Consider the following 70521-nt stretch of genomic DNA (forward strand, 5'->3'; position numbering starts at 1 on the left):
ACATTATTTTTCTCTTTTTGCTGAAAATTGCTGATTTAGTCCTCTGTTTTGTCTGATCTGATGTTGATTCCTTCTAGTGTATTCTTTATTTCAGTTATTGTATTTTTTTTATTTCTGATTGGTTTATTTTTATAGTGTCTATGTCCTTTTTATGCTGTTGAAGTTCTAAGTTCCTTAGGCATTCTTATCAGCATTGTTTTGAACTCTGTATTTGGTAGTTTGCTTGCCTTTATTTTATTTAATTTTTTTTTCCAGAGATTTCTCTTGTGTTTTTTTTTTCACTCGGGGCATGTTTCTTCATCCCTTCTATGTTGGTTTCTGTGTATTATGTAGATCTGATATACCTTTCAGTCTTGCCAGAGTGTCCTTATGGTACGTAACCTGCAGGGTCTGGTGCCACAGCTTCCCCAGTCACCTGAGCTGGGTGCTCCAGATGAGCCCTCTGTGTGGACTGTATTCCTCTTCCTGTTGTATTTGAGCCTTGATTGTTGTTGGCAGTCAATGAGAGGAACTGACCCTCTAGGTTGAGTGTCTGTGAGGACTGCCTGCAACTACGACAGAGTAGCTGCACTGTAGGGGCTGTCTTCATGAAGCAGAGCTCACTTTAGCTGGGTTCTGGTGCCCACCAAGTCTGCTCCTTGAATGTGTAACATTTAGAGGAGATTGGGGTAGTGCTCTGGCATGGTATGAACCTGGCCACTAGGTGTGCTGATTCTGGGGCCTCTTGGGAAGTACAGGCCAAGTCAGCAGCCACCTGTGCCCTGCCTGGGCTACCCAACATGAGCTAAAAGTTGACCTGTAGATAGCTGCTACTTATGCTGGGTTTGGAGGTATCCCAGAGAGGCCAAGCTGAAAACAGTCCAGTTACCACTAGTGCTGGGCCTGGGGTACTTAGCAATACATATATGACACACCAAGGTCAGATGTGCATTTTTGAGATTTGTGAACCTTCGAGAGCATTTAGGAAGTCTGCAACATGACCTAACACAATAAAAGTGACTTGTTCTGTGTGCAACTGAGATAGTTTCACATGTGCTTTTCCTTGGGACCATCTCTGTGCTATTGTACATAGGTGAATTTCCATCTTGTCACATGCAATATTAAGACGATATATTCTCTAGAGTGGGGATGGATGAGATTTAATAGTAATCTAAAGTCTTATAAAGGATATCTTCCTGTGAAACTGGCAGTCCTGTGCTCTCTGTTAGCAATCTGTGTCATGCATTTTGTCAGGCTTCCCAGGGGCTTAAGGCAAGAGGGTAAAAGTGGTCCCTGTGATTCCCTCATAATCTGTTTATTTCTCTTCTTTTTAAATCCTATTAGTCAACTATTAGGTCTACTGGAGCTGTCCTTTAAGTACTGTAGGGAGCAAAATTGTCCCCCCCCAAATAAGTCTCTATGGCATGAGGATTACTTTAGGTTGATCATTTTTAAGGAACAAGACTCAGGTAAATAATTTTTACCTCCTCCTTAACTGCCTGAAAGAACTTAGATAAAGAGCCTATTTCCAGAATAGAGCTATCACCAGAGATATCTATGAAGAATTCGAGCTATGTGTGGTAGAACGGGGGAACTCAGCAAGGCCTTGTTACTCACATTCCTCTCTGTCTCCCTTTGTCTTTGCAGGGCATGGCAAATGTTTGTTTACCATTCATTTTCTTTTCCCATCTCCCCACAAATTGACTTCTTTCCTTTTGGAGTTCCAAATTTCTACCCACCTCTCCTCAGCTCAGAATGGCATATAAATATCAATGGCTAACTTTCTGAGGCTTCATATTTATGGAGCCCTCATACATACAAAATAAAATTTGACTTTTTCTTGTTAGTCTGCTTCATGTCAATTTTCTTCTTACACCAACCAGATGAGCTGAGAAGGTAGAGAATAAAATTTTCCTCCCAAACAGTATCTTCTCTTATCAACTGTGATTTTCATTTCATATTTTTTCCTCTGTATTTTGCCACATTTTCTACACTTGGTTTCAATAGTGAATGACCATCTTCTTCTTAATTCATATGATAAATTGTAAAATTCAAAACGTAGTTTTGAGTAAGTCCCTGGAAGTCTTTTTTGTGCTTTTCCTGGTTTTCCTTAAATATCCTCATTGCCTTTTATTGTGGTGTTTATTATCCTTTTCTAGCAGTGCATTTAATCTGGCAAGTATTCCTGATGTTTCACCACTCCTCTCTCTGGCTCCTGTGTCCTCCAGATGTGCTGTGACTCTCATTCTGTCCAGCTCATTGGGATTCATATCTTGATGCTAGAAGTCACAGAAAGGTAAGAATGCTGATACCATTTTACACTGTGTCAATATCAATTTTTATTGAGACATAATTGGCAAGTATACAATTTGATGATTTGATATACATATCTATTGTAAAATAATCATCACAATTAGGCTCATTAACAGATCTACAGTTCTTAATCATCACCTCATATAGTTACCATTTCCTGTGTGTGTGTGTGTGTGTGTGTGTGTGTGTGGTGAGAACACAAGATTTACCCTCTTAGCAAATTTGGAGTATGCAACAGGATGTTTACCTGTAGTCACCATGCTGTACATTAAATTGCCAGACCATGTTCATTTTGTATAATGGAACTTTGTGCCCTTTGACCAACATCTCTTCATCACCCCTATATCCAGCCCCTGCAATCACCATTCCATTCTCTGCTTCTATGGGTTCAATTATGTTAGATTTCTCATATAAGTTGGATACTGTGCAGTATTTATCTTTCTGTGTCTGGCTTATTTCACTCAGTATAATGTTTTCCGAGTTTATCCATGTTGTCCCAAACAACAGGATCTCTTATTTTTAAGGTTGAAGATCAATATCTTTTTAAACTGCATATTGCCCTACATATCTTCACCCTTCAGGAAAATAAAGACTTAAATAGGATTGGGGTTAGAGGTAATTGTTGTAGATCGCTCTGCCTAGTTCTAGGAATTGTATCTCGACTCTCTGTGGCTAAGGGCTAGCGATGACCTCTGGAATGTGAGCGGCAGGAGACAAAGCTTGTGTCTGGTAGCAAATGCTGCCTCAGTTTCCTCTCCCTGTCCCCAAAGCTTGGCTGGAAGTCAATGACAGGTAAGACCCCTCACAGAGGGGGGCAACCTCAGCCAGACTCCATCACTTGGGAGGCCTTCATAGAAGGACTTGGGGGGGGGCTGCAACAAAGAGCAATGGACTCCCCCCCTTCCCCCCGAGGCTTTTACAAAGCCTGAGTCCCCATGTTCTCTGGGAGAAGTGCTTCCTGGCTCTAATCCTCTTAAGCCTGAATACCTGTTGGGGAGGGGTGTAGCTCCTTGCCTTGCTAGAGCTTGTCCTGGGGGAAAATCTGGCATCATAAAGACTTCCTGATAAACCTGTAAAATCTGCTCTGCTAAAGGTGCATTCACTCATATATTAAGGGTTCGAGCAGGAAACTCTAAAACTGTTCCTGACAGACTCTGACTTATACTAAGCCCTCAGATTTCTTTGAAATGTTAACTACTGTTTGATTCTTGCTGCCCTGTATTCCTGTGTATTACAACCCAATAAAAATCCCCTAAAGGAGTGGGCTCAATGCCTTTTTCCCCAGAGAAACTGGCCACTGCTCACATTTTCGTCTGGGAAAATGGCCACTTCTCCTCCCCAAGCAGATCACATCATGTCTCAGTCATGATTACTCTCATCCGTGGTGGCTGGGGGGACTTGCGAGGAAAGTCACACCCACAGGTAATTACTCCCTTTTGTGTGTAGAAAAGTGAGGCTCTGAGTAATAAAGCCCCTGCCTAACATTCATCAAATTAGAAATAGAAGTCTGGAGGGGAGGGAACATCTACGTCATCATGGTCATTATCAGCCATCTGTTGAACTCTTACCCAGTTGTAGGCACTGAGTTAAATGTTTTACACATATTATTTTAATTAAAGTTTCTTAGGAAACTAAGCTGTCTGGTTATTAACAGACATTTGCCCTATGGCATAGGTCTGATGATTCTTCTTACTTATAGTTGAAGAAGCTGTGTCTTTCCCCAAAATCACATAGGTAAGAAGTGGAGAAATTGCGATTTGAATGCAATCCTGTCTGGTTCAAAATCCTGATTGCTCTAGACCACTCTGCTCCACCATCCTGGCATTTTCCTCCTTTTGTTTGCCTTGGGCAACACTGGAAGTTTCTTCTTTTCTCTGCAGCTCCTCAACACCTTGTTCAGTGGGTGGCTTCCACATTTAGAAAAATTCTTCCTATTCTCTTAGTGGATGAGGTCAAGGGCACTACCTCCTCATCTCCCATTCATTCTTTCAAGCAGCATAACTCAGCTACTGTTGTTTTTATTACTCCTAATTACTTTCCTATTTAATGCTCAAAGAAAATGGTGGGTTGGGTGGTATTATCAGGTGATGGGTTCCCCACTCGCTTTTGCTTCTAGCTTCCCTGCCCCTTGCCCTTTAGATTATCTGATTCACAGGCTATCTCCTATTATCATGGGATCTGGGGGCAGAACAACCCTATTTCTGGTTGTTATTAGCATTTTTATTTTGTGGACCTTTTGAGTTATAGGTGTAGCATGCTCAAAAGTTCTTCCAGGGTCTCTGACCAAGGACTTTCTGAGCACAGTGTAAGAAAGAGAGATGAAATATGGATTACCCAAACCATTGGTTAACCCCTAATCACTTTTTTAAAAAACTTTGGAATAAAATGTGTGGGAGAAGCTAGATGTCTCCATGTCCAGACTGGGGCCACAACAGGGACTCCCTGGTAGGCAAATGAGGTTAGTGTCTTCTTGGTGTGGCAGGACCAGTAAATCCCGGATGCCTGTTAGAGCTCAGATCCTCAGCTCTTAACCAGGAGTCATCCTTCCATCCATCTGGGCGAATTCCTAGGAACAGGTTCTGTTGCAGAAGGTTTTGATGGGTCCAGTATGCATATTTTGACAAAAGTTAGCTGGTGACTCTGGGGCACACCCCTTGGATGAGGTGGTGCACCAGCCCCAACTGTGCAGAGGAGGTGGACCTTGGGTATACTTCCATGTACTACTGAAGCCAGAGATCCAGAGTTTTTTTTAAGTGTGATAGTTCATGTAAAGTGCTTAGCACTGTGCCTAATACCGAATAAATGACATATTGTTACTGGATCAGGAGCAAGGAGGGCAATCCCAGGATAAAAGGAAGAAAGAAGGTCAGGAACACAGAAGATTTGGTCACCAAGCCAGGGGAAGTGAGAGTCAGATTCAGTATGATGGAAAATACTCCAAGATTCATGTTTTAAGTTTGGAATCATCTATAAATGTAGAGACAGGCTCATGAGTGAAGCAAGTGAACAAGGGCCTTGAATACCTAGCTTTACTGAAGGTCCCACCTACCCTCCACCTCTTCTGGCTGTGCTCATTAATGTTTGCCCATTCAGCCTTCCTAGTTCCTTACCTGTTTATAATATTATTTTAGCAGTAACTTTAGAATCCAGATATTGCAGGAAATTTATTCACTTGGTGCCCATGGCAGATTTTCAATTTCCTAGGTAACTAATATATAAATACGTTTCCTTCACATCCAGACGGGTAGTGCATCCTTTCTGGACACTTTGCAAAGAAATGAGATCAAGAATAGGTCAGCTCAAGGAAGGGAGACTGATGAGGAACATGACAGTGGGCATCTGGGGACAATGATATGAGTAATGACATAGTCTCTTGTCTGGCAGAATCAAACTTTTTACTGGGCACCAAGTGACCCCACCACACAAGAATATAATTGCTTCACTTGCCAACCTTTAGAGATTCATCACTAAAGCTTGGAAAATGAGATAACCTGGTGATGAAGTTGTCTTCCGTCTGTGGGACAGCCAGTGTCATCAAACACCCCAAAGGAGGGATTAGAGGAGGGTCCTCATGTTGGTCTCCTTCCCTGCCCTGTTTTGGTCCCCAGGTCTGACAGTGCCCTCTGGCCTCACCTGTGTGGGCTGAGATAAGAACGAAAGCAAATATCCTTCCCTACTCAGAATGCCAGGCTGACTTTTTGTTTCTAATGTTTGGTCCAAGTGATCCTTCTTACTACAAGAGTGACAAGTAATGTATTCATTTGCTTAAACATGAAAGTGAAAATTGGAGAATTTAGCTTCAGTGGACATGAATTTTGTATTGTGTACAAAATTCTTGTGTACATGAATTTTAGAATCAGCATCAGTTTTTTTTTGAAAGATTTTATTTACTTATTTTTAGAAAGAAGGTGAGGGATGGAGAAGGTAAGGCATGTGCCCTGACAGGGTGTCAAACCAGAGATCTTTCAGTTTGTGGGATAACACCCAACCCACTGAGCCAACCAGTCACGGCCAGAGTGAGCATCAGTTTTGACGATTATTTGTTCTTTGCCTGTTTCTATCTCTTTCTCAGTTTCTTTCACCCTTTTCTTCTTCTTTTTAATTTGTAGTTTCACCTCTACTTGTTTTGTCACCTACTTTTCTCCTTTTCCTCCATTTTATTTAGGGAGGTAGATAGAATCCTGGAATAGAAGTCAGAAAATTTAATTCTAATGTGAGTTCTGTCATGAGCTAGCTGTGTGACCTTGGACAAGACAGCTCTCCTCTCTGGGTTTCATTTTTTTGTTTTTTTGTTTCTATAAAATGAGGAACTAGACTAGACAAATTCTTACAACCTTCTGACCTCTCCTCTTCTTTCATATGACAGCCCACTCTTCCACTGGACTGAGCTCACCTCACCAGTCTCGATGCCACAGTAACAGGACCTTGTCTGCTCACCCTCCCATCCTCACTTCCTCTCACCTTCCATCCTGGCCCCACATCCTCCCCTCACTCACTCAGTTATGCGACAGTCTGGTGGTGCAGACCAGTATGTTTGAACTCTATAATATTCTCAGATGCTCCTCAGTTCGAAAAAGAAAGGCAGCATTTGGTGACCGCCATTGGGAGGTTTAACTATTTAAGTCATTATTCTAGCTTCTCTTGCCCTAAGTTCTACTTGAAGACACAGGGGACCTCCTAAAAAGGCTTACTTAGGGCAGGATTAGCTGCCAACTTGTTGCTGAGGTAACTACTGCCCGCAGCACTATGGCCTCCATCTTCACCTGGCTGGCGGCTAGGTAGTATTTGCATTGTCTAGCTGCTCTGTTTGCTTTTCTAACTGTGATGGTCACAGAGGGTTAATGAAGCAATAGATGCTCTTCTGGGTGATTAAACTCTCAGAGATGGTGAAACATTCAATCAGGCTGTCTCTGAGTTCTCATTTGCTTGGAGGGATATACTAAGAGGCAGCCCAACTCACTGGAATTTTCTAAAGGTCTGGGGTAAGTCTGGCCCATTTGTCTGGGATGCAGTGTTTGCTGTTCATGAAGTGTAAGGGGGTGGGTGTGGCCACTGTGTCCGATGATTTGTCTATAGTTCTAGAAGTTCTCAGTGGGCAGGATGATCCACAGCTGTGCCCCTTACTGGTAATTGCCCTTGAAAGCAGGAAACTGCCCACCCTGAAGAGAGAATTCATTGTCAGTGACCACTAATCCAGGTATGCAAAGGTCTAGCCCCCTTGCCTCAATTGGACAGTTAGAAAGACCATCCCCAGTCTAGAGCTCTCCATAGAATTAGCAGAGCAATGTGCAATTGCATAGCAGTTGCAACTGCTTTACAGGTCAGCTTCTCCCTCACACCGTCTTGCTTTTCTCATACTTTTACAGCTGTATGTTCCAAGAACATTTGCCCCAAACCTTCTGAATGTAGCTCTCTGCCTCTGGGTCTTCCTAGGAACCCTAAATTCAGACACACAGCAAACACACACACTGCATGGTCTACGCTGGCACCCAAGGCCCTCATTGTGGGCAGGCATCCATGTCTCCACCTTCTTCATGAGCTTGACACAGAGTGTTCATGGATATTTACCAAATGAATAAATGATGAAGACAGAGGAGTTTAGAACTGTGCCTTGTTTTTCAACTGAGCTTTACATTCCCATACTTCTTAGATATACCGAAGTGAAGAGAGAAAAACTGATAAAACTTCCATTTTAAGGCAATTACTGAGAGAGGGTGGAAAATGACTTTGGGAAGCATAATCTTAAAATGATACAACTCTTCCAGTATTGGCTGGAATGGTTGTTATCTTTTCAGCAAAAAGATATCAAGTTTGACAGGTGGGGAGCGGGACCCAATCATGAGGGAACCATCGACTGACCTACAAGGCTGTTATGCTCGAGTAAGTTCCCTGCCAGTTCTCTTCCAGGGACCCACCCTTAATCTGAAAGCAGGCAAACAGACCCAGACCCACAGGTTGTTCAGGGCTGTTCTTATCTGTGAGCTACATTTTTATCTCCCTGACCTCCCACCACACCCTTCCAACGTCCCTCCCACCCGACCTAGCCCCAGGGTCTGCTGAGGCCAGGCCCTTTCTATCTGGCTCAGATTGGAGCGTTAGTTCCCTGGGTTACCCTTCCTGGGGTGGGTCTGTTGGTTGCCTAGCATCTGCCTAGGGGCTTTGTGTTTGGCCTTCTTCTCTCAACCTTGAAGCCACTTGTGTCCTTCAAAGAACTCATGGCAGCCCCAAGGGCAGCAAGTAGGCCTGCCAGTTCCTCTAGAGGAGCTCCTGGGGGCTGCTATTGCCCTCCAGTAAAGAATAATCATTACTGAGCTTTCACAAGTTTAAACCTTGTTATTCTTCCTTGAACAACTTCAGGCTCCTTTCTGGTAGAGTTGCTGTCTAACTCTTAGACTTGAAAGTCTCAGTCAAGCAACAACATGAAGTTAACGTTCATTGAGTGCTGTTGATATGATGAGCTAAGAGCCTTTTTGTCTTAAGTTATGTACTCATCCCAACAGTCCTATTGGTGTTGCCCAGGGAAGGTAAGTAGCTCATTCAATTTACTGCTGATGAAGGAAAGGTTCAGCAAACTGCCCACAGGGACAGTGCATCAGTGACAGGGCTGGGACTTGAACAAGGCAACTGGCTCCAGAACCCACCCTCTGCTGTACCATTAGCTGGCATTGTCCTGGATACTGGATAGTGTGGCATTTTGCAAAAAGACCAGTCACCTTTACAATCTCAGTGTCCCCAGTAACTTTCTGGCTGAGCTCTGCAGAGTCACCCACCTCCGCTGGCCTTAGTGAGACAAGAGTGGTGTCTGGAGATCTGTGCTAGCTGGACAATTCTAGAAACCCTCATGGTTCTTCCCTCGATCAGTTAAATATTTCTCTCTTATTACATCTTCCCACTCTTGACATGGAACACTAACAGTGTGTGGGGAGAGAGAGAGAATTTCCTGGTGCAAAGAAAAACTTCAGCACTCTGGGGAGAGGTAGAAAGCTAGTTTGCAACTGTTGCCAATTTTTGAAATATGCTTCTAGCAGTTATGCTGCCCCTAGACACCAAAGATACTCTATTGCTCTAGCAAGCATCAGAAGGTAGGTTCATAAATATTATTCTTTCATGAGATATTGGAAATAATAGGGCACTTGATATTATTGACATACTCTCCAGGGTCAAGACAGTCAGTTGTTGCTTCCTGGTGTCTGGTAATATTAACTAAGTAGCATGTTCCACATAAGTCTGTGTGCTGTGCTTAACATTTTCTTTAAGGGACCACAAAAAAACAAGAGGGACACAGCCTCAACTCGTTGGCTGTGCAACGTGGTTTAGCCAGCACAATGGCCACGTAACTCTGCAGTGGGATGAAGGAACATTTGTCTCTGGTAGGCCTGTGGCCCAAATAGGAAGGAGTGACATTTTTGGCCTAAAACTGTTTTCCCTGGTAAAAGACAAATATTTTGAGAAGAGTAACATAGTAAGATGGTATTCATCAATTGTTCCTATAGGTTTGAGAATGTACAACCCTTTGTAAAGAAACTGCTTTAAGAGCAGATTTTCTTTGAGGGAGCAAGAGAACCGATCATTTTCTCATTTCTCTTCCTGGCAAAAGTGCTCGAAAAGTATGTCACCACTATCTCTACTCCCTATCCTTCTACCCTCTTGAATCGCCTGCATGGGTTTTCTCCCATGAGATTATTCTTCTCAAGAACACCAGCGAACTTCATGTTGTCAGATCTCATGATGCATTCTGTTTCCTTGCTTCACCTGCCCTATCAGCACTGTTAACATTTTTTTTTTTTTTAGCATTTGACAGTGTTTAGCACATTTTTTCCCTTGAAGTTGCCTACCTCTCTTCCGTGATGTGAGCCCCTACTGCTCTCCTCTGTCTCACATGTGGATTCTGCCCATACTATAAAGGTGGGTTCACACTCATTGCCCTCTTGTCCTCTTGTTCTACATGACCTCCCTGGGCAGCTCTGTGTGTCTCCAAGGCTCAGCTAACTTGTAACTAAAATTTATACTGTGCGCCTGAGCTCCAGGCCTGCCTATGTAATTGTCTACCAGATAGCTCTATCTGGATGTCCTATCTGTACGGCCTTTAAATTCAGTATGTCCAGTGTTGCAATGATTACTTTGTTGACCTCATAAACCTCACTCTTTCTCCTGTGTCCTCTATAAAGCTTGATCACATTTTTGACCCCTAGTTCCTTAAGCTAGGAAATGAGGAGTCTTTACCGTAAGTTCAGATCCTGCATACCCTGTAATACCAAGACAAAACCGTGCTTATCTTTTTGTTTCTAGGCCTGTTCTCTTCTGCCTTAGCCAGAATGGCCTTGCTAAATTTAAAACTGGGTCAGTTTTCCTCTGCCCAAGACCCTTCCATAGCCATCCTTCTTGCTAGGATTAAGTTAGAAATCCTTAGTTTGGAACAAAAGCTCATTATTTGGTCTCTGCTAACTTTCCAGTTTTTCTGGCTTCATATGCAAATTATCCCCCACAAGGACTCTGCTTGCAAGAATTGAGATGATTATATTTGAGCTATGGCATAATCTCGCTGTCTTAGATGACAAATTCCTAGGGGGCAGTACTGAGTACTTTCCAGTTTGCTGGGTTTTTGAAAGCCTTACAGAAAGCCTCACCTTACACATGGAGCCCTTTGTTGCCAGCCTGTCTGTTGTCAACTGCTGAGGTGGCAGAAGATGGAAGACAGGAATCCTGCAGTCTGGTTACCTCTGCCAGCCACTTGCTGTGTGACCTGGGACAAACGTCTGACTTTTCAGTTTCCTCATCTGTGAAGTAAACTAGTTAAAGGGAATTTGGAAATGGTCACTACGTGTTCTCAAACTCTTATGTGTGTGGTCAGAATCCTGGGCTATAATGTAATGTCATGGCCGCACACTAGGGGGCAGTATTGACTAAAATGTGCTGAGAAGTCCAGGTCCTCACTACCTTGGAAGTTTATTTTGCTTTGTTTTAACACATATGGGCAGTGAAGATTGTGGCGGAGTGCGTGCAGCTTATCTACTCAGTGAGCTATTTTTCCTGGGGGCATTCAAGTTGTTTACCGTCTTCATTTCTCTAGACAGGAGTCCTTTCTTGCTATACCTTTATTGTAAGTCTCGAAATAGGGTAGTTTGAATCCTCCAAATTTCTTCTTTTTCAGAATTGTTTTCAATACTCTGACTCCTTTGCTTGTCTGTGTAAACCTTAGAGCCAGTATGTCAATTAAAAAAAAGGGTGCTAGAGTTTTGCATTCAAATCTAGGAATGCAGGATTGCATTCAATCTAGGACAACATATTAGGAAGAATTGACATCTTAGCAATATTGAATCTTCTGATCTATGAGCACAGCCTATCTCTCCATCTTGTTAGGTATTCTTAATTTATCTCACCAATACATTATATATATCTTAGCATACAAATTTTGCACACATGTTTAGATTTGTCCCTAAATATTTTCTTTCTTAATACAATACTAAATGATACTGCTTTTAAAATTTTAATTTCTAATTGTTTTATTGCTGCTATATAAAAATACCATTGATCTTTTATTTATTTTTGCTTTATTCATTTTTTATTGAGTTTATTGAGGTGACACTGGTTAACAAAGTTATGCAAGTTTTAGGTGAAAAAATTCTACGATGTATCACCTGTGCACTGCATTGTGTGTTCACCTCCCCGAGTCAAGTCCATCACCATTTATTCTCCCTATACCCTCCTCCACCCAACCTGTCGCTCTGCCAATCACCATCCTGTTGTTCATGTTTATGAGTTTTTCCTCTTATTTGTTGTTTTTTTTTCACTCAATCCCTCCACCCTGACAACCATTCCCTCCAACACCCAACATCTATCCACTCGATCTCTATGACTCTGTCCCTATTTTGCTTGTTAGTTCCTTTTGTTCATTAGATTCCACATACAAGTGAAAACATATGGTATTTGTCTTACTTGGACTGGCTTATTTCACTAAGCATAATACTCTCCAGGTCCATTTATGCTGTCACAAAAAGTAAGATCTCTTTTTTTTATGGCTGAATAGTATCCCATTGTGTAATTGTACCACTGCTTTTTCTTAGAATTGTTGTTTTATTACGGCTGTCCCAATTTTCCTGCATTGCTCTGTCCTGCTTGGCCTACCTGAGCTCCCACAGTCAGTCTTCACCGTGTTGCCCATGGGCATTCATACCTGTTCCTTTACTAGACCTTTCCCCTTCTTTCCCTCCTTTCCACCCATCCTCCCCTTTGGTCACTCTCAGTCTGTACCTTGTTTTGTTTGTTTTTATTCATTAATTTCCTCTTATATGGGTGAGATCATATGGTATTTGTCTTTTGACTCTTAGCTTATTTCACTTAGCATAATACTCTCTGGTTCCATCCATGCTGTTGCAAAAGATAAGAGTTCCTACTTCACTTCTGCTGCCTAATGTTCCATTGTGTAAATGTACCACAGTTTTTCTTTTTCTTCTTCTTTTTATCTATTCATCTGCTGTTGGACATTTGGGCTGCTTTCAAATCTTAGTTATTGTAAATAATTCTGCAATGAACATAAGGAAGCTTATATTCTTTGTAATTAGTGTTTTGAGTTACTTATGAATTCCCAGAAGTAGAATTGCAGGGCCAAGGCAGTTACATTTTTAATTTTTTGAGGTAACTTCATTCTGCCTTCCACAGTGACAGCACAAATCTGTGTTCTCAAGAACAGTGCACAAACATTCCTTTTTCTCCACGTGCTTGTCAGCACTTGTTGTTTGCTGATTTACTAATGATAGGTGTGAGGTGATAGCTCATTGTGAATTTAATTTGTGTTTCTTTGATGGTCAGTGATATTGAGCATCTTTCCATATGTCTATGGGCTATCTGTATGTCCTCTTTGGAAAAGTGTTTATGCAGGTCCTTTGCCTATTTTTAAATTGAATTTTTTGGTGTTGAATTGTACACGTTTTTTAATAAATTTTGGATATTAACTCCTATCAGATATATCATTGGTGAATATGTTCTCCCATTCAATGGGCTGTCTTTTCATTTGGTTGATGGTTTCCTTTGCTGCCAAAAGCTTTTAGTTGGATGTAGTCCCATTTGTTTACGTTTTCTACTGTTTCCCCTGCTCAAGGAGACATAGCAGAAAAAATATTGCTATGAGAAATGTCTGACATTTTACTCTCAATGTTTTCTTGCAGACTTTTCATGGTTTTGAGTCTAACATTTAAGCCTTTTATCCATTTTCAGTTCATTCTTGTGTATGTTTTTAAAAGGTGTTGTAGTTTCATTTTTTTGTACATATCTGTCCAATTTCCCCAACAACCTTTACTGAAGATACTGTCTTTACCTTTTTGCATATTCTTGCCTCCTTTGCCAAATACTGATTGACCATAAGGTCAATCACAATATCAAAATGTGTAGCCATTTTGATATTGAAGATGAAAAAAATATGGAATGTTTTGGGCATATGAGGCTTTATCTACTCAAGAAAGGTAAAAACATAGCTGAAATGTAAAACAAGATTTCTGCAGTGTATGGGGAGGGTTCTCTGAGTGATTGAACCTGTGACAAGTGGTTTGGGAAGTTTCTTGGTGGAGACTCCTCAGTGGACCATGCTTTACCATAGGGCAGAGCAGTTGAAGCTGCAAAGGAAGCAGGGCGAAACAGTAACATTAAATACGGCAACACTCAGGGATTTTATCTAGCACAAAGTTCTTATTAGTTGAGAGTGTAATTGCACTAATTTGGTTTTTCTGAACTGCACTAACAGAGGCTATAACAATGGGCAGACACACAAGAAAGAGTGATTGCCTCTCTGTTGAAGTCTTAAAAGATGTGGGCAGGGGCAGGAGCAGGAGATTTTGGGAAAGCCAGAGTCCACAAGGCTGAAGAGAGTAAGTGGGGACTTGAGTGGTCTGTCCCAACAGGAGGCATGGCTGAAACAAAGGTACCACTACAAAATTCACCCTGGAACTGGGACAATTATTTTCTTGCGAAAACGATTCAAAGAAAGAAGCCACAGAGAATTAGAGGTTGGAATGATGTTTGATACAGGGAAGTATATAATGACATCAAGGGTTGGGATTCTTAGGGAATTTTGTTACATGTGTGCTCGATACCAAGAGTTGAGCTTACTTCAAGAAATTCTGAATAATGTCTTTGTTAATGGTATTTTTGACCAAATGAAGTGTGAGAGACTTAACTAAGGTCCTGTAGTAGAATTAGTGTTTAGAAATGACCACCATAAGAATTATTTTTTATCTTGTGTAAGTCAGCTGTGATTATCAAGGACCACTTGACATCTTGAATTTCTTTCTTTTTTTTTTGTTTTGTTTTAAACTTAGGAGTCCAAGGTGAGCGATGCTGGAGAGAAAGTCCAGGGCCAGCTGTGGGCGTGACATGTCCCTGTGCTCTCCCGGGAGCTGTGCCTGCCGGGACTTGGAAGAGATACAAAAAGTCAATGAAATGGTTTGTTTTCAATGCAGAATCCTGGGCAGCTACAGTGCAGCCCTGCCTCACTTGTGATTGGTAGAAATAATGCTGGAGCCTCCCCTTGTACTTGACTTGCAGTCAGAAAAAGGAAGGAGAGACACAGTCAGCTTACGCACGACTGTATACAGCAATGGACTTCAAACATAGTCGTTCTGTGAAACTGAATGATGGGCATTTCATGCCAGTCCTTGGATTTGGCACTTTTGCTCCTGACCATGTAAGTCAAAACCAGGGGACCAGAGGGCCCAGTACACACTGGGTGATTTGGAAGGACTCATGTGGCCTCCAGTTCACCACTTCTGACTTTGTGCTGAGTGGGACGATGAGCTGCTGGCTCTGGGGACTCAGAGGTGCTCATTCTGAGGGTGGATTACCTCTGTTGTTAATACTGTTATTATTGATTGGGTTACTTAATGGATGTACTTAGCATGTACTGTAAGTCCTTTGCCTGCATTATCTCCTTTAATTCCTCAACAACTGGCCCAGGTAAGTGCTATGAGTCTTCTTACTTCTTACTTGTTTAAAATCTAAGCTCGGCTGCTGTTGATGGACCCATCTGCCCCTGGGTCAGAGTTCACTCTGCTCTTTGTTAGGACTCCTGATGGGCAGTGGGCCCAGGAGGAGATGACTAATGTGACTGCATCTGGCAGCTTTGCTGAGGGTTTGTGGGGCTGGAAGTATTTGCCAGAGAATTTCTGTCATTGAAACTTTTGTCATCAAAGGAGCCACTATTGCTCCAAGTATTAGGCATTCACAAAGGATACCCGAAGAGGCATAAGTAACAATGAGTCAGTATTGGGCTTCTCATCAGTTGCATTATTCGCTCATCTGTATGGCTGACTGCAATGCCCTTCAGGAGTCAAACTCTGGTCATGGTGTGGAAGGGGCAGCTTTGGGGTGGCCTGGAAGGGATTGCCCTGGCAAGAGACAGAGGCCATCCACTCCACAGAGCGATGAATAAAATGTCAATAGCTAACAGCTGTCAGACAGGCCCAGTTGGTTTGCAGTGACACGATTATCCATATGACCACTGTTACAGCTTAAGGGCAGGACATGTGTTACCTTACCTCTGAATTTTAGCATTGGGTTGGCCAAAAAGTTCCCTTTTTTTTGTAAGATGGCTCTAGTAGCCCTTAGTTATCTCTATCTTCATTGGAAATAATTTTGTTAGATTGCATTGTGACAATCTCTTTGTTACATTCTATTTGTAAGAGAACATATTTGTTAGACTGTATTTTAATGCCAGCTCCATATTAGTTTGCATTAAAAAACTTATCAGAATTGGTGAATTTTTGTGTAGCCATTTTGATATTGAAGATGAAAGAAAATATGCAATGTTTTTGGCATATAAGGCTTTATCTACTCAAGAAAGGTAAAAACATAGCTGAAATGTAAAACAAGATTTCTGCAGTGTATGGGGAGGGTTCTCTGAGTGATTGAACCTGTGACAAGTGGTTTGGGAAGTTTCTTGGTGGAGACTCCTCACTGGACCGTGCTTTAGCATCAGGGAGAGCAGTTGAAGTTGATAGCGATAAAATCGAGACATTAATTGAAGACAATCAAGGTTATACCATGTAGGAGATACCCTATATACCCGAAATACACAAATCATTAAAGTTGTTGGTGAACATTTAAAAAAAGTGACTTTTGTTTAATGGAAAAACTAAATGGACATTTTGGCCAAAACAATAGATTTGTTAAAGGCAGAGACTAGAACAAAGCATCTCATAATCCCCTCACAAGAATAAAGGAAACACGTACATCTGCTTAGTACAGTATAAAAGGTGCAGAGTGAAATGGAAACTTCTTTTGCACCCTAACCAGAGTTCTTTTCTAAATGCAACTCCCCCAACATCATCAACAGTTTTTCTGGGCATCATAGCAGGAACAGGAAGCATGGTCCAGCATCTTTTGTCCAGTCAGGTGTGTTTTCTGGGGAACATGCAAACTCAGTGTCTCAGACTCAGTCATGAAGGCGTGGCGCACTCTGACTCTGAGGCAGGCTGTGCCAAAGTGCTGAGGGTGCCCCAGGCAGGGCCTGTTTGGTGAGGGGAGGAGCAGCTGCTCTTTTGGCACCACCTGTTCTCGCTGTAGGTTTTCCTGGGCAAAGATCAGTGTGCTGTCCTCTCAGTCCTTTCACAGAAGCTCTGGTGCTGATCGAGGCAGGGCCCCATGCAGCCCCCTCGGCCCTGGGTGTGAAACAGACGGCCTGGAGGACTGAAGACGGAAGAAGCAAAGTTGCCTGAAGTAGAGAGGATGGACTTCAGGCACAGGAGTCCTCGTATTTTCCTCTGGGAAAGAAGAATTAATTTAAAGCCCCCCTTTAAAGGTTGGAATGAGATTTAGAAATTGTTCTAGATGTTTCCATGAAATAATTTCTCTTTATGTCTATACAATGACAACAACAAAAGCAAGGTTCAATATTCCCTACTGCTCCAGTTGGGTCCCTGGCCATTATAATGTTCCTTGTCCCCACGGCCAGCCCTCCTAGAGCCCAGCCACACTCAGGCAGTGCTTCTGTGAGCCTGGGTGGCTTGCCTAATGGGGTAATTACTGACAGGCCTGAGCCCCTGGTATGATGCCCTCGCCCAGTTGTAATTGCTCACATCGTTCATCCACGGTTGTTCCCAGGCATGGCGCACCCAGAGCTGCCCTAGTGACTTGCCTGAACTCCAGACACGCTCCTCCCTGCCTCCAGCATGGAGAGGCCTCTCTATCCCCTGCTGAAAAGCCGGATCAGTGATACAGTCACCACTGTCCACATAGTACTTGTCATCTAAACCCAGATCTACTGGCAGGGACCCCAAATGACAAGGGGTAGCCATGGCATTGGGTTAGGGGGACCCCTTCCTGTGTCACCTGGTAAAGGTGTCTGTCACTGTGAACCAGGTTCTTTAACCAGGCAGGCCCTAAAGTTCAGCACGCAGGCACCATGAACACCTAAGTGGGAAATGTAAGAGAGGAGGAGAGTGTGCCGGGTGCTGTTTCATTCCTGAGCACATTGAACAAATTCTCTACTGCATGGCTTCATTTTCCACGTTGCAGGTAAAGACCTTCCCGCAAGTTCATTTCAGATGAGAGGTAGAGTTTATAACTCCAACTCATAAATTTATAGTTTGTAAACTGCAGTTTATGCAACTGGAGTGTAATGCATGCCTCCCAGGTACAGGTTTGTGATCAAGGCTGCTTGTCACTCCAACAGGGGAAGAGGAGACATGTAGTAACAGCTGGCGAACCTAACTTGAGGAAATAAATTACTTCTCTCTGTGTCGGGCTAATTGCAAACCCTCCTTATTCATATTTTGTAGGTTCCTAAGAGCAAGGCTGCTGAGGCCACAGAGATGGCAATTGATGCAGGCTTCCGCCACATTGACTCAGCATACTGCTATGAAAACGAGAAGGAGGTCGGCCAGGCCATTCGAGACAAAATCGCTGATGGCACTGTGAAGAGGGAGGACATCTTCTACACCACCAAGGTGCTGTGCGGGGTGTGAGGGGAGGTCGCTGTCAGAGCAGATATGTTATTTTGAAAAAATAAAAGGCAATAAAAGCAAAAAGCTCTGGTGTTAGTTGAATAGTTTATTGACCGCAACATTGTCGAGGCCCATATAGAAAAGCAGAACACAGGAAAGAATTGCTCTGCTGTGGAATGTGTTAGGGGTGGGACACAGTCTCCCAGCCTCTCTGAACAGGTAACATTCACATGTAAAACCAGAGTAAGGTACTCACCTTCTTCATCTGCTGTGTGGCATGACTGAGCCACTGCAGGGTGGGTCCACTCCTTTCATTCTTCAGTGGATTCCCTCAGGACATATCCAAGTGAGGTGGACATGTGATCCCAAGAGGGGAGTCTGACTAGGAAATACTGTTTTCAAGTCAGCACTGAAACTGACAAAATTTTTCTTAGGTGGAAAACCCTGCTTCCAACGTAAAGAGAGCTGTGGGCTCTGCCGAATGGTCCTATGGTGTCAACAGCAATGACGCCCTATTTTCAGAGTGCAAGCCCCTCAGTAGCCCTGTGTCCAGGCATTTGTTATACAGGGCAGTGCCCTCCATTCCCCCTGGCCTGCCATGTCTCAACTGTCCTTTCAGAAATGACTTTTCTAGTCCCTGAAACCTTTCAGTTGCTTTTCCTGGCCCATCTAAGATTTATTTGCAGTTTTCTTGCAGTCACTCAAGTAAACCTCAGTAAGCTGTGAAGAAGCTCATATACACTAAGTCACATGAATTTAGCCCTAGAATCATTAGTTTTACACCACCACACATGTTTGTTACTCACATCTCAGTCTCTTAACTATGATGTCCAATTTTGTTTCCCAAAAGTGTGACATTGTAGGACATTTTCAAAATTCTTTTGGTTACTGCAGCTTTGGGCTACTTTCCTTCGACCAGAACTGGTTCGATCAGCCTTGGAAAGATCACTGAAGAATCTTCAACTGGACTATGTAGATCTCTTCATCATTCATATTCCAGTAGCTCTGAAGGTGAGCTTTTGTGTTCCTTCTCATGCCCGAGAGTACTTCACGAGTGCTGTTGCCCCTCCACTATCTCATTCCAGCTGGGTTTTCTGGGTTCTTACTGAGAGAGGTAGATTTGAGTGGGGTGGCTAGAACTGCTAAATGAACTCTCCTTCATAGTTATGTTACCTCAACATCAAGATTTTGTATCCTCATCCCAGAGCCTTGAGAAGGATGGCAATGCAATGGTCTCATTGCCTCCACCTCAGAGCACTGAGGTCACTTCCCTCTGTGTCTAAGTGAAGAGCTCCTGTTTGTGGTTCCTGAGTGATGAGGGGCCTCAAGAAGCTGAGTTACAAAAGATAGTGGAGACACAACAGGGAATGCACACCTGGAAGTGGGAGGGTCCCTCGAACATGGACCCGAGCCCAATGCAGACAAAGGCACCCTGGGGTGGTTCGTGCTGCACAACTGGGCACCTTTGGGCATTGCTGGTCCAGCTTCTCATTGCAGTGAACGTTCACTGAGCACATCTGGTGTTCTCACTGTCTTTGAGTTGGATTATCCTAAACTGAACTAAAGCACAGTCTTCATAGTAAAGGGAAACCCTATCATACAAACCAGTTTGTCCTTGTGAAACAACATGAATGCCAGCTGTTGGGGAACTCATTGTTAGCAAAGTACATTTGGTGGGTGGTTACCAGGAAGGTTGAGGTAATTGAGGGAGAGGTTCTGTGCTTGAAGCGATTCTGATTTTTCCCCCCAAAGCCTTCTTTTACTCACATCACACACACACACACACACACACAGACATGCTGCTAAGCAATAACAGCACATTGAAGGCTGGGTCACCAAGGCACTTAGGCACCAGGAAGACCATTCTTTAAACAAAAACCTTTCTTCCTCCTCTCTGTATTCCAGCCTGGAGAGGAGCTTCTGCCAAAGGATGCCAGTGGGAAAATTATTTTAGATAGAGTGGACTTGCGTGACACGTGGGAGGTAAGTTCTGCTACTGCCCCCCAAACACACTGTGATAGGAGGACATGCCTGCATGGGCGCAGAAGAAACTGGCTCTCACCCCACCTGTCTCTGCCCTCAGACATGCCACCAAAGACCTCTGCACCTTGGTGTTTACTGCCCTAAAGGAAGAGACTAAAATGGAATCATAGCTGAGGTCTATTTTTAATGTAAACTTCTGGGGTTCTAGTGGGGGTTTCTTTGCCCCCTGATCAGGTAGAGCCTGGAAGCCCCAAAAGAGGCATGGTCAGAAGCAAACTCCAGGGGAGTGAGAGCCCTGTTCCAGGACAGATAAACACAGCAGTGTTGGGGGGAAGCTGCTGCCAGCTTAGCAGGACCACAGTGAAGCCTGCCCTTCTGTAGCTCATTCCATGCACTTGTTTCAGCCATCTAGGACAGAGGAAGCAGAAAACCTTCAACTAGCGGAAAACCTAAGAGGCCCTCTTTGCCCCTCACTCTGATATGACAACATTTGTTAAAGAGCTCTTGTTATGCACTGGGCAGGAAAATATGCACCAGTGGGGGGGTAGGGAGGTAAGGGGAATTTAAAAGCATCTTATTGTCTAATTATTGCTCTGGAATTGTATGTCACAGACCCAAAGACACAAGGAATAAAGTACTTTAGGAAGCAATATATCTAAATTATAAAACTGTTTGATTGAGCCAAGTTGTCATTTATGTCCAGATTCTTAGTTTCTAAAAAGTTCACTGTCAAATAAAAGGACTGAACTACAGGGCGGGTTTGCCCCACATGCCCTTTCTCCCAGGCCCTGGAGAAGTGTAAGGATGCAGGTTTAACCAAGTCCATTGGGGTGTCCAATTTCAATCACAAACTGCTGGAGATGATCCTGAACAAGCCAGGGCTCAAGTACAAGCCTGTCTGCAACCAGGTGAGAACATGTCCATGGTTACTTCTTTGCTTCTGCCTTTCATATTCTCTTTCTTGATTAAGAGTCTGAAAGTTTGGGGCTTGATGCCAGCTGCATACATGATCAATCCCTTTATTGTGATAGGATATTCCAGGGAAAAAGCAGGTGAGTGGAGTGGGAAGATCGTGACTTTAGTTATACAGAGGTAGATTTGAGGTTCCCAGGAGACACCCATGTGGAGATGCTGAGGTGGAGGGTGGCAGCGTTGGTCTGGAGCTCAAGTGGTGGTCAAAGTTCGAGGTACATATCAGGGAGTCATTGCTGTATGGGTGGCAATGACTGTATGGGTTCAAATATTTATAATCTTCATCTTAGTTATTTACTTCTAGGATTCTATTTGTAGAAAATAATTCATAATCTGTTAAAATATGACCCAGGATCCTTTCCTCTTTTCTCCTTCTTTCCCCTTCTGTCTCTCTCTCACTCTCTTTCTCTCTCTCAAGTTATTCTTAGAGAAACTAGGCCTGTATTCCTTGAAAACTTTTCCCACAATTCGTTTTCCTGATTGATCCCTGTGATACTATTTGATATGTTGCTGTCTTTTGTTCTTGTAAATTGGAGGTTACCTCTAAAGACTTGATCACATATATGTAATTGTGAATTCATGAATTCAATGGATGTACTTACTTTCTGAGTGATGATTGAACTGTCATCATTAATCAGAAGATGCCTCTTCAATGAACTTGTGTCCTCTGACATTCCTCAGCGTGATTTGTATGTCATTTACTAGAATGCAAGATGTTCTAGGCTCAGTTTGCAGCTCTTTGGCCCAGTAGTTGAGTCAGCCATCTCTTGAGGGAATCTTGGTTTCTTTCCAGAAGAAATGACATGTAGAGGTCACAGCCAGGATATAACAGTCCTTAATAATTTTAAGCACTAATATCGATTAAGAAAGTTGTTTTTATCACTTCTGAAAGTAGATAGAATTTGAAGGTGTTTCAGAAAGTACATGAGAAAATGACCAATATGAAAAATGTGCATATATTCATGTAGCATTAGGTATTCCTTCAAAGGCTTTTCAAATTTACATGGTATTGACTCATATATTCTGATACTTTTGGTCTTGGCAATTCACAGGTGGAATGTCACCCATACCTCAATCAGAACAAACTCCTGGAGTTCTGCAAGTCAAAGGACATCGTTCTTGTAGCTTACAGTGTCCTTGGGTCTCAAAGAGACTGTATCTGGTAAGGAGAGTATCAGAGTTAACCTATGTCAGCTACTGTTTTGGTTACAAAACCCTTATTGAAAATTTAGATTCAACATTTACTGTGGAAAACTTCAAATGTAAAACAAGCAAAGACAACAGTGTAATGAGCTCCCCCACATTCCAAGCACTGTTTTTAAAAGAGAGTTTCTGATAAAATTTATATAGCTTGTCATGCATTAATCATAATTGCACAATGTTGACAAATAGATGTATTGCATAACACATTTCTCTCGATTGTCTATGAAATTTGGGAAAAATAGACGCTACACTGTAGATTTCTAGTCCTACACCCTTCAGATCCTCATTTTCTGGTTTTCTTTTCAGGGTGGAAAAGGATAGCCCCATTCTCTTGGAGGATCCGATCTTGAATGCCATTGCCAAGAAACACGGTAGAAATCCAGGCCAAGTGGCCCTGCGCTACCAAGTGCAGAGAGGGATGGTGGTCTTGGCCAAGAGCTTCAATGAGAAGAGAATCAAAGAGAACTTCCAGGTACAGGCTGCACACCAACTTTCCAGAGTGAGGAACCGGTGCTCTCTAGAATGTGAGACCCTAAATGCAGGGACTCTCTCTGGGCCACCTTTTAGCATCTTTTCCCCAGCAGAAGTCCTGGCAGGTAGACAGCTACATAAATTTTATAGACTGATGATCTAAAACATGAATGAATAAATTTTTTCCTAAACTCCCTCATATATCTTCTGGTCTCTTGGGTCAGTCAGTGATCTTCAACTTGCTTTGTTGTGAACCTCATGAGAGACTATGTAAACTCTATGACATTTTATGATGACAGCTAACAATTTCATTATAAGTTTACTATTTGCAAAAGATGATGTTTAGAGCATATTATTTGTCATGTATTTGCTCCCAAACCTTGAAGCTATAAGTCTAGTTCATTCAATTTATGAAAATGTGTAATAAGCAATTTTAAATTGCATTGTTAAACCAATCAGAAAAAAATCCCACCTTAACTTTCAGGTCAACTCCACATGTTAATATACAGGGGTAGGCAAAGGTATGCTTACAGTCATTGGTATAGAAAATAATGCAACAATTAACAAATAATAAGGCAACAAAAAACTATGTTTCACATACTCACAACTGTATTGTAATTTTGTTGCACCCTCGATATCCTCATGAGAACCAAATCAGTCCTAGGGTACATTTGTAAGATGAGTAAATGTTTAATAGATAGATAATAGATAGATAGATAGATAGATAGATAGATAGATAGACATATATAGATATGGGCACTGAGTTTTCAATGAAATTGTCTCCTGGATAAAACAATAAGCTTCCTGCTTTCATATTTCTTATTCAAGATCTTTCTGCTTTGCTATTAATTCACTTTCCAGTAGGGGACAGTCAGTTTGTATCATCAAGCAAAAACAAATCTAGACTCAAGAGAGACTTTATTCAAAGTGGCGAACTCTCTGAATGTTGCATCTGTAAGCATCTCAATGACCAGTCAGAAAGATTGTTCTTTTATAAGAAAGTAAACATGAGTGAGCAGGTGTGTTATTGATAGTTAATCAGCAAATGCTTTTCTAGAGGTCAACAGCTCCTTCAAGATGTGCTTTGCTCTTCCCAAAGCTTGCTTAAGTTCAAGGCTATGTCAAAAGTAAGGGGTATGTGTGGTGATTGTGAAGGGAAGCAGACTGATATTGGGTCCAATCAGCAGGTGTTTTGTAAACACCTCTTTTGTGAAGTGGAACCAAGGAGGAGAGGGAGTGGGAAAGGAGAGGAGAGGTGGAGAACCCAGGAGGGGAGTCCTGATGCCAGGACATAGGAAGTGGTGACAGGGGACACCTTCCCTAGTATTCTCCTTGCCTCAGTCCAGCCAGAAAGACCTTATGTTGCTTATTGGAAGCCAGCTGTTTTGAGGGAGAGTAATGTGATTTTTTCCTTTTTTCAGATTTTTGACTTTGAACTGACTCCAGAAGACATTAAAGCAATTGACGGCCTCAACAGAAATGTCCGATATATTAAATTCTTATTGTAAGTGACTTGTAGATTATTTTTTCCAGAAAGTTTTCTATAGCATGTACATTAACAGAGGAACTCAGCTTCCTTATATCTGGGAGGCAGGCTTGATTTTTGGAATAGAAACAAAACAGGAGCTTCCCAGAGGTCTCAGACCAGAAGTTTACTCCACGCCCCATCTCTGACCCAACAGAAATATGAGTGGGGCCTGGAACAGACCAGAAGTAAAATGGCCAATGTTTGCATCATGGTGAATTCATGACTCTGAGCCCTACTTCCTGTGCCTGGTTTATGTCCACTCAGCTCCTGGCACACAAAATTTTTTGAGCAGTCTAGCTCCTGGCAAACAAAATTTCTCAGAATGCACTCTTCAATGAAATTTAATTGAAGGAGACAAATTTAATAAAAGAAGATAAGAACCTGGAAAAAAGGGAGAATGACAGTAACACTGATTACTGAATAACAAATGCTCTTATAAATTGTATGAAAGCATCCTTGACTGGTGTGGATCAGTTGGGTGGGCATTGTCCCACAAGGTCAAAGGTCTTCAGTTCGATTCACAGGTTGGGCCCATGCCCTGGCTGCAGGCTCAATTTATAGCTGGGGACATGTGAGGGACAACTGATTGATGCTTCTCTCATTCACTGATGTTTCTGTCCCTGTCATTCTCCTGCCCTTCCCCTCTCTCTAAAGGCTTAATAAATAAAATGTAGAGTAAACAAACAAACAAATTGTATGAAATCTGTAATCACATTTGGCAGGTATGGTGAGGTAGGCATATATATTGTCTCCTCAAGAAAGAAGGACATTCTCTAACAGATCAACCCTTACCTGGTGAATGAATTTGTGAAAAAGAACAACAGAATCCTCATGTGAGCATTATCATGAGTCCAGGGACAAAAGTAACACGTGGGACAAAATAACCACCACGTTCATTAGTTTCACACACAACAGCAAACTCTCATTTAAGGAAACTAGCTTTTCCCCTGGCTTTTCTACTGCATATGAATGTAGGAATGGCGTGTATGGACCAGGAGCTACATGTCTTTATGTCGATGTAGGAGGAAGGGCATGGTTGGAAATGGAGAGTTTTTAGCCCATTCTGACTGTGTCCACAGAGAAACTCTGTTTCTGAAAGCTCGGGACTGAGTAGTAAACGAAAATCCTTCCTTTTCTTTCAGTGGCGTTGATCACCCTTATTATCCATTTTCTGAAGAATATTGACCATCAGCTACCCATCAAGAGTTCTACCAGAATCTCTTGCTTCTGTGGGTGTGGAGAAGATTTCTGCACTAGGAGGAGGTGATTAAAAGCAGTTCTGTAGAATCAGGCTACTTGCCTGTCTTCTTTAAAACTTTAAAAAAAATTTTGAAACAATAAAAAATTACAAATAAGGATGTGCATTTTTCCTGATAATTGAAATAATACATACAAATTACAGACAATTTGTACAATAAAAGAGAAAGAAAAGAGAATAAAGATGACCTGTTCTTAGCCTATTTAAAACTTTTGGAAATTTGGGTGCATTTTCCTTCATGATTTTCCTCTACAAATGGTGAGTGTGTTTATTTACTAAAGTGAAGCAATCTTCAGGTTTTATACTTAGCATAACTAAGTATAGGTTTTATGCTTAGCATAACTACCATAGTTTTTGGACTGTTAAGATGCACTTTTCTCTCCCACTCATTCGGGAGGAATAATGGTTGTTAGTGCTGCTACTGAGTTCTGTTTACATATACATTGGTGAAATATTATGTTATTTATGTGGTTAAATATTTTACTTCAAGATTTTTCCCTGTATTTTCCTCCTCTAAAACCTAGGTGTGTCTCACGGTCTGAAAAATATGGTATTTTTCCAAGCAATGAAATGATACTTTAAAATTCCAGCATTATATTTCACTGTTTTAAGGCACTGCATCTTATTCTTTATGGAATTTAATAATCATCTGCCCAAGTTTTGACACTGTGATTACTTTATATACATTTCCCCATTTGTTCATTTACTCATTCAGCAAATCTTCATTGAATGTCATTTATGAGCCAGAGATTGTTTTATCAATGAGTAAAATAGACAAGAATTGAGTTCAAATAATAAATGTCTAGATTTACAGTCTAGTAACGGAAGAAGACTATCAAGGAAATAAGGACTGTTTAGCTATTAGAAAAAGGGAGTACTTGGGGGGTAAGTCTGCACAGTCTCTAACATTTCTGTACACCTGATTCACAGACACTGTTTTTCAAAAGTTTATACAGCCTTGGAATAGAGAGAGAGTGTTTTCCGCCAGTTAGAGAAAGGTACATTTATTGTTCAGTAATGTAAAGTAAGAATTTCACTCCAGACAGAGTGTGGGATGCGTAGCGCTCACTCTCATGAATCCAGGCTCCCTAGGAGGCAGGAGATAGAATAAAGGATCCTGAGACACTGCAACTGTCATGAGTCAGCATCCTGATTTCTGAGAATTGTCTTCTGATACCAGATAATAATTAGCATTGCGGTTTCCTCCTCAGGTGGGCAATCAAGGAGAATTGTGGGAAATTGTATGTGTAGAAGCTTAAGTAAAAAGTCTATAAAGTCTGAAACTGTTCAGTAGGAAAGAATAACTTCTTGGCCACAGATGGCCTGCTCCTATGTCTTGGGCAGTGTACTTTTGAAAATAAAATTTCTGCTTGCTTTGCTTCACAGTATCTGTGTGGTCAGCTCAGTTGTTTGTTAACTGCCAAGGACCCGGGCTCCATCTCTAAGTGAAGCACCTACACTCAGATTTTCTCCCATAACTCAATGTACTGCGCGTTCACCCTGTGGAAATGGGGACTCAAGGAACTGGCACTACTAACCCCATTGTAGGAAGTATTTTCACAATATTTGTATATCAAACCATCATGTAAACTTGAAGCTCACACAATATTATTGTCTCCCACAAAGACAATCCTATCTCTTTGATTCTTGACAGCGATGTGGGAAAATAAAGCAGAGGGGGAGAATGGTAGTGGTATGAAGGGTGTTAGATGCTATTACAAGATGGTTTGAAAGGATCAGGGTGAAAATGACCCTTGGGAAAAATGAAGGCAAGAGAATGAGCTACCTGGATATGTACAATAGGAGAGTATTCCTGAATTTTCACTGGATATGCTGAGGCAAGAAGGAAGTGTTCCTACAGTACTGAAGTGACAGCAAGTAGGCTAATGGGGGTGGAATTTAGTGGGGAAAGAAGGTAGAAGGAGAAGATAAGGTCCAGAGAGTCAATGGGGTGGTGGGCTTGGTCATGTAGGTTTTGAAAAGACTTTTATTGAGAAAGAAAGGGAGAATGATATTGCAAATTATAAGTGGAGCAGCTACATGAGTTGATTGGTTTGTAAAGTCACTCAAGGTGTTATGCTGCTACTTACCACTGCATCTGCCATGAAATCCTAACTTAGCACATTCCAAACTGAGCACTTCTCTTACTGTGTACTTTCTACTAGACCTAAGTCCATCAAGTTCTTGATTCAGCAAGAACTGTAGTCAGGCCCTGACTGTCTTGGCTCAGTTGGTACGAGCATCTTCCTGTAGCTGAAGGGTTGCAGGTTTGATTCCTGGTTAGGACACATACCTAGGTTGCACATTTGATCCCTAGTCTGGACACATACAAAAGGCAACAAACCAATCCTTCTCTCTCTCATTGATGTTTTTTTTTTTCCCCACTCTCTCTCCTCTCTTTTCCTTCCTCTCTCCCTAAAAAGCAATGAAAAATGTTGTTGAGTGACAATTCACAAAGAAAAGAATTGTAGCTAGTGAGTTTTTTTTCTAGCTCCTAATTGAGGCAACAGTGGTAGCTGCTGCTCTTCATTTTGCTATGCCACCCAAGGACAACAAGAAGAGAAGTGCTGGAAAGTTGGCCAAGATAGACAACAATCTACAGAGATGTAGATTTAGGGGTTCTACCCAGAGAGTTTTTGATCAAACAGATGTGGGAGAAAGCTCAGAAGTGCATGTTCCTAGGGAGCCACCAAGTCATCCTGCTGCTGCTTGTCCAAGGGCCACACTTGGAGCAGCACTGTATCAAGGGAGATGAAAGGGCGTCGCCCTCCAGCAGTTTGGGGGTGGGCAAGTCTGTTTCTGGTACTCTCCCCTGCTGTGCAGTTGTAGCCATTTCATTCTGTAAGAATAAGCAGAACCCAGTTGTCATGTAACCACAGGTCACAGACTTTGCAGCAAGCTTCTCTGTGATGAAGTTTCTCTGTGAATTCTGATTTCTGAGTTGTCCCTGTCAGTTGCTACTCAGACTATCGAGAATAATTTCAGTGTAAAGAGACCTGGAGAAAGAGAGACAAGATTAATGGTAGAGTTTTGGAGGTCTGAGGTGGCTATAGTCTCTGTGTGCCAAGGGGAGAGCCAAGTGGCTCTTGGAAATTCTCTTCATTTTTGGAAGACTGAACTGCACACATGTTTCTGGGTCAAGCACCGTGACCTTGCAAGAGCTCAGCTTCAGTGCTTCTTGGTGAAGTTTAGGGTAGTTTGAGGAAAGCTGTAGGATTGGTTCTGTAGCACAAGAGCCACATGGTGTGAAAGCTGAGGACTGACTGCGGCCAGGGCACTGGCACAAAGCACTGCTTTCCTCTGATTTGGCTCTTCAGTCTGTGGACAGCCAGTTTATGGCCCTGAAACTAGTTACCTCATCAGGGGTTGAAAATTTTAAAATGTACCTGAAACCTTTTAATGATAGAGTGAGGTAGGAGAGGGTAATGGAGAGGGAATAATTATGAATAACTTAGAAAGTTCAGCTTGGTGGGCCAGGAGGAATTAAGGCAGCTAAGAAAAACAATAAGGTTGTGAAAGATAGAATTTCACTTAATGACCAACTTAGTAACCCACCAAAATTATGCGTTATTTCAGTGAAAAGATTTTATTTTCTTTTATATTTTTGTCCTTCTTTAGATGTGTTTGAAGTGTTTCTCAAGTTTGCATAGGCAAATTACTAATGTATTCCATCTAAAGTTACATCTTCATTGCCCTGATAGATAATTTTTAGCTTTGGATTTCTGGGTTGAAATGAGTTTAATAACCTCAGAGAGAGTGAATTAATTTAGGGATGTGAATCTGAAGGTTGTGTAAATTTATAGATCACACCGGGTATGAATGCAGAGGTAGATTGTTAAACCCAGTGATGTGCTGTGTCCACATCTTAGGTTCACAAGATTCAATTGTGAGCATTCCCCCCATTTTTGTAGCTGAAATGAGCCACGTGGGGAGTATCTGCACCATAAAATTTAGACTTTTCTTCAGAGTCAGTTGTTAAACATTTACCACTGGTTGGTTACAAGTCAACAGGTAGCCCTTAGCCCTTAGAAATGCAATAGGTTCTGTTGACTAGCTCTGCTTATGGAACTGGTCATGCATTCCTGAATGAAGTGGGTCTTTATTTTTTATGCTCTTCTAGGTTGCTAAGAGTAAGGTGGAAAATGCCATCGAGACAGCAATCTATGTGGGCTATCGCCATATTGATTCATCTCATGTCTACCTAAATGAGGAGGAGATTGGGAGGGCCATCCAGAAGAAAGCTGGCGATGGCACTGTGAAGAGAGATGACATATTCTTCACTTTGAAGGTGCTCTGTAGAGTTGCATATGAATCTGTAAGAAGCTCACTCTTAGCTGAAGAGTTTCTTGGCGAAGTTCTCTTCTCACTGGTTTAACTTTGATTCAGTCTCAGACCTTGGGCTATGGAAGATGGGTTAGGAACATGCTGGTTGGGAATGTGGGTTCTGTGGTCAGACGTCCTGTATGTGATTCTTACTAAATTATGACATTGGACTGAAACATACTTAAAGTTTATTGTAAAATGACAATATTTACCTCACAAGATTTTCATGAGTGCTACATGAAAGGTATATATCAAGCTTTTAGAAAAGCATTTAATATATTTTAAATGCTAAGAAATACTGTTTTTCTATTGATGTTATTTTAATTTTTCAGAAATGGATTTAACTTTTTCAACTCAGATATAACCAAGTTTTGACAAAGTGACTTAATCTTTCTTAGCTATAATATGAGGTAATGCAATTTAGGTAGGAAATGGAAGTTTTCGGAAACTAACAATACATTTTAATTCTTTAATACTGTAGATATTTGACTTTGTGAAATTTCTTAATGAAGAAAAGTTTATTAACCTCTCTAAACTTTAGCCATCACATCTCACTGAATCTGTTATGTGGTCAATAAAATAATTTATTTTTCTCTCCTATGAAGTAGACATTATCCCATAAAAGGATATACGGACCTGCCTTTTGACCCAGCAATTCCACTGCTAGGATTATATCCTAAGAATCCTAAAACATCAATTTCAAAGAACCTATGCACCCCAATGTTCATAGCAGCACAATTTACAATAGCCAAGAGTTGGAAGCAACCTAGGTGTCTGTCAGTAAATGAATGGATCAAAGAATTGTGGTACATATACACAATGGAATTCTATGCAGCAGAGAGAAAGAAGGAGCTACTACCCTTTGCACCAACATAGATGGCACTGGAAAGCATTATGCTGAGTGAAATAGGCCAGGTGTTGAAAGACAAATACCATATGATCTCCCCTTTAACAGGAAGCTAAATAACAAAACAAACAAGCAAGCAGAATAAAAACAAAGACACTGAAATAGAGAACAAGGGGACAGTGACCAGAGGGGAGAGGAAAGGGAATTTAAGGGGAAAAAGGGGGAGGGATTTGGAGGAACAAGTATGAAGGACACAGGGACAAGAACTAAGGGGGGGTGGAAGTAGGAGGGAGGTGGGGAGCATGGGGTGGGGTAGGCTGGAATAGGAGAAATAGACAGAAAACTGTACTTGAAAAATAAAATAAAATTAAAAAATAATATACGGATGTAATTATTCTTTATAAAAGTACTTAAGTACTTTAAAAAACACTATTGACTATTGAGCCATTTCCTCCTAATTGTTTTTCATATCCACTGACATTATATCTGAAACAAGAGTAAGAGAATTTAGATATTTAATTCAGAATGGAAAAGGAAGCCCAGGTGGAATTTTTCCTATCGTGACATTGAACTGACTGCTGCTAGAGAAAAGGAGTTTGTACTTGAGGGGAAGTAGCTCTGAAGAGGGAGCTGAGGTCTATGAAAGTGAACCCTACATAGGGCTGTACATGGACATTTCTTCGAGGTCAGAATATGAACCTCTCCACGTGACCGTTTAGATGTGGTACCTCCACCACACTAGCCTTCTCACTCTCGTGTTGAATGCTCCCTTCACAGGTCTTGTGTGTTTCCATATCCCCTCAAATAAAGTTCTTGCTTAAAATGCAATTTACCAGCCCTGTCTCAGATCATTGTAATTTATGTTTGGAGGTAGCACCCAGGAATACGTTTTCAATGAGGAAACCAAATAGTGCTGTTACATTCTAAAGTGTGAGAACCTCTGTGTAGGAGCATATGTTCATTTGCTACATTGTTGTCTTAATTCTGTACAAAAATAAGTTATCCAAATCAAGAATTTAAGAGATTCACTCGGTTATTTGTCACATCACATCTACTGTAAGTGAATTATGGTTGTGGATGCTTACTTATTATTTTATAAATGTTTTGGAAAGATTTTTAAAGAAATAATCTCACACCCCTTCCTCTTCAACCATTGTAGCTGTGGCTCACCTTTTTCCATCCAGAATTGGTCCAAACTGCCCTGGAAATGTCACTAAGGAAACTCCAGCTGAGCTATGTGGATCTTTTTCTTATTCATTTCCCAACAGCTTTGAAGGTTAGCATTAGTTATTTTCCTTTGGTTATCAATAGAAAAATTGTTGCTGAACACCAGAGACAATATAGTTGGCAAAAATGAGAAGAAACATACATAACCCTTTAAGATTCCCTTTTTTGCCTGCAACTATCTCCCTCTCAACTGAATATTTCAGCCTCAGAATGACAAGAGTTCATTTGTTTCAATGGCTTTGTCTCAACTTGTGGTTGCCCAAGCTCATGAACCTGAGCCCAGCACCCACTTGTGCCTGGGGGTGTCTCAGTGTGAGGTCCCTTGGTGTCCAGGACATTCAAAAAGGATGAGACTTAGCCCTTGAGATGCAGGCAGGATGCCCTGTCGTTATACCACCTCCTGGTGGGGAGAGGGGAGGAGGCAGGTCCTGGACCAAGGAGCTTTTCTCTAGTCCAGGTCCTCTCTAGAATGGTGTCCTGAATGTCTCAATTTGTCTTTCACACAAACAATATTTATTAAACTTTTAGCAGTTAAAAACATTTCTAAGAGGTTCACTTCCTAAATGTACTTCTCTTCCCTTTATCCTAACTTTAAAATTCTTTTCAAAAATAAAGATAGATTGTTCAATTTGCCTCAAGACTTACAGGCTCCAAACAGCTTGGCTGAAGGCAGACTTAGCTTTATATTGTACAACCTCTCCTTCCTTCCTATGTTCCAGCCTGGGAAGGAGATTTTTCCGAAGGACTCACATGGAAAAACCATTTTTGACACAGTGGATCTGTGTAGCACGTGGGAGGGGAGTACAGCTTCTGTGCCTTTGTAGAGAGAAGACAGGCAGGAATTCAGCAAAGGTGGATGTAGTTCAATTCTGTCACCTCTTTAGACCCAGGCAAGTCCCTGAATGGCTCTTTGCCTTGGTTTTCATAAGTCATCTGTTTAATGATTCAGTGCATACCTATTAAATGCCTGTGATGTAGCTGGGACTTAGTACTCTAAGTACTCAGACAACATTACTGAAGAGACCCAAGATCTCTGGCCCCATGGGAACTGAGAGTGCAGGGGCAGCGGCAGGGTTGGAACACAGTCAATTAAAAACAGGATGGGCAGGGTAGGCCTCCTTGGGAAGATGACATTTGAGCAAAGAATGGCAGGGATGAAGGAATTGATTATATAAATATCTGGATGAAGAGAGATAGAGGCCAGAAGAAGGCCAAGGCAAAGTTCCTAAGATGAGAGAGCCCCTACCATGTTTGAGACACAGCAAGAGGGCATGTGTGATGGGATCAGAGGGAGTTCAGTGGCCAATAGGAGGAAATGAGGGCAAAGAGAAAACAGGGCCACGGTCCTGTTCCCCAGGCTGCAGCTGCTCTGCTTCCTGCTCTCCAGGTGCTTGTTTTGCTCAATCCAATTTTTCTGGGTGTTCAGCTAAAGTCATCCTGGCTCCTTGAGCTCTGTCCTGGCCACTTGCATTCTTTTCGTACTCTTAGGTTCTTACCCATTTTTTCCTAGTATTTTTTATTCTGCCCATTTGGCCATTTCTTCTCTGTTTATTGACACCTGAAACGTTCAAGACCTCTTTCTCCTGCTCTGGCTCATACTGTATTCTCTCCCATCCCCAGCCCCCACTCTCAGTGAGCTCCCATTATTGAACTTCTCTAGCCAGTTACACAGATGATGTCTCTTAACCCCTTGCTCCCCAGGTGCTGGAGAAGTGTAAAGGGGCAGGATTGGCCAAGTCCATTGGTGTGTCCAACTTTAACCACAGGCAGCTGGAGATGATCCTGAACAAGTCAGGGCTCAAGTACAAACGTGTGTGCAACCAGGTGAGCCTCTTTAATACCCCTCTGACTTCTCCCTCCTCTTCATCTTACTTTTTCTTCCCTCTTCCTTTAGGGTAGTTGTGGGAAGTCACGTTTCCTTCAAGGCCTCACCACCTTTTCACTGTCACCGTCATGTTCTCTGTCCTAATGCTGCTTAAATTCTGGGGTCAGTCGATTTACTATCATCCTTTGCATATTTTCTCACCTCCTGTCCTTCTCTTTCCCTGTCATGCCCATTGGTCTAAGTCCCATCTCTGCTCACATCATCACTGTTTCCCTTCCTCAAGATGATTCCTTGAGGTTTTCAGACATGTGCTCACCTTCCATAAAATCATCTCCTGATTTGACCTCACTCCCAAGCTACACCCCATTTCTCCTTGTATAGCAAAGCTTCTTGAAGATGGGGATATTTGTGCCCCCAGTGTCCCCTCCACACACACACACACACACACACACACACACACACACACACACACACACACACACCAAACACACTGTTGTTAACAGTCCAGTCACTGGCCGCTCTTCGTTCTCCCTGCTTCTCTACTTCACTCCCCACGCACAGGAGGGGGAGGCAATGGGTTCCATGGCTGACCTGATCAGACACCGCTCCTTGAGATATCTGGTGGCCTGCCACCTCACTCAGAGCAGAGGACAAATTCCTTAGACAACCTACAGGAGCCAACAGGCTGCTCCCTCCCCCCATCTCTGCCTCTGCATCCTCCTGGTCTCTCCCCAGACTCCATGAGCCCCGTGTTCCCCTCACTGCTTTTTACATGTTGCAGGCCTCGCTCAGGGCTTTTGCACTGGCTGTTCTCTCTGCCAGCGCACTCCTCCTCCAGGTAGCTGAACTGATGCTCCTCCACCTTTTAAAATCATAACTCAGATGTCACCCCGCAACACCTTCTCTGTCACTTTATCTAAAAAGGCACTCTGCCCACACTTTCTCTCCCTCTACCCCCAGTTATTTTACTTTTGGCAACTACCCCTAGTTAATATAACATACAGCTTACTAACTGATTTGGGTACATTTTTAAAGCACAGAGTATTAGATTCCCAGGACAGTTTCTTTAAAAAGTTACTCTTTCCCTGAATAGTCAATAACTATTGGTTGAATGGATAATGTAACAAAAGGAGAGAAGGGTAAGAGGAAGGGAGAGTAGAGCAGCAGGTAGTATTCCTTCACAATATCAGTCATTTAAGTTAATATTTACTCAGTGTTTCAGCATTTTCTATCTCAAACATGGTTATATTTCTAGAGTGAGGTGACTTCCCTTGCTAGGGGTAACTCGCTGCTGAAGTGACTTTTTTCATGACCACTGTATCCATTTTAGATCTAATATAGCGATAATCTCCCAGCCATAGACGAATTATTACCGATACTTGGAAGAAACTGAACACTGGTGATATTTTTATGGCCTTCCTCATCATCACCTTGAAATATTTGTTAACTTTATATGTTAAACCAGTTGGCCACTATTTTAAAGGAAGGCAGCATTCATTTCTGTCCTCCTGGGAGTTCAAAGCTCACCACCAATAGTTTCATCTCCTTAAGTTGTAGAATTACATACCTGCAATAACAGGCTGTTAGTTTATTTTTGTGCAGGTGCTCCAATGCCAATAAGTATATTTATTTCTTCCAATGGACTCACTACAGTGTGAGACAACTGGACAAGGTTATTAACAGTTGAGTTTGTAGTGCTCCAGAAAGAAAAGGATCTTACTCATGTTTATACTTGAGCCAGTTGGAAAGACACCTCTCTGTACCCAGCCCAGACACAGTCAGGAGACTAAGGCTCTCCTTTACCTTTCAGATTTGCTGACCACCCAGATTTTCCACTTCATGAGGACTATTAATGACAGGTGTGTGCGGATGTTCCTGTTTTTAATTTTGCCCCAGGGTTGGGGAGCATCTCAAGAATGAGAAGGCGTCTGTTTGTTCCATGCCCACATCCTGGTCAGTAACAATAAGGCTTGTGTGTCTGGATCAGGAAACGAGTCTTTAATCCCAGGCTTTTTTCCAAAATAAATAATGACACAGTTTGGATAATATAACCTACCACTGCTTTGGCTCTTCTGTGTGTTTGTTCTGCTTTGTTTTTCCCCTGTGTCACTGAGACTTAAATACTGACATTCCAGAAAATGATCTTAGCAGCTATGACCTCTCAAAAAGAGCTAACCATTTACTACTGTGCTTCAAAATGTCAGGTCCCCTTCCTGACCTGTCCTGTGGTTCTCATTTTACTTGCTCTCCTTTTTTCTCTGAATTTGCAACGCCATAACATTTTATCAGTTCATTGAAGGAGAATTAACACTTAATATAAAATTTCTGAGACGTCCAGATTTCAATGAAAATTAATCATAATATCAAGAAAAAGGAAGGAATAAACGGAATGAAAGACAGGGAACAGATGCCTAGGCCAAGATGACCCAGACGTGAGAATCATCAAACGTCTTAAAGCAGCCATCCCAATACAGTGGTTTCAACAGCAATTACAAAGGAAGTTGGAACAGAAAAAAGAGAAAAGTTCAACAAAGAACCTTCAGAGGAATTTCTCCAGCCTGAGGAGAAACAGTTCCAGTGGAAACCCAGGTGGGCGCGATGAGGCTGGAACGCAGGGGGAATGGGACTCGTGTCAGGAGATGCACGGGATGTTACCCTCCTGGCTGAAATTCTTTAACAGAACACTGACTATGGAAAGGAGAAAGAATAAGCTTTTGCCGTGCATCACATCTGGAGGAGGGGAGACTTTAACAGAGGACAGGGCAGGGGTCATGAAAGTGCACTGCTTCCTGGTGCTGCCCTTGGAGCCAGGAGCTCCCATGCACTGCAGGGAAGACTGGGAGAAATCAGGTGCACGTAACCCGAGAGAGGCCCCTTAAGCGTCTGCTGGGTAGGTAGTCTAAGCTGTCATTCAGTAGACCAGGGTCCCGTGATGTGGTTGGGAAAAGGGCCTCACTACCTAGCATCCTTTTCCTGCCTTCTCCCTAATTTCCTGCTTCCCTTTCTTTGCCAATCACCCTGACGACTCTACAACACTCCCCCTCCCCCAAATACCATCTTCTATTAGGCTGTTTTCTTTGTTGCTGGGTATGCCTCTAGTTTTCCCAGTATCCTTGGGTTTCCATTCCAATGACAGCAGAGAAACCCAATGGGACAGGTATTCGCTGAGCTGAGCACCCCTCCCCCATTCTAAAGCCATCAGAAAGGCAAGCTAGCCATCTGACACAAGCGGGCCCCTTGACAGGCACATGTGTGTAAGTTTTTATGTGGGGCCTGTGTGTGCAGGCCCTGGTCTGGGGAAGACCCTCCACAGACGGCGGGTTTTGCAGAGAAAAGCAGGGCCCCAGGGAGGAGGCCCTGAGAGGCAGGAGCTGCCCAGAACCTTCAAGAGCCACCTGCACAGGGACTGGAAACTCATGGGGACTGGGACTGCCGTTCCAGTAAGAGGCGTTCACACCTGTTGGGACAGTCCTGTTGGGACAGTCCTGTTGGGACTGTATTTGAGCCAAACTGCTGACAATTGCTGGGAAGCAAACCCTCCAGCAACTGAGAAATGCTCTGGGGAATGGCAGCTTAGCACCTTATTTTTTATGTCACAATCAAAAGAGGAGGCAGAAGGGGGTCACCAGAAGCCCACTGGTGATAGATTTAGGAGGCAGGAGCAAGGAAACCTGGGTGGCAGGGGGGCCCTCCGGGTTGGAGGAAAGGTAAAATGATAGACACAGGCTTCTTTTACACAGGTGGGTACAGAAGAGTCAACAGTCAACATTTCAGGCCATGACAGTAACAGTGACGGGGTTTGTGGTCTCCCCCTGGTGTGGTGCCTGTGCTGTGAGGGGTGCGGAGAAAGGAAACTCCACCTTCCTAAGGCATGTTACCACAGTTGCCAAAAGGTAACAGACACGCTCAATTAAAGCAAAGATCGACCTTTGTTAGGGAACAATACTGGCCCAGGACACGACTGCAGGACAAAACCTGCGTTGATTAGAGAGTCCGGGCTTCGGACCAACCTGTGTGGTTCCTCTGTGTGTCTGAGTTTGAAGGCTGCCTCGCAGGCCCCCTGAGCCTGTCAGGTTTTGCCTGTGGCCCCTTTCCTTCCACATAAACTCTGTGAAACTTCCTAAGCTTCCAAATTCCCTAGTCTTTGCTTATTTTTGATACCTGTTGTTTCTTTCCTCACAATGCCTCACAAAGTGTTTAAAAAGAAAACAAAACCAAAATCCCTTGAAATCTAAGAGGCATTGCAAAGGCACCTTCTCCCAGCAGCTTTTCACCGAGCTTAAAATTTAGTGGGTCTCTTTCGCCACCTGGTGGCCGTTTTAGCCAGCAGCTCTGATTCTGGCTGGCAGATAAACCAGCATTGCAAAGAAGGTATATAAATTTGCTATTCAGCATCCATATTTGAGTATTTGCTTACAGGCTAAACTTTATTTGCAATACCAAAACCACACTGTCAGAGCTTTGCTGATCATTCTCAGACATTCACAGGGCAGCAAGAAACGAGGCCACCTGAGCTGGTTCCTACCCTCTGACTGGTAGGAAGTGTGGTCTCCACAGGACCATGCTAATCACATGCAGGCCACGTGGGTGGGAGACCTCTGGGGCTCTGGTCCCTGGACCCTTGCTGGCTGGTGGATCTCAGGAGCAGACATGGAAAAGCTCATCATCCTGCTACTCCTGCAGACACTCTGTGGGATCAGGAGCTCCCCTATGTCCCCTCCCTGACTAGCACCGAGGCTTAAATATGAAGGAGGGGTGAGTGGTGCAAAGTCTTGGGAGCACCAAAGGGAGCAGGAAGGACAGCTTTGCAAGTTGGAGGCAGAAAGGAGGATCCAATGACAAACAGGCAGAAAACAAGTAAAGTCTGTGGCTGACTGGCCTCCAAATGGACTCCTTCACCACTGGGTGATGAAGCACCAGCCCTGGGCCAGGGGTGTGGGTGGTAGCTGGAGCGGGTCACCCAGGGCAGACAACTAGGGGTAACTAACTCCTGTGGACAGAAGGGGGTGCATGAGGCAGGTGGGTCAAGTGAGTTACATCAGCGATGTAACTCGGAGGTGTGTGTGGGCAGGGGCTGGGAGCGGGGAAGGTGCAAGGAAGAGGCACACCCAGAAGGCATGGCCACAGGTCCCAGGAGACCAGGCACACCTGGGCCGAGCTGGAAGTGATGTGCAGACCAAAGGATCACACACCGTCCCGAACAAGCCTGTGTGCACGCCCACCGTGTCCCCAATACACTGAGTCCTCGGTGGGGAATGAGCACACGCATCTCTGGTTTGGTGTTTTCAAATGTGTAATCTGATTTCCTGGAAAACTTTCTTAGACAACAACATTTCAAAATTAAAATTCAGATGTTCAGGGGGAAAACGCCTCTGTGCTGGACAAAGACAGCTCACCACTTTCACCCAATCTTCCTTTCCAGGTGTGAAGGTGAGCATTTCACTGTCAAATCTGCTGGGGAAACTGGTGGGGGTCTCATCGCCAAAGCCGAGTCGTGGTTGTGGAGGTTCTTCGTGCTGGTCTCCTAACCTTGTGAGAATCCCCCACACTGTACCTTTGGGATTCGTGAGCCTGGGTGGGGCAGTGGGGTGGGCAAGGTCTGAGGACGTTGCATCCTTGAATCAGAGACCATGTGGGTTCTGAGGGTGTCTAGGGCAGTCAGCCTCTGCCCCTCTCATCCTGGCCAGGCTGCTGTGTGGCTGAGGCAGCTTCCTATGCCCACAAACGGGGCAGAGAAGCCCTTCAGAGCCCTGGGCTGGTCAGGCCTCACAGAAGGAGGGAGCGGCAGCCGGCTCAGTGTCTACGTGGAAAGGGTAGTCCTTGTGATTTGCGGCTCTGGAAACCAGAGAAAAGGCGAAAATAGAAACAAGATGGATTTCTATTTTTAAGAAATACACTTTAAATGACATGATTCTATATTTCTATACTGCCTAGTGTATGAAATTCATCTTTGGGGTCATTCACTTGCCCATTCCCAATCAGGAAAGAATTCTGAGAACACTACCTTAAGTCAAAATGTGTGTGATAAACACCCATCCAGGAGCCAGCCGCTCAGCCTGAACATGGCTTTGTCTATTGTGAAAGCAGTGAGGAGCTGGGCTTACGTGGGGAATGTGGTCAGCCGGAGGTTCCTGTCCAGGCCAAGGAGGTCATTCATGTCCTGTTCTGTTAATTCAAAATCAAACACCTGGAACCAAAATAGAACATTCATGGGAAACCAGTTCCGTGAACACTTACCTGAGCACGTGCTGCCAGCAGAGCTTCGTGCCGGATGTGTGAGGGACACAAATGCGTGGCAGCAGCACGTCATGTGACCCCTGGCACATTCCTGGACCCTTGGCCCAGGTCCCAGAAAGCACTGGCGTTGGGTACAGTACGGACCCTCGGAAAGAGGACACATGTGCTGCGTTCGTCCTATAGCAGTGAGGAGCATACCAGAATAGTCAAGAGGTGCAGCAAAGAATTTTTCCCACTGCTCAAAACAAAACGAGACCCCAATTTAAAAAAAACCCACAAGCATTTGTTACACGCCCCGGCAGCAGGCAGGGAGAGGCTGGGGCTCAGGACCATTAACTCTAACCACAGCTGTAACACAGTGGGATTTCTCAGGGCTTACTTTCTGCTCCTGCTAGAACCTACTCTAAGCTGCCCCCCATTACTCAGCCCCCAGCAGGCCTAGGGACTGTGACCTGCTCCTGCAACCACAGCCTTGCACACAGAAGAGCCGACTCCAATGCCCCGCTGAGAACTGGGCAAGAAGGTGCAGCGTGTGAGTTCATCTCTGTCCAGGAGGGGACAGGCCTGGCCCAGCCTCATCCACAGGGGACCCCCCACACAAAGCCCAGCAGAAACCAGGGACACCAGGTCAGTAGCTCTGCCTGAAGGGCAGCTGGGCCCCGGCAGCTTGAGTGGAGGGGAGCCAGAATCAGTTTGGCTGGCTGCCTCGCATCAGGGCGGGCAGCCCCAGGGACAGTGTTAATGAAGGTGCCAGGCGAAGAGCAGGCGCCTGGATGGCGGTGGCCTGGCTGGAACCCTGGTCCCTCAGCAGGTCCCCTTGCCTCATTTCATCCTCTCTGCAGCCCCCAGGCGGATGGCTGCCGGGCTCAGCTTGGGTCCCCCTGGTGCGGCCTGTGCTTCACCTGTCCCTCTGCTGTGTCACAGCCACACGGGCTGGGCCTGTTTCTTGCAGCGCGTTGCTCGCACGTGGTCCCAAACCCACCAATGTCTGCAGGGAAAAACACCTTCCTGAATATTCTCAAGAATGTGCTTTGGGGAGACAGATTTGGGGATGACGATCACATTCCTCTGGATCTGAAACCGGATCAAAATCTGCAGGAAAAACATAGTCTAATGTGAGAAAAAGGAATCACGTGGCGTCAGAGACCACCCGATTCCCCCGCGGTTCACGTTTCATCCCGCAGGAAAGCCCAGTAATCAGGGCAGCAGGCACGGTCCCTGCAAGAGCTTCATTTCAGAGTCCTTAGGGACCAAATGGCACTTCTGCACTGTCCCACCGACACGTCTGGAAGGACAGCCACTGGACCAAGGAGCTCAGAGGGCCTGCCGTCACCTTAATGAGAATCCATTAACCTGTCCAGTCTCTGAAACCGCTGCACACTAAAGCAAGGAAGAGAGGAACAAACCCCTTCTGTGGTCCACACAGCTGCTGGGCTGAAGGAGGTGGCTTGGGACCTTGCCACACCAAGAGACACGCCTGCACGGCCTGAACGAACGTGACCGTGGTGGCCCTACAACCTGATGAACACCAGACAGTTCTACTTCCTCACCAGGTGGGCCAGAGCGAGGAGTCCTCCCCGCACCCACCCTGTGGCTCTGGGAGCGAGCAGAGAGGAGCCCCCCCGCCCAGCGGCTGCTCTGCTTACCTGTGCTGGAGACTTCTGGTGCTTCTGTGCCATGGCCTGGATCACAGGGTTGTCCATCAGGTCCACCCCCTCACTGCAGGGAACAGCACAGGCTGTGGACCGAATGTGTGCACCTCCTTTTTTAAAGAAACAACACTTTCTCCAAAATGGAACCTCTAGATTCACTTTCGTGTGATCATGACACTTGCCCAATATGGGAAATCTGAACGGTGCAGAGAAGCTTACCACCAAGTCTGCCATCTGGAGATACCAGTGGCTGACACTGCGGTGGAGAGAGCTGGACACACGGCCTCCACGTCTATGTGGTGCTCCGTCAGAGGCCCAGGGGCAGCATCGGTGCCCCGGGCACAGGCTCTCCTGTGCCTAGAGTGCCCCTTGCCATTCTGAGCCTTTCGTGGGGCCCAGAGTGGTGCCTGTAGCGCCATCACCATGGATAGGTACTTGCTGGTGGTGATCTCAGAAAGGTTCACCTCAGACACCAAGGGAAAGTTACAACTACGGACACCTGGAGCCTTTGTGCAGAGACTGTGGAGACTGACCACACGTCTGCCCCTCAAAGTTTGCCCAGCAGCCGCCAGGCCCGAAGCACTCTGGGGAGCTATTGTTCTCAGCAAACGGTCACGATGCAGTTGCTGTGTTTCAAACACTGGGCTGGAAACAGTCCCCAGCTGTGTGAAGGGATCAAACAGAGCACACACTCCTTGGCCATGTGTCCAGGATGTCAGTTACCTCTCTTCTCCCTCATGGCTCCCATCACACACTCTGTCACTGGGTTCCTCCCTCCCAAGCATGGCTGTGACTATAACCCAGCCTCTAGGAACTCGCTCAGAGCTACCAAGTTTGTACACATGTGTTGGGGACTGCTCTGCCTGGTTTCAGGAATTGTAACTCTACCCCCCCACCCCACCCCGGGATAAGGAAGGATGAGTGAGTGACCTCTGGAATGAGAGCCACAGGAGACAAAGCTTGTCTCTGGTAGCAAATGCTGCCTCAGTTTCCTCTCCCTACCCCCAAAGCTTGGTCGGAAGTCAGTGATGGGTAGGACCCCTCAGAGGTGGGGGGGCAACCTAAGCCAGACTCGACCACTTGGGAGGCCATCATGGAAGGACTAGGGGGGCTGCAACAAAGAGCCAGCAATGGACCCTTGCCCCCTGGCTATGTGACATAGCTGAGTCCCCATGTCCTCTGGGAGAAGTGCTTCCTGACTCTAATCCCTTATCCTGACGGGGAGGGGTGCAGCTCCTTGCCTTGCTAGAGCAGATCCTGGGGGAAAAATCTGGCATCACAAAGAATTCTTGAAAACTTGTGAAATCTGCTCTGCTAAGAGTGGTTTCATTCATATGTTAAGGGTTTGAGCAGTTAACCCTATATTTTTCTGAAGAACCCTCTTCCTGACAGACTTTGACTCAGACTATGCCCTCAGATTTCTTTGTAATGTTATCTACTGTTTGATCCTTGCCACCCTGTATTCCTGTGTATTACAACCCATAAAAGCCCCCGGAGGAAGGGGTTCAAGGCTTTTTTCCTCAGAGAAACTGGCCACCTCTGTTTCTCAAGTGGATCACATCTTGTGTTGTTTACTTTCATCCATGGCAGATGGGGGGACTTGCGGGAAGTCACCCCCACACACATGTGCCACATTTCACATGGGAAACACGGAGGCCATAACAGTCAAATAATTTCAATGTTCCCTGGGCTGCTAATATGTCCCAGGCACTGAGCTAGGGGCTGGGCAGAGAGTCATGACTTAGATGAAGCCTCCACAACTCAAGTGGCTCTGCCAAGAAGGAGAAGAGTTGTGGATGAAATGTGAGTAAGGAGAAGTCAGGAAGGCTTCCTGGAGGAGGTGATGCTGAACTGAACCTTACATTAGAAACTGGAGTTAGCTAGATTAAGAAAAAAGATAATAAGGTTTCTAGGTAAAGAGAACAGTATTTGCAGTGGCACAGCGACTAGAATGCATGAGCCCCAAATAGTTTCAAACAGCTGGTGCACAGCATGTTTGCAGGAAAAAACAATGTGGAGGAAGGCAGGACAGTGACACTTGCACAATGAGATGGCTCCCCTTGACTGCCGTGTGCACAGTGGCTGAGAACCAGGCAAACCTGGGAGGAGTTAAAAGGCTGTTGTTGTCACTGGAGAGAGTTCTTACTTAACTAAGACAGTGGCGGTGAGAACAGAAATCAAGAGATAGACTCCAAGTTCCCTGGCAGAATAAGCAGTGAATATTGCTAGTGGGGGTTGGACTGAGGCTGGGGAATCGAAAAGGGAAGAAGTTTCTGGTGCTGGTGGCAGAGCGGGTGGTGGCTCATCTGCTAATGCTGGGGGCCCAGTGCACAGCTCAGGTTGTGGGAAGATGACTTCACAGAGACCAGGACGTCGTGATCTCTCTGACAGAGGTCTGGCAGAGCACTGGAGGTACCAGGCAAGAGCTCAGCAAAGAGGTTGCCTCCTGTCGGTTATGTCCCTTAAATGTCACTGCCTTTCTCAAGGCAGCCACTGAAGGTGACTCTGCTTTCAGCACCAGCTCCAACAGTTTCAGCTGTTTGGTGCCTGTGGTCTCTACACCCGGCCCATGCCTTCCATCAGCCCTCTGCTCACTGTGCAAGTGAGACTAGAGCCCCCTACCTGGAACCCCCGAGGGGCTGGTAAGCAGTCACAGACACATCTCTGGAATGGCAGAAGCTGATCAGATTCTTCTGAGCAAGATATGGGTGGCACTCAATCTACAAAGAGATTCACAGCTGACCAAAGGACATTTAGACAGCTGGGCCACTAGAAAACAGGATGTCCAGCAATGTCTCGGCTCCATAACTGACAAGCTGCGTGACCCACCTCCAGGCTCCAGTGTCCTCCCCTGTGAAGTAAAGGTCAGGGCTGTGGCGTCTCCAAGAGGCTGATAGTGCTAAATGGGCTGCAGGAACCTCTAAGCCATCTGAATGCAAGAGTCCCTGTGAGGTCTCTCCCTGACTGCTGAGGTAGAAGTGTGGCCCTCCCACCTGCTCGTGCCTTACCTTTCTCTGTAATAAAGGTCAACAGCTGACCCTTTATCCACTGTCATTCTTTGCAGTTGTCTAGCTGCTGCCAAGGGGCATAAGCTCCAGGAAGGCAGGGATCTGGATCTGATTTTGTTTTGTTCAGGACATCCACCCAACCTCTAGAATAAGCTAGGCATACAGCAGGTGCTCAGTAAGGGCTGAGTGAATGAAGGAAGCTGGAGAGTTATGTGTGACAAACACGTGCTACAGGCAACTCCAATGAACAGTTTAAAAAACTGAAGAGCAGATTCCTGTCCAGACTCTGAGTTCCCTTGTGTGATTGATTCTAGGCCATAAGTGAACTTAAAATATTTTAAGACCAGTCTGGAGTGAATTCAGAACCATGGACAGCACCCCACAAACTAGGTAATACCCATCCCAGGATTTAAAGGGCTGCTCAAAGAAAAGCTGACATGGAAGCCGTGTGGTTCTGCATGCAAACAGTCTGTCTCTATGTACGGTTTTAAAGCAGGGGAGCTTCTAGAAGACTGAGGACATTCCGGGTCTTGCTCTGGGGGCTGAAGGCTTGGGTATGTTCACTTGTAGTTGTTCACTGAGCTGGAAACTACCATGTGCCCACCACCAACAGATGGGAAGTCGTACAGTGAAATCCCACACGTAACAAGCATGGACAACCACATACGAGTATGGGAGGATCTATCACCTGTGATGCTGTGTACGGAAAGGCAGACATAGAAGAGGACACAACATGTCACATTATCCACATAAAGTGCAAAGGCTAATCTGTGCTGTTAGAAATCAGAAAAGTGGCCACCCTTGGTGGGGAGCACGGACTAGAGAGTGGGGGCTCCTAGGCTGCTGGTCAAGAGCTAAGCCCGGTTATGAGAATTTATCAAGGTCTATTTTTATGTGTGCACTTTCTTTTGCACGTACACAACACACTAATAAAAAGTTTATGTAAAATAAATGCTCTTTCTACATACAAAGGCAGCCAGTCTACAAAACAATGTAACCCTTTCCTCTCATTTCTCAGCATTAAAGCCTTGGCAGAGTCTGTGAACCTTTCAGGTGTCCATCTCTTTCAGGCTGTAACCTGCTCCAGCCAGATGCAGGGAGGGGAGAGGGCTCCCTGATGAGGTTCGAGGCAGCTGGCACCACCTCCAAGCATCATTAATGAGGACGAGGGCCTGGCAGACCCTTTGCCGCTTCTGAACATGCCTGGTGATTCACCCCATGGCTGCCTGTTGAAAACGAGCTCAGCTTACACCGTGCCTTAAAGGATACCACCTCCCCAGATGAGTCTTTTAAAAAAGTTCTCACCTGTCCACCCACTGTTTGCCTAACTGTGCCACAGCCATGATGTGTGACAGTCCCTGGGGAGAGTGCTTGCTTCATGTTCTGCTTTGTTTCCCGTGTAGCTACGTGGAGGTAACAGTCAAACACCTGACTCTATTCTTTCAAGCAACCTAGTCCTCCACAGCTCACCTGGTTTGTCAATGGCTTGAACCTCAAATTGGGTTTATTTAAAAGTCTCTCCAGCTGCTCACGGTTGAAGTTGGACACTCCGATGGCTTTCACCAGCCCTGCCATCACCAGGGCCTCCATGGCCTAAAGAGAGTAAGTATTGTTTTGGGCACATGGGCTCTGTGTACTCTACCGGTAGCCCGTGGCCCCGACTCCCTCACACAGTATCCCAACACTGGCTGCGCCCAACCTCTTAACATACTTTATTTGATGCATCATAAGCATTTCTGCTTTTGAGGTCTCTACTCCAAGTTCTTTCAGTTAGTAGCTGTGGGATCTTGGGCACATTATTTACCTCGCTGAGCCTCAATTTCCTCATCAACCAAATGGGGATGGACAGTCTTGTCCATGTCACAGGACTAAGGATTACGTCACATAAGGAACACAGAGAACTTAGCTGACACTCGGCTCGTGTACCTTTTGTTTCTATTACTCTGAGAGCTGTTGGTATGGCAGTGGCAAGTGCTCCACTGCTACTCTATCTGCTCATCAGTCTTTCCTTTTTTAAAAGATCTATTTATGTATTTTTAGAGAGGGGAAGGGAGGGAGAAGGAGAGAGACAGAAACACCAATTTGCAGTTGCCTCTTGTAAAGCCCCCACTGGGGACCTGGCCTGCAACTCAGGCATGTGCCCTGCCTGGAAACTGAACCAGTGACTCTTTGGTTCACAGGCTGGCACTCAATCCACTGAGCCATAGTACTGGGACTGCTCATCAATCTTTCTACCTAGATTATCATCTTCTTTGGCACAATGATCTACCATGATTCTAATCCACCACCATTTTCCTTATTAAAGGACTTGAGGGTAGAACCCCCAAAGCTGTTCACTGTGCTGTTCACTGACCAGCAAGCTGGACTGGCCCTCAGCTTCAGAGAGCATGGCCCGTTGCCAGGACAGGTTGTCAGCATGTGTCCTGGAGCCGAGAGGCTGATGGCCGCAGTCAGTGTGCACTGCAGCAGCACCCAGAGCCCACTCACACTACGTGATACCCTGGAGCTTCCTCCTTCCCCCTCCCCTGTCTTTAGGAGAGGCAGTATCTGTGACAGCAAGGTTGGGGACCCTGGACTCTGTTCCTGACAGATCAGACCTCCCAGTTAATCTCTGTTTCAGCGATTCCCCTGCCTAGAGGATGGCCTGACTGGGTGCTTCCCCCTGACTGTGCTCCTCTCCCCCTCTGCTGGGATGCCCTCAGGCACTCCCACACCTGCACCTGCCCATGTCACCCAATGGCTGCAGAGTCTCATCTCCCCAAACGCAGCCAGTTCCAGTGTGAACTTCCTTTCTTCCCACACCTCACACTCACTCTCCTGTTGACCTGCAAGATTACAGGTGCCCTGTGGGCTGGGCTAGAGGCCAGAGTCAGCAGGAACCTGCTGTCCTCCTGTCACACCATCGATTCACCGCCACGCCTCTCACACCCATCAGGTCCCGACTCCCACGCTGGACACTCTACTTCAAGCCTCATCACATCTTGTCTGGACACTGGCAGCAGGCTTGGAACGTGGTCTCCTCCTCCATGTGTCTCCCAGAACCACCCCACTTCATCACTTGCCAAAGTTTCCTTTCTGAAATGCTTATAAAAAAGCTAAAGTAACTATAAAATACTAGAAGTGCTAATGAAAAATAGATTTTTAATTTTCTTTTTTATACTCTTACTTAGTTTCAATAATGAACTTGTGATCTTTTAAATAAAAAAACATTGGAGAACAAAGAGAGGTCAGGATTAGTTATCCCTAACTTACACATTTCAGAGAGAGGAACAAAGGAAACTGAGGTCTCTGAACATCACCGTCAGGTGTCCCTTCCCAATGTACCTTCACACATGCATTTCAGCGAGACAGCCTGGTGTCCATGAACATGAGAGGCTCAATCTTACCGCTACCCATTCAGAGGGCCATCAGCAGCATGAAAACGCTGCTGGTGAGCCCAGCTTACCTCCCACGTGTCTAGGAAATCGGTGTCACTCGGGATCACCATGCCACTGCTATCCAAGGGCAAGTCTTTTCCTCCAGGCTGTAAGGACCAGAGGAAAGGAGCTTACTGGGGGCTGGTGGTCACCCCTCAGGACAAGCATGGATGAAGGGAGAATGAGATGCAGGGAAAGAATGCTGGGCCCTGGGCCACAAGGTCTAGGCCCTAGTACAGCCCTCACAACACACCGTGGGACTTCCTTTCTCCACACCCCAGCTTCACCTTCACAAGACAAGGGTTGGTTGGACTGGTGGCCAGCAAGGTCACTACCAGCATGGAAGTTCGCTGCCCACCTCTCACATGTCAGGAAAGAAGACCTGGAATCCTGGCCCCTTGTCAGCATAGCAGTTAGCAATTTCAGGTAAAGAAGAGGGAAAGGGCTGTGCCTTCTTACCTCAAGAGCACAGCTGACTTTCTCCAAAGTCCATTGTGAGGCTCTTTTCTGCTTTCTTAAGGTCCCGTCGTGTGAGAGATAATGAAGCTAGAGATGAAGCCCAAGAAACACAGGAGGTGCAGGGCCCAGAGGGAGACTGACAGGGACCCAGGGCATCCCTTATGATGCCCGGGTGTTGTGATGCTCAATCTTCTGCCACACACAGCTGTGTGTCACCTGTCACTCGGCTAATGGTGTATGACACATGATTTTTTAATGACACCTAATTTTCTCTTGAACAACAGTGGGGAGAAATCTGACATTGCTGTCTGATCCACATTTTAAAGATTTTTCATGATGAAGCATCTAGCTGTCCCACTCCAAAGTCACCTCGTATGTTGACATTTCTCCCAACCGCTATCTGTCCTTCTCCTTGGACCTGACAACCTTGAGACCCCACTGCAGGGATCTGCTCAAAGGTGAGGGCCAGGCAGTGTATCGCATGCCTGACCTGAGCATCGGCATCTGGGCCCTGATAATACTAAGTCTTCTTGTGCTCAGTCGCACCATCTGTGCAGTGGGCATGGTAACTGTACCCACCTTGCAGAATTGGTGTGAGGATTAAGTGAACCATGTGTATGAAGTGTGCAAAGGAGTGCCTGGTCCAGCGTTAAAATAACACTAACAGCCAGCAGCAAGCATGACCCAGCTGTGATCGCCACTTTAATCTTACTTTCTGGGTGCACTGAGGTCACAGACAGAAACCACTGCTGACTCATTCTCGCTCATCTTCAGTTGTCCACCAATGTGACGGATGAGCAGTTGCTACAGCCTTTATTGAAATTAAACACCAAGCCTGAAAATAAAGCTGTACTAGGAATGAAGTGGTTTTCGTTGTTTAATTTCAAAAGGAGCCTGGCAGCTGGGAACACACTGTGAGCTGCTCAAACAGGGTGCACACTTGGGAGAGGTCTGTGTAGCTGTCACCACCTGCAATGTAGGCAGAGTGTCATTTCAAAGCTCCCTGGTGTCACCTGTGTGACTGAACCCTTGGTCAGGCAGGTGCACAGGGACATCCTGGCCAGGGCCCACAGGATACCAAGGTTGGGAAAGCAATTGAGCAGGGGGGCAGGAGCGGGAATGTTTGTATGTGAGATATAATCAACAGAAGGAAACAGCACCAAAAGGAGCCATAATCTCCCTCCAGAACCCTCTTCTCCCATTGCAGGTGTTGAGTCGACTTCCCCCATATTGCAAAGCAGCCATCACTCCCCAAAGAGAACAAAACCTGGGGGAAGAGATAGGGCCCAGGAATTTTCTGGGACCTGGGGAGTGATGTGAGCACCAGTTTCATTCAGCTGATTGTAGGAGACTGTTCTGCATGGCGTGGGCCAAGCTCCCACTTGGAGATGCACAGGACCCACACCCACGGATAAGTTCTCCTGTGCAGAATCAGGCCTCCAGTGTGCCTAGGCCGCTTTGAGTCTTGCTGTTTGCTAAAAACACCCAGCCCCCAGTGGAAACATTTACTGCAAAGCAACTTCCTAAAAACCATGCTAAACCTTCCAAGGAGGAGTGTAATGGGTTCAACCACTTTTGCCTTTTCATTTGCAAATATCCCTCTTCTGTGATGTGATTACTGGCATTCTCTCCTTTGTTTTCTGTATAAGGTAATCACCTAAAGCGAACTTGTGCATAGTTAATGAGGACCTTCATGTAAGGTGCCCAGCAAGACAATAAAAGCTCATTGGAGCAGAGGCTGAGGCTTTTGCTCTCCTTGAGAGAGAAGCCACTTGCCTTTTTCCCCCACAGGATTCAGTAGTCTGTGTGAATTTCTTTGGTTTCAGCTACAATGCCATGGACCCCAGGAGCAGGGACCCCACGAGTGGGGGTCAGTGACCGCTGATGTCCATTGTCTGCTTCCTGCTTTCACCTAGGGACTTGTGGAAACATGGTTCACTTTCTTGGCTTGGAGGGAAAATGACTGGGTTGGAAGCAAAAACCACTAGAAGTGGGAGGTCCTCAAGTCTAAGCCTCTGCTGAGCTGAGGCCAGGAGACAACCAAATGTGTGTGTGGCTGACACAGCCCAGAACCCATGCACCCTGGCTGCTGGCCCAGAGCTTTCCACCCTACCATGAGGGCATGACCAGGAAAGGAGGCTGCTGGTGGGGGTTCTCACCAGGCCAGGACAGTACCTTGAAACCCATGGGCCAGTGTATGAGGTAGAGGTCTAAGTACTCCAACTTCAAAGCCTTCAGAGTCTGGGAGCAGGCTTCCCTCACCAGGGACTTCTTATGGCAGGTGGACCAGAGCTACAAGGGGGAGGAGGAGTCCTTACAATTGGCCACAGAGGCAGTGTTGACACAGCCTCTGCCCCTGGGTCACCAAGACAAGTCCTTAAATTGTGTCCACATCTTCTAGGATCAGCTCCACCACACTGCTCCTGGTCTGTGCTGGCAACATCGCTCATTTCAGGAACATCAAACTTCTTTCAGGTCCTTGTACCCCAAGCAGTGTCCCATGCCTTGTGTCTTTGCTCTAGTTACCCCCTCTGTGAGTCACACTGTCATTGACCCCTTCACCTGCACCACACCCAACACATGCATGAAGCTGCAGACGTCCTTGTCAGGTCTGGTTCAAGCAGGAATGCAAGTCACCAGGTCTACAGGAGAAATCACCCATCATGTGCTGTCAACTGTCCCATCATCCAAGCTCTGAGCAACCTGCACCAGCTCTCCCTGCAGGGGATGTCGTACCTTACTGACGATAAACAGGTCCTCCCGCTGTAGCACACCCTCCTTGATTTTGCACTGGATCCCGGCTCCAACCTCACTCTCGTTGTGGTACAGGTATGCACAGTCAAAGTGTCGATATCCCACATCTATGGCCACTTTCACTGCCTGCGTCACGTCCCCTGGAGCTGCCTGCAAAATGAACAAGGTCCAAGAAGCTGCCCTATTGACCACCAGCAAGAGCAATAAACCATGTGTTAGTACGGCGGGGAGCTTTTGTGGTTTGTTGGTATGCAACATTTCTGGGGCAATAAGACTGCTGGTGGCAGATTTGTGTTGTACCAAATTTAAAATAAATAAAAGAAGCCTTTGCACAGACCCTGGAAGGGTGGTGAGGATTAACCCAATTCTATGACTCTGAAATCCAACAACAGCCAATCCAACAACCAATGTTTTGGCCTCCTAAGCACAGTTTTCACAGCTTTTCCTCACACTGAGTGCAGGAACGGGTGGACTCCCACACTCAGCCATGTGCAGAAAACATAGTGCATAAACAACAGAATTAAAGTCAGGCAAGGAGTCAAGACAGTCCAATCTACCAGGTGTTTACTGAGCAGCTACCAAATGCATGGCCTTGGCTAGATGCTCAGAATAGCAATGAGGGAGACCACATCCTTGGCCTGTAAGAGTTAAGTAGGTAGAAGAAAGAGTCTAAATAATATTTAGATGAGCGAGGAGGGCATGGGGGCTTTGATCATTCCAATTTCTACTCCTCAAATAACTTCCTGTGTGACTTCTTAAAGGAACATCTTTCTATCAAAGACTAAATTAAAAAAAAAACAACAGAAAAGCAAATTTAAAAGTAAGTGCCAAGTCTTAAAGCACTGACAGGAATCAGAAATACAAAGTAGAGAAAGTGTCAAAGTTCAAAGTGCTTTCATGATCAGGCTTTTACACATTGAACAAGCAGTTCCAAAGTTTCTGTTAAAAACCCAACTTGGCAGTGTCAGACTATTTTTTTAAGCTGGAGTAGCAATACTTATATCTGAGAAGACAGACTGTGAAACCAAGGCTATTGTAGGAAACAAAGGACACTACTTAATCATAATGGAAGCAAATCAAACAAGAGGATACAATACTTGTTATAAAAATATATGCACCCAGTAAGAACACATAAGTAAGTGAAGCAAATTTGGATATAAAGAGAGAGACTGACATTAATGTAGTCATAGTGAGGGATTTTAACACCCCCTTGACATGGATAGATCTTCCAGACAAAACAACATGTAGACAGAGGCCTTAAATGACACACTAGATCAAATGACTTTAACTGCTATCTGCAGAGCATTTCACCCCAAAGCAACATAATGTACATCCCTTTCAGGTCCACAGGGATCATTCTAGAACAGGTCACAAGTTAGAACACAAAACAAATCTCAGTAACTTTTTCAAAACATATTTTATTGATTATGCTATTACAGTTACTCCATTTTTCCCTCCCTTTATTCCCCTCTGCCCTGTACCCACCCCACTCACTCACATTCCCCCACCTTAGTTCATATCCATGGGTTGTACAGATAAGTCCTATACTGTTCTTAACCACCCCCTGTCTATTTTCCACCTGCCGTTTATGCTACTTATTCCCTGTACCTTTTCCCCCATACTCTTTCATCACCCTCCCCATTGATAACCCTCCATGTGATCTCCAGTTCTGTGATTCTGTTCCTGTTCTAGTTGTTTGCTTAGTTTCTTTTCTTTTAGGTTCATTTGTTGATAGTTGTGAGTTTGTTGTCACTTTACTGTTCATATTCTTGATCTTCCTTTTCTTAGATAAGTCCCTTTAACATTTCATATAATAAGGGCTTGGTGATGATGAACTCCTGTGGGGGCGACTTCTCTCACCAGTCCCCCTGGTGCCACGGACACACGTGAATGAATAAATATGTGGCCGAGAAATGCTGAATCTGTTTGGGGAGGAGGAGTGGGCTGTGGCCAGTTTCACAGGGGAGACAAAGGCCAGCAGGGGCCAGTTTCTCTGAGGAGAAAAAGGCCCTGAGCGCCCTCTTCCATAGCCTTTTATTGGGTTGTAATACACAGGAATACAGGGTGGCAAGGATCAAACAGTAGATAACATTTCAAAGAGATCTGAGGGCTTCAGAGTCTGAGTCAGTGTCTGTCAGGAAGAGAGTTGCAGAAACTTTGGGAGAGATACTCATTTTCTCTCAGACCTTTATCATATGAATGAAAGCACTCTTAGCAGAGCAGATTTCACAGGTTTATCAGCAAATCTTTGTGATGCCAGATTTTTCCCCAGGACACACTCTAGCAAGGCAAGGAGCTGCACCCCTCCCCAACAGGTATTCAGGTTTAAGGAGATTAGAGCCAGGAAGCGCTTCTCCCAGAGAACATGGGGACTCGGGCTTTGGCAAAGCTGGGGGGTGAGAGTCCATTGCTCTTTGTTGCAGCCCCCCGAGTCCTTCCATGAAGGCCTCCCAAGTGTTCGAGTCTGGCTTAGGTTGCCCCCTGCTGTGAGGGGTCTTACCCATCATTGACTTCCGACCAAGCTTTGGGGGCAGGGAGAAGAATTGAGGCAGTGTTTGCTACCAGAGACAAGCTTTGTCTCACATTCCAAAGGTTGTCCCTTGCCCTTAGCCACAAGGGGCAGAGATACAATTCCTACAACTAGGCAGAGCGGTGTACAACAAACTCCTTTAACTTGACCTTATCTGGGAAGCACTTTATCTTCCCTTCCATTCTAAGTGATAGCTTTGCTGGATAGAGTAATCTTGGATGGAGTTTCTTGCCTTTCATAACTTAGAATACTCTTTTCCAGCCCCTTCCTGCCTGCAAGTCTTCTTTTGAGAAATCAGCTGATAGTCTTATGGGAACTCCTTTGTAGGTAACTGTCTCCTTTTGTCTTGTTGCTTTTGAGATTCTGTCCTCATCTTTAATCTTGGGTAATATAATTATGATGTGCTATGGTGTGTGATTTTTTTGGGTCCAACTTCTTTGGGACTCTCTGAGCTTCCTAGACTTCCTGGAAGTCTATTTCCTTTGCCAAATTGGGCAAGTTCTCCACTATTATTTTCAAATAAGTTTTCAATTTCTTGCTCTTTCTCTTCTCCTTCTGGCTTGCCTATGCTGGAAGGTTTATCCTAAGCCTCTCCTTATTTTTTGAATTCTTGTTTCTTCATTCTGTTCCAGTTGAATGTTTATTTTTTTCTTTTGCTCGAAATTGTTGACTTAAGTCCCAATTTCCTTCCCTTCACTGTTGGTTCCCTGTATATTTTCTTTATTTCACTTTGCATAGCCTTCCTAAATTTTGTGACCATATTCAACCATTTCTGTAAGCATCCTGATTACCAGTGTTTTGAACTCTGTATCTGATGGGTTGGCTATCTCTTCATCAGTTAGTTCTATTTTTGGAGCTTTGATCTGTTCTTTCATCAAGGCCATATATTTTTTGTTGTTGCAGCACAGCTGTTGTAAAGGGCGGAGCTTAAAGATGTCACCAGAGTGGGACAACCCATGTCACTTCATTGTGGTGCTACACTTGGGAAGGAGTCAGAAAGGGAACAATGCTGCTTGCTAGGCTCTCAGCAGGCTTTCAGTCACTTCCCCCACTACCCACAAGCAAATTGGGCCCTTCTGGTGCTGATTCCCAAGTGTGTGGGTTTGCGTATGTTTTAGGACCCTGTGGGTCTCTCCAAAAAACTCTCCTGAGATGCTGGAAGTTTCTACCTCCACCACAACCCCCATAGCTTTTTACTGCCAGAGGTTTTGAGGCTTTCTTTCCCCATGCTGGAACCCTGGATTTTGCAGATGGTCTTGCTCCCCAGTTGTTCCTCCTGGTTTATCTACATGCAGATGTAGAACTGCCCAGTCCACAATCCAGCGCTTGGCCCTCCTGCCCAGTTCTCCAGCCTCAGTCTTGACACATGTCCTTTCTGTCCTGGATGCCCTTTTCCAGCCCTCCTACCAGTGGGTGAATGTTTCTGCTTTAACTCCTTGATTGTTGGACTACATACGGTTTGATTTTCTGGCAGTTCCGGTTATTTTTTGTTTTTAAATATGTTGTTGTCCTTCTTTGGGTTGTGTGAAGAGGCAAAGTATATCTACCTATGCCTCCATTTCAGCCAGAAGTCCACAAATCTCAATACATTTAAGAAGACTGAAATCATATAAAGCATCTTCTCTGACACAATGCTATAAAACTAGAAATCAATTACAAGAAGGAAACTGAAAAGCTCATAAAGATATAAAGGCTAAATAAAATGTTACTAAGCAATAAATATGTTTATAATAAAAACAAGTAATAAAAAAATCAAAGATCCCTTGAAACAAATGAAAATGATGACACAACAACCCACACTCTGTGGGACATTAGGAAACCAGTCCTAAGGGGGAAATTTATAGCATTTATAGGCCTATCTTACAAAATGAAAAAAAGCTTAAATAAACAATTTAACTTTGCACTTAAAGAAACTTGAAAAAAAAAAGCAGCCCCAAGTGAATTAATGGAAAAAAATAATAAAGATCAGAGCAGAAATTTAAAAAACAGAGTTTAAAAAACACCTAAAATTAGTTAAACCAAGAACTCTTCTTTGAAAGGATAAAAAAAGAGAGAGAAAGGGTCTAAATTAATAAATCAGAAGTCAAACAGAAGAAGTAACAATGACATCAAAGAAATACAGAAAACATATTACCAACAACTATGTGTCAACAATTTTGGACAATCTGGATGAAATGGATGGATTTCTAGAAACATACAATCTTCTAAAATTAAGTCAGGAAGAATCAGAATATCTGAACAGACAAGTTACAACTAGTGAAACTGAAGCAGTAATAAAAAACTCCAAATAAATAAAAGCCCTATACCAGATGGCTTCACAGGTGAATTTTACCAAATATTCAGAAAACTAACATCTCTCCTTCTGAAACTATTCAGAAAAATTCAAGGGGATCAAAGGCTCCCAAACTTGTTTTACAAGCCCAGCATTATCCTGATTTTAAAACCCAGAAAAAAGACACTACAAAGAAAGGTAATTGTAGGCCAATATCATTGATTTATATACAGGCATTTAAAAAAATCTGTGACAATGTATTAGCAAATTGGAGTAAGCAACATATTAAAAAGATCATACACCATGATCAAGTAGGATTTACTCTGGGGATGCAAGCGTGGTACAATATCTGCAAATTAATAAATGTAATACATGACAGAAACAAAATGCAGGATAAAAACCATATCATCAAATCAATAGATGCAGAAAAGGTATTTGAAAAAATCTAGTTCCCATTTATGACAAAAACTCTCAGCAAAGTGGGAAGAGAGGGGACAGACCTCAAGGTAATAAAGCCCTTATATGAGGAACACACAGCCAACATCATACTCAATGAAGACAAATTACAAGCATTTCCCTTAAGATTAGGAATAAGACAGGGATGTCCACTTTCACCTCTCTTATTCGACATAGTGCTGGAAGTCCTAGCCACAGCAATCAGAAAATAAGAAGCAATAAAATGTATATGAATTAGAAAGGAAGAAATAAAAGTGTCATTATTTGCAGATGGCGTGATATTGTATATAGAGAACCCTAAAGATTCCACCAAAAAAACCTCCTACTAAGACTGATAAATGAATTCAGTAAAGTAGCAGGACACAAAATGAATATCCAGAAATCATTTGCATTTTCATGTGCCAATAATGAATGATCAAACAAGAAACTAAAAAACAGTCTCATTTCCAAGTGCTTCAAAAAGAACAAAATACCTAGGAAGAAATCTAACCAAAGATGTAAAAGACCTGTACTCAGAATATTAGAAGATAGTGAAGAAAGAAACTGAAGAAGATACAAGTAAGTGGAAGCACATACCGTGTTCATGGACAAGAAGAATTAACATCATTAAAATGTCTACATTACCCAAAGCAATCTACAGATTAAATGCAGTTTCTATCAAGATACCAATGGTGTATTTCACAGAACTAGAACAAATACTCCAAAAATTTGTATAAAACCACAAAAGACCTTGAAAAGCCTCAGCATTCTTAAGAAAGAAGACAAAATAGGAGGAATCACACTACCTAATATGCAACTATAGTACAAGGCCATAGTAATCAAAACATCATGGTATTGGCATAAAAACAGTTATGTAAATCAATGGAACTAAATGGAGAGCCCAGAAGTATATCTGTGCCTTTATAGTCAATTATATTTGACAAAGAAGACAAAAAGCATACAATGGGCCAAAGATAGGCTATTCAATAAATGGTATTGGGAAAACTGGATCATGCAAAAAAAATGAATCCACGCACAAAATAAAGTCAAAATGGATTAAAGATTTAAATGTTAGACCCAAAACTATAAAAATCCTTAAAGAAAACATAGGCAGTAAAATTTCAAACATTTCTTGTAGTAATTTTTTCTGATATATCTCTTCAAGCAAGGAAAACAAAAGAAATAATAAACAAACGGGACTATATCAAACTAAAGTTTTTGCACAGCAAAGGAAACCATCAACAAAATGAAAAGACGACCCACTGAATGGGAGAACATATTCACCAATACATCTGATGAGTTAATATCCAAAACTTAAAAAGAATTTATGAAACCCAACAGACTAAAATAACAGACAATCCAATTTAAAAATGGGCAAAGGACCTGAATATACAGTTCCTCAAAGAAGATACACAGATGGCCAGTAGACATATGAAAAGATGCTCAACATTACTAATCGTCAGAGAAACACAAATGAAAACCACAGTGAGATATCACCCACACCAGTCAGAATGTCTATCATCAATTAGTCAACAAACAACAAGTGCTGGTGAGGATGTGGAGAAAGGGAAACCCTTTTGCACTGTTGGTGGGAATGCAGACTGGTGCAGTCACTGTGGAAAGCAGTACGAAGTTACTTTAAATAAATAAAAATGGAACTTCCTTATAATCTAGGAATTCCACTTCTGGAAATTTATCAGAAGAAACTCGAAATACTAACTTAAAAATATATGTGTACCCCTATGTTCATTGCAGCATTATTTACCATCACTAGGATATGGAAGCAGCCCAAGTGTCCATCAGTAGATGAGTGGATAAAACAGTTATGGTACATTTATACAATGGGATACTACTCGGTGTAAAAAAAGAAGAAAATTTTACCCTTTGCTACAGCATAGATGGACCGGGAGATCATTATGCAAAGTGAAATAAGTCAGTCAGAGAAAGTCAAGTACCATATTATTTCACTCATAATGTGGAATCTAATGAGCAAACTGAACTAACAATCAAAATAGAGGCAGACTCATAGATAGAAAGCAGGCAGGCAGCTCCAGGAAGCTGAGGGTGGGTGGGTGGGTGGTGGGACTGAGCAAACAAGAGAAAGAATTCTTGGACAACAGTCTAGTGATTGTGGGTGGTGTTCTGAAGTGGAAGACAGTAAAGGGGTGATAAGTGGTGATGAAAAAATTAAAAAAAATTAATATGTAAAAAATAAAAATCAACAAAAACAAATTGCAATAGTAGAATTTCTTTTCTTTTTAAAAAACGAATCTTCACACAGAGGAAATGTTTATTGATTTTAGAGAGGGAGGAAAGGAAGAGGTGTGTGTGCGCGTGGGAGAGGGAGGGAGAGGAGAGAGAAATGGGACCGATGGGTTGCTTCCCACACCCGCCCGGACTGGGGATGGAACCCATAACCTAGGTTTGTGCCCTGAGTGGAAATCAAACCCCCAACCTTTGGTCACGGGATGAAGCTCCAAACAACTGAGCCACGCGGCCAGGGCTCTTTATCATCTTTTAGATACAGATAATGCAGTCCAATAACTGTTGTCTGCTGTTTGATCTAATTGGGTGACTGCCATTCTTTCTGCCTGTACCCAAGACTGACAACCTTTCATCTTGGGCTTTCCCAAACATTATTTCTGAATAATTATGACTTGGCATCAATGTTAAATATCATAAGGACACCCCCCATTTTCAGAAAATGTTTGATTAAAAAATTCCACCTTTCAAACACAGGACGCTTCCCGGGGAGGTACAGACTCCTAGCTGGGGTGGCAGATGCTGCAGGTATCCCCGCGGGTTTCCCAGGCGGTCAGGGTAGAAGTTCCCAGCCCTGTCCCCAGAGGGTGGCCCCTCCAGGTCCCGGGGAGCCTCGATAAGCGAAGGCAACGCCCCTCCCCGACCTCGAGGCCGCCTTACCTTCCAGGTGCCCAGGCCCAGAACAGGTATCTTTTCCATGCCTGGGGGGCGGGGGTCGGCGTGCGAGGCTGCTGCGGGAGTGAGGGGTGAGCCACTGCGGCGGACAAGCGACCGGCTGGTGGCTCTGGCAGTGAGCACGGCGGTGGTGCGGAGCGCCGGGGACTGGGGGCGCCCGAGCCGCGGGGACAGTGGGCGCGTCCACGCCCCTCGAGCACGTGGGATGGACGTTGGGAAGCGGGGTGCGCGCGCTAGGAGTTGAGGTCCTGGCGGGTCCCTGTCCGCTACCTACGTGCCGGGGGACGCACAGCACCGGGAGAGGAACAGTCAGTTGACAGGCTGGGGTCCCGAAGGTCCCAGTGTTGGTAGGGCCACCTCCAGGACGCCCTGGAGAGGACAGGGTCTGGGGCTCTGCGTCCACACCCGCGGGCGCCTGGGACTAGGGTAAGGCCCCGACCCCCACGCCCTGGGGAGGGGCCTCCAGGGTAAGGAGGAGAGGTCTGCTTCCTATTGTACAACTGGGTGTGCTAGGGGTGGGCACCCTGAGGGTCCTACAGGTTCATGGGAGAATGTGTGGTGTTTTTTCTCCTTCGATGATCTTTTGCGGTGAATCCTGTAAATGCTTTCTGCCCCCCTGAAGTTTGTGGGACAAGGGGCTGGCCTGGGGGCCGGAGCAGGGCACTGGACGACCTGGGGCGGGGCCAACCTTGCTGGAGCCTCAGGTACTCTGGTGGAGCTGGACGGAGTCATTGCCCTGGCCGGCCTGAGCAGGCTTTGAGAGAGAGCTGGGAGCTGCGGGACAGTAGATTGGAACAGGAAAACATGGAGGGTTCCAGGTCTCTTTCATATCCCCTGGAGCCCCCAGGTCCTGCTCCTTTGCCCGCTGGAGCCTCGGAGCCCCACTGCCTGAATGACACCGAACAATGGTGTGTTTTTTTTATGGTGTGTTTTTTTTTTCTGCCTTGTGGTCTGCGGCTGCAGTGCTGAGGCTGACCACCAGGGGGCGGGCTGTACCCATCGTAGCAACTGGAGCTTGGGTCAGTTATTCTGGGCTTGCCCCTGCCGCTGACCCAACTTGCACGTTTTACTATTAATCTCCATCTCCATGTGAGCTGCTCAGAGGCGAAGGAGAGCTGCGAGATCCTCTCATTGATTCATTCAGCTATTGTGAAAACAGAGTTACTTGTGGGAATGTCATACAATTCTTTATATATACCTTTCACTTCACATTATGGCCACGGGTATTTTTGCATTTGCTACTGTTCATATCGTTTGACTTGTCCCGCACCAGCAGGAAAATGAGTCGTTCCTGAATCTGGATGAGACTTACAGGGTGGGACCATGAAGGCAGGAATACTGGAGAAGCTGGTACAGTAGCTGTCTGCCCTCTTGGCAGACTACTGTGACCCACCTCCCTGTCTACTGAAACTTCTCCAGCACCCATCAGGTCCCAGACCTGCTGCCGAAAAGGTGGGTGCTTCTCCCCGCTACAGCACAGTGGTCACTCTGCCACCCCATAGCTGTGTGTCTTGGGAATGCCACCTTGCTTCTCTAAGCCTCAGTTTGCTAATGTGAAAATGGGGTGCTGTGAGGACCCAGTTCAGGGAGTTATTGTCAGGACTAAATGGGATAAACCATGGAGAGCGCTGCCCCTGTGCCTGGTGATGTGGAAAGGACTGCCCAGGGCTGTGATTTTCCTGTTTAGGATTTCGTCTTTCCCATGAAGAAGCTCTCTGCCTCAAGCCTCACTTATTCTGTGGTCTTGGTAAAAGCTGTTTTCTTTTGTAAAGGAGGTTTCACATTCTATCAGGGTGTCCCTGTGCTAGGTGTAGCCAAAGCAGGAACACCCGGGGGCTTGCTGAGGGGCCCCACATACACTAAGATATCTGAGAAGGTTCAATAATACATATATATCAAGTGCCTACTGTGTGCAGGCCCTTCTGTAAGCACTTGGCCTAGTTCAGTGAGTGGAACAGACTGAAATCTCTATCCTCCAGGCTTCTGTTCCAGTGGGGGCACAGGCCAGTCCCACTAGACATCACAGAGGACCCGGGATATTCCATGTATCACCCTCCTGGCCTCTACATATGGATTCCTCTGCTCTCCTTGTCAGACTGACAACAGACCCCAGGAACAGCTAAAGGCGTGAGAAGGCTCCTGTCTTCATGGTTGGGGATATTTGGGGCTGAAGCAAGTTGGGGTCAGCATCTGGGAGGTGTGGACTTTACCGGTCTAAATGTTTGTGGCTTACATGCAGCTCAACGTGCCTGGCCCAGACCTGAAAACCATGCCTACCTTCTTTTGGCGCAGCTGGATGACCAGGAGCCTGCGGAGGCAGAGCCCTAGGGTAAGGCAGTGGGGCCAGATGGATGTGGTCATGCGGGGAGGACGGTGCTGGGGCCCCTTGGGATGGAGCTGGGGAGGAGCTGACAGAGGTTGGTGTGAGGACAGGAGCAGATGGGCCTGAGACCACTGGAGTCAGCCTGGGAAGATGTGCTTCTCTGGAAGGCCCTGGGATATGTTCTGTCTTTGTAGAGAGGCCCATGGGAAGGCAGGCTGTGGGTGACTTCTCCTCTTGCAGTTCCAGTGCCGTCTCCAGAGTAGTGCTGACTCCTGTACCAGCTCCTATACCTTCTCAAGAGCTAGATCCTACTGTATAACTAAAAACCCAAGGCCTCTTAGAGCTTGAGGCATTTTGTCATTAGATTTGATGCCATTTCCATCAGCAGGTCCAGAGCCAGAGCTGAGTGCACAACCAGTTCTAGCAGCAACTCTAGAGCTGCAGTCCGGCTACAGAAGAAGTTCTAGAGCTGCCTTGTCTTACCACCTGTGGAGCTGCCTTCTCTCCCTGCTGGCAGTAGCATTTTTTATGTTTTCCCTTTCTCTCTTTTTATATTTAAAAAAATTAAAACATTGTGTTAAAATTTAGAATCAGCATAATGTGATCATTTAATCATTTTTATTTTTTTTAGATTTTATTTATTTATCTTTTAGAGGGGGAGGGATGGAGAGAGGGAGAGAAATATCAATGTATGGTTGCCTCTTATGCGTCCCATGCTGGGAACTGGCCTGCATCCCAGGCATGTGCCCTGACTGGGAATCGAACCACGATTCTTTGGTTTGCAGGCCTGTGCTCAATCCACTGAGCTACACCAGCCAGTATTTTAATCATTTTTAAACTTCAATTCAGGGGCTTAAGTTCTTCTCTATGCTGTGTCACCAACCCCACTATCTAACTGCAGCCTGTCTCCACCCCCAGAAGTGAAGCCCACACCGCGCAGTCACTGTGGTCACTTCTGCAAGCCCCCAGCAACAGCTAACCTGTTTTGTCTGTTTCTTTACCTAGTCTGGATTTTTCATATGAGTCAAGTCATAATATGTGGCTTTTTATGTCTGCCCATATATTTTAAGAGGGACTCATTTTTGCCTAAAAAATTTTTTTTAAATACCACTTTTTTAAATTTAAAACACAAATCCCAGATGAAAAGGTTATATGTGAAAACTTATAAAGTAGATATGCTCAAATCTTGGGTGGGAACTGCTGTTCTAAGGGTCAGGAGCCAGAAAGAAAGAGTGGGCTCTTCTGTGGCCATCCCAAAACAAGGAAAGCATCACCAGTGGAAGAAAAGTGGAAACTAGGGCAGCATTCCTCAGAACCCAAGGCCAGAGAAAGGTTTACATTCCAGTGGTACCAGAAACTCTCACAAACCACTATTTTAAAAAGGGACCAGAAACAAACATGCAGTGCAAACGAGAAACATGTCAGATGCTCGCCTCTCCGCTGAGAACACACATTATGGAGATGGCATGTGCCACCATCACCGGCAGTTTTTATGTCTGGTGACAGCCAGTCCTGGGGACAATGTGAGGAGACAGATGTCATCAGATCCCCTGGAGAGAATTGTGAGAGGGCACTCCTCTTTGGGAGAATAGCTCATAGGACCCATAAATCTTTACCTAGCTGTGCTGAGCCTAGGAATGTATCAAAGAAATTCTTGCACAATTTGTCCAAGCTATACTTATAAGACTATGCATTACAGTCCACACAGACTATTCTTTGTAGGGCTACAGCACTGGTCCCAGCCGCATCCGTGCCCCTACCCCTCCTGCTAATAGCCCTGCTTCTGCTATCCAGGATGGAGGGGACGGCCTGGCTGCCTGCCTGCTTCCTCTCCCTGCAGGAACAAACCCCTTCCTCTCAGTCAAGGAAGCATATGTAGGGCAGCTCAGTGAGTCACAGGGGCGACCTTGAGCCTGCTCCACGCAGGGGAAGCTCTCAATTACAGCAGCAGAACTCACTTGAGCTTGTGTGAGTAGAGGCCTTTACAAAGCACAGGGGTGTTGGGAAGCTGCTGGAGAGTCAAAGCATCAGACTGCGGATTTGGAGATGGAAAAAGTGCTTAGACTACTTCTAAGGCTCCCCTGGCCTGCCCCTCTACCAGCCCCAAGCCCTGTAGCCAGCACATCCAGTGCCTATGTGAAAGGAGGCTAGTGGTTAAGGGGCACTGAGGTCAGACAGATTCAGTGACCTTGGAGAGGTATTACTGTTTGAGCCTCTGTTTCCTCCTCTGGGAAATGGGGATAGCAGTAGCCCCCCATGATAGTATGAAGACGAGTTCAATGAGATTACACTTGGAGTGCCCCTGCCCATTCCAAGAGCTCCTGTGACACAGCCTTATAAAGAGCCCACTTGGAAAAGGGGCCTATCCCAGTGGAAGGCACATTCCCAGAGTGTGTGTGCACTGTGAACTGTAGCTATACCTCGTGTGGCAAGAGTTGTCAAAGTGCCTGTGCCTCAAGGGTGGGACTCTGGAAAGAGCAAAGCAGCTATTTGCCCAGTGATGTCTCAGCAGTAGGGTCTATAGCACAGGAGGAAGAATGTATCTTGATATACCTTGAAAAATGACAGTGAATTATTGTAAGCTTAGCCAAGTGGTGACTCCAATTCCTGCTGCCTTCTAGATGTTTCACCCACTAGTACTAGGGGCCTGTGACTTCTGATCTGGGAAGTGCTTTTTTCCTCCATACCTGCTAGTAACGACCCCTAGAAGCCATCTGCTTTCGGCAGGCGGGGCCAGCAATACTTTCTCCGCCCCACCCCTGGGGTGTATCAGCTCTCTAGTCCAGTCACAGTTTAGTGCACAGGGATCTCAATTGTCTTTTCTTACACAAGACATCACACTGGCCCACTGTATCAATGACATGCTACTTGGACCTAACGAGCAAGAAGTAGCAACTGCTCTTGACTTTGACCGGTAAGTGTGTGTGTGTCAGAGGGCAGGAAATCTAACAATGTTCAAGGGACTCCACTTCAGTGACATGCCTAGGGGTCAGTAGTCTAGGGCATGTCAAGATACCTCTTCCAAAGTGAAAGATAAATAGCTGCATCTGGCCCCTCCTTCTACCAGAAAAGGCACAATGCATAGTGGCTACCTTTGATTTTGGAGGCAGCACACTTCGCATTTTGTATGTGGCTCTGGCCCATTTATCCAGTGAACTGGGAAGCTGCTAGTTTTGAACTGGGCCCAGGACAAGAGAAGGCTCTGCACTAGGTCCAGGCCACCATCCAGGCTGGTGCAGCGGGTGCGGTGGTACCTGACGTGTCGGGGGCTGTCCGGGCTGCTGTGTGCAGCCTTGCACAGTCCCTTTGGTGACTCAAGGCACAGGCTCTTGCAATTTGGGAGCAAGGCCCAGCTGTACTCTTTAGGTAACTATGTTATGTATTATACAAAATGTAAAATATTTATTACATGCATTACCATGTTATAAATATATTAATATAAAAATACATAGTAATATCAATATTTTAAATACAGTATTATATGATAAAATGATATATGTGATTATATATAAGTATATGATTATATTCTAGTGTATATAACCATATACTCTGTAATTTGTGATCTTTATGTGCTATTGCATAATTGTCCTGGCTAGAATTGCCAATATTGTGTTGAGTAAAAATGGGGGAAGTGTGCATCCTTCCCTGTATCTGACCTTACAGCAAAAGCTTTCAGTTTTTCCCTATTGAGTGTGCTGTTAAATGTGGGCTTTTCATAAAAGGCCTTTATTGTGTTGAGCATTTTATTCCTAGTTTATTGAGTATTTTTATTATGAAAAGCTGTTGAACATTGTCACATGCTTTTTTACATCACCTGAAATGGTCACATAGTTTTTTCCTTCATTCTGGTAATGCAGAGGTTTCTGTGTGCTAAACCATCCTCAGAATGGACTCTCTCCTGTTTGGCCCCTGTCCCACGCCCATGACATTCCTAAAGGTCTGCACGGGCACCTGCACAGTTGTGTGGTGTGTCTGTCCTCGCACTCTGCTTCACTGCCCTGGTTTCTGTAGCTTAAGGAAAAGTCTGGGCAGCTGGAATTGTATGTCCTCTAACTTTATTCAAGATTGTTCTATTCTTGTTTTTTTGCATTTCTTTATAAATTTTGAAATTAGTTCATCAATTTCAACAAAGAGATACCTGCTGAGGCATTTTTATAGGAATTGTATTGAATATATAAATAAAATATAGGAGAGCTGACATTTTAACACTATACTAAGGGAAAAAAACACAAGAGCTTAAAGAGAAAGGAATGATGAAACAAATATTTGCAACTCACATCTCAAGCAAAGGGCCTAATGTCCCCTTTACATAAAGAGATCCCAGAAACTGAGGAGAGAAAAGCAGCCATGAAATATAAACTGGACAAAATACATCATCACATACTTCACAAAAATATAAGTAGCCTTATATGCATGAAATATGCTCAATTTCAATGCATGAAATAGTCTCAATTATATGACAAAATTACTCAATCCAGAAGATTGAGGACGTACTATGAAGCTGTATAGAATACGAACTTTTATTCTTTAGTGGTGGGGACGCCTGCTGCTTTCCAGTGGAGGCAGTGTGGCCACATCTATCAAAATTACAAATGTCTGCCCTTTGATTCAGCCCATGTTTGGGGCATTTTTCCCACAGAAACACAGACACTGGACATATGCAGTGGTTACTCACTTCAGCCTTCTTGATATGAAAAAAGATTGAAACAAGCAATTTCCTTCATTGTCAATCAGGTTATACAAATGATGGCCATCCTTGAGATGGAATACAATGCAGGTGAGGGAAAGATCTGAAAGAGAGAGTGAAGAAAGGAAGCTCTTTGTCTACAAATTTGCAAAGATCTCTTCCTGGTCCTGATTACTCATACGGCTGGCCCTCACTGTTCTGTTGGTCCCACTTCAAGCTGGGCTTTTTTAAGCACCTGGAAACATGACTGGTGTGCCATCAATGCCAGAGTCTTTGTGGCCAACTGGAGTTAAAGTCCTGGGATTTGGACCGAGTGTAGACAGTGACTAGAAAAGGGATCCTAGCCAGTCTCCTGCAAGACACTGTCAAGTTCCCCTGGTAAACTTAACCCTAGCTTCTGGTTATACCCATGGGAAGACAGATCACAGGGACATCTTTGACCATCTCATAGGATCAAGAAAAACTTCATGAGGAACCTAGGAATGGTTTCCTCCTGCTCATTTTAAAGATGGAAACACTGAGGGCAGTTAAGGGAATGGCCACAAGGGATCACAAGTAGCATGGGTGCTCAGACCAAGGGGCCCACATCCCCTCCAGCCCCACCCAGGTTGGTCCTGAGCTGGACACATTTATGACCAGGACACATGTATGATCTACTGATCCTGGCAGCTGCTCTGGCTGGCCTGTGACCCACATTCCCTCTGAGCCCTGCTCCAGTCATCTTCCTCTGGTAGAACCTAGTAGGTACTTGCCTATGCACTGAATCAGTGTAATCCTCCCAACAGGCCTATGAGGTTGCTGATCTCATTTTACAGATGAGAGGCCTGAGACAAAAAAGTCATAGTTTGACTGGTTCATTCATTGATGCACTCAGTACCTGTGTACTGCTCACTATAGTGTACAGGCAATATGAACCCCAGGCACCTTCTCTGCCCTCAGACCTCACAGCCCAACTGGTGGGACAACATCTAACTCACAGCCAGTAAGTGGAGGCTTCAGAGCTACAGCCACCTCTAGCACAAGGATGTATACGCCTGTGGAGTTAAGAGATAGCTCTGGCACTGGCTACAGGGCTAGATATAGGACCAGCTGCAGAATTAGAGATACCTCCAGCTTGAAGACTTGGACCAGTTTGAGAGTTACAGCCAGCTCTGGTTCCAGATGCAGACCTAAAGCATTATCCGTAATTCTTTCTCTCACCATATCTGCTACCAGTGCCAGAATTAGAATTAGCCACAGAACTAGCACCAATTCTAGAACCAGCTTTATCACACTGCCTGAGCTACAGCCTGCTCCAGCACCAGCTCTGGCACCAGATCCTATGCCTGTTCCACAACCAAAGCCAGTTGCATGTCTACCATCAGTTGCAGCACAGGCTCCAATGCTAGAGCCCCTCTGGCAGTCATCAGCCAAGCTACAGTCAGCACCTGCTCCAGTACTGGAGCTGCCTTTCTCTCCTTTGTGATGGTAACTTTTCAAAAAAAAAATTTCCAATTCATATACTTTATGGTTTACTAGATTTTACATTTTGAAATTTATATACAGTGAAAATTTACCTTTTTAATAATTTTTAAATTGTACAAGTCAGTGGCTTTAAATAAATTTAATATACTGTGCAATTATCACCACTATTTATTACACCGAACAGAAATCCTGTGCACATTAGTGTAGGTGCCAGACTTTGCCAGGCATCCCAGACCTGCTTTTAGCTCTGGGGGACCCCAGGAGCCCTGCTCCAGAGCTTGGGACACTTGGCTCTTTCTGTGGGTGCAGAATGGGAAACACTGGCATCAGTAAAGGGTCCAAATTTCTACATCCCTCACCCCCTGACTGCCACTTACCTCCTTTCCATTTCTATGCAGTTCCTTATCCTTGGCTTGTGGGCTCCTCCTAAGCACAGCTGACCCTTCCTCTGCCCCTGCCCCACCAGAGCTGAAGATCCCTGAAAACAACAACCTGTTCTGCAAAGTGGACTTTTACCAAGGGGTAAAGGTCAGGCATTGAGCCAGCCCAACCTTCTCATGAAGCAGCTGAGACTCCAGATTGCCAAAGACACCTAATTGGTCCCTAGCACTGGCCAGCACAGGGCCACATCCCCAGGGTATGGCTATTCAGGTAGCTAAGCACTTGCAGAGTGCAGTGTCCCAGACCAGGTGGGCATTTTCTGCTTAACCTGCCACCCCAAGTCACCTAGGAGTCCAGATTCACCTTGAAACTCTCCTGTAGCCTCAGTGCCTACCCTTCAGTGCACTGGCCTGGCATCCCCTTTTCCACTCACAGGCCTGGGTTTCTCCTGCTCTTTGGGAATCAGAAGACTAGCTGACACTTGCCAAGGAGTGCTGCCAATGTGCATAGCATCCCACTACAGAAGTGCAACACAGGGCAGCACCTTTTGTACCTTTCCCTCACACCTCTCAAGTGTAGGTCATGGCCACTGGTGCCCTTGGCATATCTCACCATCTAGCCACAAGGGACAGCACATCTTCCACTCCTAGTCCTTGGACCAGCTCAAATGTGTCCCCTGCCTTAGCAACAGGGGATGTGCTGATGTGCTCAGTGTACACTCACTTAGCTCTCCCAATTTTCTGGGAAAAAGAACAAGGTGAGGGTTTTGGGGGTTCCGATTGGCCAAGACATGAAGTTCTCACCTCGCCCCATTTCTCTGACATATCTTATCTTTTCCAGCCTCTCCCATCCTCAAAGTAGGTCTGGTGTGCCTGGTAGAGTCTGGCATTTGTGGCTCTCGCTGTCCCCATAGTTCTGGGAGTCAACATTCTGGTCATCCTGGGTCATCCAGGCATAGAAAAGCTCCCAGAAGCCCCTCTTCCTCTTCAGCTCCCACCACATCTGTGGCCACTTTGTCAGTGTGATGGTGGACAACAGCAACATGTGCCAGAGCTTCCTGGTGATGCACAGGTGTGGTATCCCCTGGAACTCCTCACTTAGACCTGTCTGAGTACAGAACTCTCCTGAAGGGTTACTTTGAAAAGTAGCAAGCTCTAGATTTTCTAGGCATCATGCCATTCCTGAGAGGAGACAGATGGCCACCAGAGTCCCTAACTGTACACAGGAGGCCACTGAGGCACGACTTCTTTGGAGCTAGAACCAGCTCCAAAACCAACTGCACAGTCACAACTAGGGCCAGATACAGAAGTAAAACCACCATAAAGCTCGAGAAAGAGCCAGTTACAACACTGACTCTAGAATCAGTTACAAAGCCAGAGCCTGTGCCAGCACCACTTCTTGCACAAGCTTCACAGCTACAGCCAGCCCAGGCACCAGCTCTTGAACTAGAAACTGCTCCATCATCAGCTCTAGCATCACCACCAGAAGTAGAACCAGCTCAGGCAAGAGCTCCAATACCAACTCCAGAGGTAGAGTCCACTTTATCAAGGTCTTCTGTGCCAAATCCAGCAACAGTTGTATCACTACCTCTAAAGCTAAAACCTGCTCCAAATAGATTGCAGAATTAGAGCAGTGCCAAGTTGGAACTGGGACCAGCACAAGTTTCAGAAGAGTCAGGTCCAGAACTAGTTCTAGCATCAGTTGTAAGCTAGAGCCTATACCAGCTGAAGAGCTCATATCAGTTTCAACAAGAGCTCTAGCTTTAGCTCTAACACCATCCCTACTAGCTACTCCAGAGATAGAAGTAGCTCTGTCATCAATTTGGGAGCTACCTCCAGCACTAGGTGGAGACCTATAACTGGCCCCAAGGTCAATAATAGAGATAGAGCCACTATAAGTTTCTGTTGTAGATCGCTCTGTCTGGTTCTAGGAATTGTATCTTGACCCCTTGTGGCTAAGGGCAAGGGACAACCTTCGGAATGTGAGCCAAAGGAGACAAAGCTTGTTTCTGGTAGCAAATGCTGCCTCAATTCCTCTCCATGCCACCAAAGCTTGGTCAGAAGTCAATGGCAGGTAAGACCCCTCACAGCAGGGGGGCAACCTCA

General features: G+C 44.8%; 3 protein-coding genes across 6 annotated transcripts; 2 read left to right on the forward strand and 1 right to left on the reverse strand.

The window, feature by feature from the left end:
* The first annotated feature begins 14768 nt into the window (after positions 1-14768).
* Positions 14769-25918, forward strand: LOC119057712 (aldo-keto reductase family 1 member C15-like). The gene is made up of 9 exons (XM_037156605.2): positions 14769-14968; positions 18060-18227; positions 19119-19235; positions 20130-20207; positions 20993-21115; positions 22232-22341; positions 22689-22854; positions 24275-24357; positions 25524-25918. The coding sequence occupies exons 1-9, from the start codon at positions 14882-14884 to the stop codon at positions 25564-25566; spliced, it is 975 nt and encodes a 324-aa protein (XP_037012500.2). The 5' UTR covers positions 14769-14881; the 3' UTR covers positions 25567-25918.
* Positions 25919-29454: 3536 nt separating this feature from the next.
* Positions 29455-39389, forward strand: LOC128627515 (aldo-keto reductase family 1 member C23-like protein). The gene is made up of 7 exons (XM_053665771.1): positions 29455-29466; positions 29760-29927; positions 31969-32085; positions 32756-32848; positions 33738-33860; positions 37147-37301; positions 39284-39389. Exons 1-7 carry the CDS (start codon positions 29455-29457, stop codon positions 39387-39389), a joined length of 774 nt encoding a protein of 257 aa, XP_053521746.1.
* Positions 39149-59709, reverse strand: AKR1E2 (aldo-keto reductase family 1 member E2). 4 transcript variants are annotated; one of them, XR_008391743.1, is made up of 10 exons: positions 59547-59709; positions 51370-51537; positions 50809-50925; positions 48204-48281; positions 46229-46351; positions 44373-44470; positions 41745-41817; positions 41001-41086; positions 39966-40048; positions 39149-39696 (listed from the first exon to the last, which is right to left on the reverse strand). XR_008391743.1 is itself a non-coding variant. In XM_053665844.1 (10 exons), the coding sequence occupies exons 1-10, from the start codon at positions 59583-59585 to the stop codon at positions 39621-39623; spliced, it is 945 nt and encodes a 314-aa protein (XP_053521819.1). In that variant the 5' UTR covers positions 59586-59709; the 3' UTR covers positions 39149-39620. The 4 variants fall into 4 exon arrangements, 3 of the variants coding, with proteins under 3 accessions (XP_053521819.1, XP_053521817.1, XP_053521818.1); XM_053665844.1 differs by lacking the exon at positions 41001-41086 and adding an exon at positions 41101-41190; XM_053665842.1 differs by lacking the exon at positions 39149-39696 and having other exon boundaries at positions 41001-41190.
* Positions 59710-70521: the final 10812 nt, after the last annotated feature.

Source organism: Artibeus jamaicensis, unplaced genomic scaffold, assembly GCF_021234435.1.
Source record: "Artibeus jamaicensis isolate MK-2021 breed Jamaican fruit bat unplaced genomic scaffold, CSHL_Jam_final contig_426, whole genome shotgun sequence".
Lineage (NCBI taxonomy): Eukaryota > Metazoa > Chordata > Mammalia > Chiroptera > Phyllostomidae > Artibeus > Artibeus jamaicensis.

What these genes read in the sequence shown, in the direction of transcription:
- AKR1E2 (XM_053665844.1), bottom strand. Translation starts at nt 59,585, where the DNA reads ATGGAAAAGATACCTGTTCTGGGCCTGGGCACCTGGAAG. An exon ending in TGGGCCTGGGCACCTGGAAG is followed by an intron (nt 51,538 to 59,546) that starts GTAAGGCGGCCT and finishes TTCATTTTGCAG; the next exon opens with GCAGCTCCAGGGGACGTGAC. An exon ending in ACCTGTTTATCGTCAGTAAG is followed by an intron (nt 50,926 to 51,369) that starts GTACGACATCCC and finishes TCCCCCTTGTAG; the next exon opens with CTCTGGTCCACCTGCCATAA.
- LOC128627515 (XM_053665771.1), top strand. An exon ending in ACAAACGTGTGTGCAACCAG is followed by an intron (nt 33,861 to 37,146) that starts GTGAGCCTCTTT and finishes CTGTGTGTGCAG; the next exon opens with GCCCTGGTCTGGGGAAGACC. An exon ending in GGACTGGGACTGCCGTTCCA is followed by an intron (nt 37,302 to 39,283) that starts GTAAGAGGCGTT and finishes CTTCCTTTCCAG; the next exon opens with GTGTGAAGGTGAGCATTTCA.
- LOC119057712 (XM_037156605.2), top strand. Translation starts at nt 14,882, where the DNA reads ATGGACTTCAAACATAGTCGTTCTGTGAAACTGAATGATGGGCATTTC. An exon ending in ACATCTTCTACACCACCAAG is followed by an intron (nt 18,228 to 19,118) that starts GTGCTGTGCGGG and finishes TGGTTACTGCAG; the next exon opens with CTTTGGGCTACTTTCCTTCG. An exon ending in ATATTCCAGTAGCTCTGAAG is followed by an intron (nt 19,236 to 20,129) that starts GTGAGCTTTTGT and finishes TCTGTATTCCAG; the next exon opens with CCTGGAGAGGAGCTTCTGCC.